This window comes from Eschrichtius robustus, chromosome 11 (assembly GCF_028021215.1).
Source record: "Eschrichtius robustus isolate mEscRob2 chromosome 11, mEscRob2.pri, whole genome shotgun sequence".
Taxonomy (NCBI): domain Eukaryota; kingdom Metazoa; phylum Chordata; class Mammalia; order Artiodactyla; family Eschrichtiidae; genus Eschrichtius; species Eschrichtius robustus.
This window is the reverse complement of record NC_090834.1, coordinates 18,682,447-18,754,535: the sequence shown is the minus strand read 5'-3', so window position 1 is coordinate 18,754,535 and position 72,089 is coordinate 18,682,447. Positions and strand designations below refer to the sequence as shown.

Below are 72,089 nucleotides of genomic sequence, written 5' to 3'. Positions count from 1 at the left end.
CTCCCAGCCTCGGTTTCCTCACTATAAGATGAGAATTACACCACCTGCCTTGCCCGCCATCAAGAGAAGAGGGCCAAAGAGCTCATTCATTCCTTCCAATCAGCATTTATTAAGCACCTGCTATATTCCAGGCCACCGGGACAAGGCAGGGGAAAAATCAACAAAGGGATTCAGTGGTAAACAAGACTCTTCCCTGCCCCCATGGAGCTTCCAGTGTAAAGGGGAAGAAAGACATTAAACAAATAATTACATGGAAAGTGATTTAATTACAGTGGTGATAAACGTTAAGAAGCATGGAGGGCTGTGAGTGTGAAAGCATCTTAAAAACTTAAAGACCGAACAAAACTAAAGAACCAATATTTGTATTATGACTGCTGTTTAGGCAGAGCTGTTCTTGGCACTGAACAGGGAGAATTTCACAAACACCGCCCGGGCCCACTCGCAGCAGACATGGGAGGCGGACAGTTGGACATTGTATACAGGACACACCAACGGCCAAAGAGAAAATGCTAGGGGGGCACCCTCCCCCCAGCAGCCCCCAGCCTTGCCTGTGCACGCAGTGCGCCGCGGTCACCACCCAGTGCGGGGCCAGCACGGAGCCCCCGCATGTGTGCCGGGCACCCAGGGCCACGCTGGCCTGCCAGGGCCAGCGCCCGGGAGCCACCGCCTGCCCGCCCACTATCTGGGAAGCCAGGGGCCTGGTCCCACACTCTGCAAACAGACAAGCACTGGTGAGATGGAAAGAAAGCGGGGCGGGTGTCAGCACTGTGCTAACGGTCGGGGCCTGTGGTCCAGCGTGGACGGCTCCCGTTTATCATTCCTGGCCCTAAGCATGGGGCGGGAAGCTGGAAATGTTGGTTACACATCCACCTGCCCCATCAGGCGGTGCGCTCGCTGAGAGCAGGGGTGGTGCCTGCATCATCTATGGAGCCCCAGGATCTAAGAAAACGCCTGTCCCATAGGAGGGGGTCAAATGGTGGCATGTGGACCGATGCGTGGAAGGACAGATGAAGAGATGGCTAGATGACTGGGAAGACGGGTGAAAGGAACTCTGTAAACTGTCTCCCACTTGACCCCTCTTTCCCCACCATCCTTAGTCTCCAGAAGCTGCTGTTTCCCCTTTGGGGCGCCCCCAGAGGCCAGGGAACATCAGAGGCCAGGGCGGGGAGTGAGGCAAGGAGGTTATCCACCCAAACCAGTGGCTGGTGGCGGATGGGACAGAGGTGTAGACGGGGCTCTGTTTGGGTAGAACTGTGTCTGCAAGAAGGGGCCCTGCAGGCAGGTGGGCAAGGAACTCCACCCCAGACCCAGCTGAGCTTCCCAGTGGGGATGTCCCACCCTGAGGGCATGGGGGAGACGCCCTCCTCCCATCGCCTCCTTCCCGGACCCAGGACAGGACTCACCAGAGCATCTGAGGGAAACAATTTGACCAGAAGTACAGCTGTCCCTGCAAAACAGAGGCAGCGCCAGCAGGAAGGTGGGCGGGGCCCACCCCAGGCTGCACACCCACCCGAGGGCCTGGGGGAGGGGGGCGTTGTTGGGGGGAGCAGAGGGGGCCTCTCTGTAGCCACAGCCACCTGCTTCCTGCCCCCACCCAAGCCCCCAGGCCCCTGCTTGTAGCAGGTCTCTAGAACAGCAGCTGTGCTCTGCCCAGTCGTCCCCGGCACACAGGACTTCGAGGTCCTCCAGTTGGATTTGGGCAGGGCCCAAAGTTACAAATGGAGCGCTCATGACTGTGACAATCGGCTGTTCCCACTAAGGCCCCTGAGTAAATGTGTGCTCAGCCGGTGAGTGGGTAAGAGAGCGAGTGAACCGACTCAGTTCTTCGCCCCGTGCTGCTGCCTCAGACGACTCCACTCTCCCCCAAGCCCTTTGCCCGGCCCTGCGTACTCAGATGCCTGCTCTCCTCTTTCTCCTCCTCCTTCCTAGCATAAACCTCAACTCCTGGGAGTTCCCTGGCGGTCCAGTGGTTAGGACTCGACGCTTTCACTGCTGAGGCCCAGGTTCAATCCCTGGTTGGGGAGCTAAGATCCCGCAAGCCACACAGTGAAGCCTAACATAAATAAATAAATAACATTTAAAAACACACTGTGAAAAAGAAAAAAAAATCAACTCCTTTTGGAGCAAAGCCCTCTTTCTTGACTTCTCTCTTGACCCCAGCATCCTAATGCCTGGATTCTACTAGTTTCCCAAATCCACGGTCCCCCGGCACTCCTGGCAGAGTCAGTCCCACCCTTACTTCCCTTTGCCCATTAAGGTATCTAAGACAGGGACCCCACGTTCCCCTGATCGGCCCACAGGGGACAGGAGCCGGATAGGAGGGGACTGAGGTTCAGACGGGAACAGTGGAGAAGGGGTGAGAAGGCTTTAGAGCAGGGGCAGGAGGAGGCTGCTGGAAAGCTTTAGGACACCCAGACAGGGTGAAACCCACTCAGCTTGCACCCACCCCCAGGATTTGGGGAAGGGGCCATCCCAGAGCCCTCTCTTCTCTGGAGGGTCTCCAGGTTCCAGACAGTCAACCATCTCTCTCCTGAGATAGCAGAATTATCCAAATAAAGTGCGGCAGGGGTGAGAGGGACTAGTTTGGAGACAGGAGCCTGGTTTCAAGACTTGGTTTGGCTGCTTATCAGTTCTGTGACCTTGCACAAGGCCCTTTACTTCATTGAGTCTCAGTTTCCCCACCTGTAAAATGGGAATAGGAGTACCATTTCAAATCCTCTGACAATAACACCCAATCCTGCCGTTCTTGTGAGGGGCAAATAAGATGATATATGTGAAACTTTGGTGGGCAGGGCTCCTGTGAGCTGAGTTAGTAATTTCTAATTGGGAAATATTCCTCTTTGTTGTCCTATCTCACACCTCCAGCGTCCTCGCCACCAGGCTCTCGTGATAGGAAGATTTTTGCTGGATTGTTCACCAGGAAGTGAGGGGCATCACTCAGCCCCCTGAGAAGCCCTACCTGGGCTGCCACACCTCCTCCGGGAGGCCTCCCAGTCTAGGAGAGAGCTGAGCAAACTGCCCGGAGCTGTTGAGCCTGATGTCAGACAGGTTCACTGCCTTGTGGTCTGTGAGTCTTGGCAGGAGAAGGGAATGAAACGGGAGGAAATCGGCTTTAAACTGACGATCGGCACGAGAGATGGGGGTTAAGTATAACTGCAATGTGATACTATACCAGTGTAGTGACTGAGCAAGACTTTGACAATGACCTCTTCTGGGATTTATATTTGTTAAAAATCAAGGATGTTCAAAGGAGAGAAACAGACTGGGGCACCATCACGCCCAGAGGCCAGGAGATGACCAACATGACCTCTTGCCATTTCCTGAGTACTTTGATGGTGACAGACAGATAGAGGTCTTCAATGCTCCTCCCCCACCCATCAGCTCTCCACCCTCCCCAGGCCCCAGCTCTGGCCCCAGCTACCTGAGATGCCCAAGGCTCCGGCAGATCCGTACCCCCAGGGCAGAGCTCCAGCCCTCGTGGCAGACCAGGAGCCAGTCTGGCCGGGCCCTCACCTGCACTTCCAGCAAGAAGTCCTCGGTGTTTATTCTGAAAGACACTGAAACCGCAGTATGAAAGCCACATCCCACCTGCTGTGGGATGGAGGGGTGGCATGGGCAGGGCGAGCCGGACCTGGCCACCGTGAGACCTAAAGTGCCCTTCACGATAGCATCTGGGTCACCCCATATCAGGCTCCCTGTTCCCCAGGGAGCCAGCCGGTTCCGAGAACAAAATAACCCCTCTTTGCGCAGCCTTTTAGGTTTGTGTTTTAACCAAGTGCTTTTAAACGTGCGCCATCACTAAGTGTCACAGCAACCCTGTGGGGTGAGAATTCCCATCCTCGCATTCTGCAGAGGGAAGTAAGGCACGGAGGTTAAGTGACCCGTCCTAGGTCACAGGATCTGCAAGTGATGGATCCAGGTCTTCTGATTTCAAATCTCATGGCAATACTAGTGATGGCTCCTGTTTATTGAGCATCTGCTTTTTCCAGGCTCTGTGCTAAGCCCTTTTTTTTTTTTTTTAAACTAGCTAAGGGAGAGATTTGAGGGAATTTTTTTTTAAGTTAATTAATTATTTATTTATTTATTTATTTATTTATTTATTTATTTATGGCTGTGTTGGGTCTTCGTTTCTGTGCGAGGGCTTTCTCTAGTTGCGGCGAGTGGGGGCCACTCTTCATCGCGGTGCGCGGGCCTCTCACTATCGCGGCCTCTCTTGTTGTGGAGCACAGGCTCCAGACGCGCAGGCTCAGTAATTGTGGCTCACGGGCCTAGTTGCTCCGCGGCATGTGGGATCTTCCCAGACCAGGGCTCGAACCCGTGTCCCCTGCGTTGGCAGGTGGATTCTCAACCACTGCGCCACCAGGGAAGCCCTGTGCTAAGCCCTTTTATTTTATGCTCTTATTATGCTTACAACTTCATGCAGTAACTATTTTCATCTCCACTTCATGGAGAAGGAAATGGAAGCTCAAAGCAGTAACGGACCCAAAGGCACACACAGCTCGCAAAAGCAGGCTCCAAGCTGACCCTAACTAACCTCTGTAACTGATTCTACCCTCAGCCTTAGCAGCACCGTATATTCGGATCCTCAACTCTTAGCTGGAGGGGAGGGGACAAGATTTGGATGTGGGATGCAGAGACAACGTGGCGAGACGTTCCCAGCCCTCTGTGCGTTCTTTGCCCCTGGGCCCAGACCCTTGCCGGTCCCAGGCTGGCTCCCCACACACACCTGTGGCTCCTCTTCCCCACACTGCAGCCTCACGCTGCCCAAAGGGTGAGTCACCATCTCTCCTGGCAGCCTGGGCTCTTGGCCGTGACCCCGCTAGAGATCAAGACCGTCCCCCGGGAGTGCTGAAAGCCCTAAACCAGACATCAGCTCTACAAGCCTGGGCCGTGTCCCCACCCTCACAGTACGGGAGACACAGGTGGGTGGCAGCGAACTCGTGGCCCTTCATTTTGGTCCTCTTGCCCCCAGCCAGAAGGGAGGATCCCAGAGCTGTGGAGGGGCCCGGGGCCCAGGTGGGAGTCCTGCGACCTTGGGGCGTGGCCCACCTGCTCTGGGAAGCGAGGGGAGCAGGGCTTCCTCACCGCTGGCCTCCGAGCAGTTCGAGCTCACCTCCTCATCCTGCAGGGTCCCGGGAACAGGCTGAGAGGCAGCCGGCCACAGATACAGTGCTTCAGAGGACAAAAAAGACAAGGAGAGGCTGGGGGAAGGAAGGGCTTCCCCTAGGAGGGGGCCAAGGAGCAGAGCAAGGGACCTGCAGCAGAGGGAGGCAAAGGCAGCCCCCGGGGGGCTCCTCACCACCACCCTGCCCGAGGCAGGTCCCCCGCAACGTGCAGAAGAGAGCCATGGCGCTCTCAATGTTTCTGTCTCTGTCTCTGTCTCTCTCTCTCCCTCTGACTGGGAAAGATCTCTTGGAAAAGTTTGACAAGGGCCTCCCTGGATCATCCACTCGAGCACATTTCTCACTGTAGGACTGAAACGTTCTTCTTTACGTAGAGCCCGAGTCCCTCCTGCTGGCCCTTTGCCCCGTTTCTACTTGCTGTCTACTCAGAGTAGATGGAAAAGACGCTCATCCCACCTGCCTTGAACACCTTCTCAGCACCTGTTCCTCTCTCCCAGCATCCCCCAGATCCTGTTCATTGCCCCTCCCCTGCCACTGAAGGTCCCAGCACTGACCTAGAAGCCAGGAGCCAATGCTTGCACCAGCCAGCAACACCAGGGCTCCCAGCACCGCCCAGCCGCGCTGCCCTGTGCACCAGCGCCAGGCCCAAGAGACTGTGGGGGAGGAGGGCAGGGGAGCGTCTGGGGGCCCTGCCTCCGCCTGCCAGCCTCACTTCACCCCGAGACGCCACCCCGGGACCAGACAGCCCCCGAGTCGCGGCGGGAGTTTGCCCCACTGCACCTGCCCACCTCCCCCTGCCCCATCATCCTGGGGTGGGTAGGGGGCAGAGCTCTGATCACTGGAGCCTCGGAGCCCGCTCAAGCCCCCACATGGGAAACAGAGCAAAAGCATGTCTGGGATAAATAGTGAGACAGCCTCTCACCATCAGTCATTTAAGGCTGACCTGGGAAGATCTGGGGAAAAAGAATCTGGAGGATGTAGGAAGATTGTCCCTTCACTGCCCCCACCCTGTCATTCCCCGATGGCCCGGTCTGGCCTACTGGGTTGCTGCTGGGCCTCGGGCCTCCGCAGTGGGTCTCCTGGCTCTGCTCTGAAGATCCAGGATCCTGGACTCTCCTCTGCATCCTGAGCCTCCATGGGGGCTCGGCCATCCAGCAACAGGCTCTGGGGAAACAGCTGTCAGTCACTCACCAAGGAGAGAAATCACCACCGACCGCAAGAAGTCCCCACTCTCTAACTCCAGCCGGGCCCTCATTGCCACTTGCGAGCCTTTTTTCATCTTGGGGACGCCATGTGTGTTCCCATAGATGCCCCTCGGGCCTCCCTGCTCTCCTGGAGCCCCTAGCCCCGCCCACCTTTCTCTCACACAGCCAGTAAGTGTCAGAGCAGAGACCTGAGCCCAGATTGGGCCAACTGCAACGCCCACACTCTTCACCACCCCCTCACCTTGGTTCCCACCAGCATGGAGGACATCCACTGAATCCCTGGACATCCCTCCTCAGATCCTAAGATCCCATCCTTCCTCATTCCCTCCTATCTCAGAGGAAAAACTGCCCCTCCCCAACGAACCATGCATTCATTCACCCAGTAAATAGTATTCAGCCCAAGTGGACAGTCCACGGTGGGGGATACTGTAAGGAGTTCAGGGTAAATTAACGTGGACCTCCACAACCACCGCCTCAAAGAACCTACTTGTGAGTCCTGAAGATAAGTCATGTAAACAAAGCAGCACATGTTCAGTGACAGAAGAGAAGTTCAGTTTAACTAACATTGGAATTCCAAAGGAGAGCTTACTTCTTGTTGGGGAGATCAAGAAAGGCTTCCTGGAAGAGGCAGCCTCTGAGACAGGCCCTCATAGATGAATAGGGTTTGAACTGACATATATGGTCATTGGGTGTTCCAGGAAAAAGGTGTTGAGGAGGCTAGAGTGGGGTAGGTCAGACATTTGCCTAAAATTCATGTGCCATGAAGAAGAGTAATGGAAGGTAAAATCTTGGCAAAAACACTGGACCAGCAGTTCAAAGCTAGGTCTACAGCCTACTATATGAACTTGGTAACTCATCAGCCATCCAAATTTCAACTTTCTCCTTTATGAAATAAGAGTGATAACCCCTGCTACACATTGAGTAGTCTCCCCCATCTAGCTTTGTCTCCATTCCTTCTCCATGCCAGAGCAATCTTTCTAAAATGCAAACATTAGCAAGTTAACACCATCTTTAAAGTATCTAATGATCTTTGTAGCCTTCAGGGTAAATCCAAATCTCCCTTGTATAGCTCGCAGCATCCTCTGTGATCTCGCCCCTCCTCACCTCTCCATCCTCACCTGGCAGCACTAACTCCTCCACAGCGGAACTCAGGGTGATACTAACACACATGCCTGTCCTTAGCATCCTCACACACTCTCACACCACGGAGGCATGGCACCTGCTGTCCCCTTTCCCACATACTGACTCCTATGACCTTGCAAGACTCAGCTTAAGTGTCATTTTTCCAGGAAGCTTTCTTCAACCCAGGCAGCACCTATTGTGACCCTCTATTATGCTCATTCACTTCTCTCTCTCTCTCCTTCCTCTCTGGTCTAGGCATCCCAGAGTCTAGCTCAAGGCCTAGCACAAAGTGGGAATTCAGTTAATGCACACTGAATAAAAGGAAGGAAGGAAGGAAGGGAGGGAGGGAGGGAGGAAGAAAACAGATTATGTGGCGGAAAGGGTTTTATAAAGTACAACACAAATATTAAGTATAATAAATAATATATTAATAAGAAATACGTATAAACTATGGGTCCTTTCTTTAATGAATTTATAATCCAGTAAAGTAGAAAGAGTCCCTTAAAGTTGAAGTAAGTCCTGTCTCCCCTGCAGACCACCTTCCCCTGTCAACACGGCTTGGTCTAGAGAGAATTCCAGGGCATGCTCAGCCTTTCTTCCTGTCTCAGTATCAAGGGAACCTGGCTTGAAGTTCAGCCTCTGAACAAACTGGCCTCACCTCAGGCGCTGCCCCACCTCAACACTCACCTGTCCAAGGCCATGTGGTAGCCTGCAAAAATGGTCTTTAATGGTACAGGACTTCTTCATCCTTTTTTTGAGGAGGAGTTCATGTAATAATGATTTGCTAAGTGCTGCCTACAGGCAAAGCACCTGGCTAGGCATATGGGGGACAAGAGTGGGAAATAAAAGTCACCCCCGGGGAAAACCAAACCAGGAGGTTGACCACACAGGATCCCCTCTAGGGCCCCCTCTCCTCTGCACCAGAGCTGCCAGAGGAGACTCCTTCCAAGAGCCTAGAATTCCAAGGGTGGGGTCAGGGGTGGGAGTAGAAAGAAAGAGAGGTCAGAGCAGGGTATGGCCTTACCATATGGGTCCGTGGCACCAATGCAAAACCTCAAGGTCTGCTAGGTAACGTTCTGCTCCTGTTCTTGGGTCAGCATTGATTAAATAGCCCGGCCAGCTTGGTTGGAAGATGAGGTCTCCCTAGTTCACACATGGCTTCTCCCTTCACCGTCCTCCACACACACACACACACACACACCCCAGAGAGACAATGAACTCTGCTCAGAAACCATGAATAGATCCCTTGTTGCAGAAAGGGAGTCAAGGGCTAGCCTGGGCTGGGCAGCCTCAGCCCCTCCCATCAGCTAACTGGAAGCTTAGAAGCAGAGAAAAAGGTTAGGAGGAGGAGGGGAAGCCAACTACTGTTGGCTTAGCAACAAGATTCCTTGTGCCAAAAAGTGTGCCCCATGCATGCTGGCACAATCCCCCCACTTCCTGCTGACAGGGCTGTATTCAAGAGACTGATATTAGCATTTGTTGAAATGTTTCTGAGTCCTCTGGATGATATCTCAATTCTGTGTGGGTTGGCTTTTCCAGCAGTCTGGGGCTATCACCATGTTGAAATTGGGATGTTGATGAGGGATCTTTGTGGCCTGTCTCCTCAGGGCTGCACCGGTCACTCCAATGCCAGGGAAATGGGGCCTCTCCACCCCACTGCCCTGGGGACCAGTTCCTATAGGAGACCTCAGTGCTATGTTGCTTCAAAGCACAAGGTGGCCCAGCTGAGCCCGGGATGGGCTGAACACACCTGGGAGCCATATCTCTTTAGTCAAGGAGGAAGAAGAGGTCCCAAGGAAGGGAAAGAGTAGTGTGGCTCCCCTTCCTCCAAATGCCTCTCATAGATCTCTCAGATGAGACAGTTAAGAACAGGGGCTTTAGAGTCAGGCCTTCATCTAACCCCAGGTCTGCCACTTCCCTTACTCAGCCTCACCTGTAAAGTTATGATAATATTACCTACCTCATAGGGTTTATGCTGGAATTAAATGAGCTATTGAATATAAAATTCTTAGCTTTATAGCTAGTATCTAGCACAGACTCTATTCAGTAAATATTAGCTGCTATTATTATTATTAATGATTACTGTTGAACCTCACTCACAATGAAGGGACAGAGGTCAGCTATGAGTCATAGAAGCAGGAGGAGAACAGGGTGGCTGGAGCTGAGACGCTATTGGCTAAGTGCTGAGGTCTCCTAGGACAATACTCTTCAGCCTACAAATCTGTATACTTACTGTGTGTCAGGAATTAGCCTGGGCATGGGGAATGAATAAGTCACAGGCTAGGAGCTTGCAGGCTGGGAGGAGAGACAGGAACAGATATAAAGAACTGTTTTGTTTTGTTTTTTTGTAAAAAGTGAAATAACAGAAGCTTGAACACAGAGGTATAGGAGAATAAAGGAATAGCTGACTCCTTTTCTCAGAGAACCCAGAGAAGCCTTCACAATGGAGGAGACATTTGAGCTCAGTTTTGAGAAATGAGAAGGCAATCACATAGAAGGGCATTTCAAATATAGTACAGAGATGTCAGTGAAAATGGGCAAAGTCCCCCCCCAAATTGTCTCCTCCATAGCAATGAGAAAACTGCAAAAAATTTGTCAGAATTAACTTTTTTAGAACTCTGGAAATTAACCAAAGGCTTATAACAATATGGGAAGAGTTTATTAGAGAAAAATGACAGACCACAGCTAACATCATACTCAATGGTGTAAAGCTAAAAACTTTTCCTCGAAGATAAGGAACAAGACAAGGATGCCCACTATTGCCACTTTTATTCAACATAATATTGGAAGTCAAGTCAAGTCAAACTGGGCAAGCAAAAAAATAATTAAAGGCATCCAACTTGGAAAGGAAGAAGTAAAAACTGTCATTATTTGCAGATGACATGATATTATATCTAGAAAACTCTAAAGAGTCCATCAAAAAGCTGTTAAAATAAATGAATTCAGTGAAGTTTCAGGATACAAAATCAATAAACAAAAATCTGGTGTGTTTCCATAGACTAATAACTATCAGAAAGAGAAATTAGGAAAATGATCCCATTTACAATTGCATCAAAAAGAATAAAATGCCTAGGAATAAATTTAACCAAGGAGGTGAAAGACCTGTACACTGAAAACCATAAGACATTGATACAAGAAATTGTAGAAGACACAAATAAATGGAAAGATACTTTGTGCTCATGGATAGGAAGAATTAACATTGTTAAAATGTCCATACTACCCAAAGCAATCTACAGAGTCAACACAATCCCTATCAAAATTCCAATGGTATTTTTCACAGAAATAGAACAAACAATCCTAAAATTTGTACAGAACTACAAAAGACTCTCAAATAGTCAAAGCAATCTTCAGAAAGAAGAACGAAACTGGAGGCCTCACACGCCCTGATTTCAAACTATATTACAAAGCTATAGTAATCAAAACAGTATAGCACTGGCATAAAAACAGACACATAGATCAGTGGAACAGAATAGAGAGCCCAGCAATAAACCCATGGTCGATTCATTTGTGACAAAGGAGGCAAGGATATACAATGAGGAAGGGTAGTCTCTTCAATAAATGGTGTTGGGAAAACTGAACAGCTACATGTAAGAGAATGAAACCAGACCCTTATCTTACACCATACAGGAAAATCAACTCAAAATCCTGATACTGTAAAACTCCTAGAAGAAAACACAGGGAGTGAGCTCCTTGACACTGGTCTTGGCAATGATTTTTTGGATTTGACACCAAAAGTAAAGGCAACAAAAGCAAAAATAAACAAGTGGGACAACATAAAATTAAAAGGCTCTGCACAGCAAAAGAAACCATCAATAAAATGAAAAGGCAACATGTAGAATGGGAGAAAAATTTGCAAATTATATATTTCATAAGAGGTTAATGTGCAAAATATACAAGAACTCATACAACTCAATGACCAAGAAAAAAAAAAATCCAATTTTAAAGTGGGAAGAGGATCTGAATAGGCATTTTTCCAAAGAAGACATATAAATGGCCAACAGGTACATGAAAAGGTGTTCCACATCACTAATCATCAGGGAAATACAAATCAAAACCACAATAAGATATCACCTCACACCTGTTAGAATGGCAGGCATCAAAAAGACAAGAGATAACAAGTGTTGGTGAGGATGTGGAGAAAATGGAACACTTGTGCACTGTTGGCAGAAATGCAAATTGGTGCAGCCACTATGGAAAGCGGTATGGAGGTTTCTCAAAAAATTTAAAATAGAACTACCGTAAGATCCAGCAGTCCTGCTTTTGGATATATATCCAAAGGAAATGAGAACAGGATATGGAAGACATGTCTGCATTCCCATGTTCATTGCAGCATTAGTCACAGTAGCCAAGATGTGGAGAAACCTGTGTCCATCAATGGATGAATGGATACTGAAGATGTGGTCTATATATACAATGGAATATTACTCAGCCATGAGAAAGAAGGAAATCCTGACATTTGCAACAACAGGAATGGACCTTGAGGGCATTATGCTAAGTGACATAAGCCAGACAGAGAAAGACAAACACTGCATGGTATTGCTTACATGTGGGATCTAAATAAAAAGTCAAACTCACAGACACAGAGTAGAAAAGTGATTGCCAGTCTGGGGGTGGGAGAAATAGGGAGAGGTTAGTAAAAGTGTACAAAATTTCTGTTATATGATGAATAAGGTCTGAGCATCTTATTCCTCTTATAATTAATGTAAGTTATAACATGGATGACTATAGCTTATAACGATGTAATATATAACTGAAATTGGCTGAGACAATAGAACTTAAATGTTCTCACCAAAAAATGAAAAGGTAAATATATGAGGTGATAGATGTGTTAATGAACTAGACAGAAGATACAGATAGCAAATCATGATGTACACTTTAAATATCTTACAATTTTATTAGACAATTATACCTTTATAAAACATTTTTTAGAAGAGTGATTCTAGATTAAACTGAGGTTAGCCTCTTCCTGGCTGTTGTCTCTGCCTGGCTGTCCAAGAAGTCTCTCTTCTTTATCTCTCTGATACTCCTTCCATCCAAGATGAGCCATTCTGGGTTGCCCTGGCCATTTCCCTGGTTTGGACAGAATACCCACCTCTAGAGTGAGGTAGCAGGAGCCTAGGGTTTGAAATTTAAGGAGGCACTCGCTAGCAAACGGACTGTCAGCACTTGATTACCTTAAGAGTGATGCCTTCTTAAATCATGTGCCCTAGTGTGTCTTATCGGAAACCAGCTGAAGCAGAACCCCTCTGTGTTCTTCCCCTGGTAATTCAGATGCAGTCTCACCTTAGTCCTGGCCCTGCTCCCTGGCCTCCTCCCCACTGATACTCCCTGACTCCCCAGTACAGCCTCTACGGATGAGCCTTGACTCCTGAACCTTGAGACCCTTGCTTTCTCTCCTTCTTCAGCCACTATTCTCAAAAACAACAAGGGCCTTTTGCAACTGCCATTCAGCTGGGCTCTGACACCTCCAGACAGATAACACTGTGATCTTTCTCCTCCATCCGAATGGAAAGACCCACGTGCAAGTTATACAGAATTCTCAGACCTATAAAGTTCTTTTAAAGAGACCACTGAATCTACCATCTCTCCTATCAGAGGAGAAAACGGATGCTCTGAAAGGTGAACAAGCCACAGCATATTGGAGGCCATCCAAGCCCAAGTCTCCTGACACCTGGTCCAGGGTCTTCCCCACTCCCATACATGCCCCACAAGCCACTTATTCACTAAACAGGCAGGCTTAGAGAGAAGAAATTCCGCCTGCGGACCACAGCTCCGGCCAGTGCCTATGGAGTTCCATCGTGATCATGATCTCCCCTTCGTGTCTGCCAGTGAATGACAGCTTCAGCCCTTGTTTGTGGATTTAAGCCTGCCCGTGATCTTCTCTGACTGCCTCCCATACGGTTTTCAGACTTGCTTAAACAGCCTCCATAATCACTCTCTCTTTATCCTCTGGAGAGGGAAATGTTAGTGCTCCAGGTGGAAAGCATGCGTGGTGTAAGACGCAGGCTGGAGATTCTGGAACGCTCTGTACATCCCCCCCAGTCCCATCCCACTCCCTTCTTTGGCTTTGTCTACCAACAATGCATCCCCCATCCTCACCCAGTCTATCTGTAGCATGTATGCACGGTATCCCCGGATCCCCTCACACAGCCCCCACCTCCTTCAAGTTCAGTTTGGATCATCCCACTGAGGTTAGTTCAAGCCACCAGACCCTCTACTGCCATCCCACAGCCTAATGGGGCCCAGGCACATACCCTTTCCATCCAGCCCTCTGGAGAGTGGTTTTCTCAATGAAGAAATGAATGACTCCTAAGTCTAATAAGAGGGAAGCTTTAATGAGTGAAAATTGGGAAAAACGCTAGATCCAGTTACCTTATTCCAGACCATTACTGCATATCGATAAGCAGTGAAGGAACCCCAAGTGTCTGTTGCCATATTGCTTGCTTTGAATACAGAGGAATGGATACAAGTGTATTCAGAAGGAAAAGAAATCTCTGTGGTCTCATACGGTAATCAGCTGCTTACTCATTAGCATACTGTCTCTGAGTACTCTCTTCTGTCTTGTTATTCTGACTGAAGTCTAGAAGAGGGGATGCCCAAGGAAGTGTGGAGGGCAGCCCCTCAGAAGGGTCCTAAAGGGCCTGGAGGTGACTCTTACTCAGTCTTCTCCCCTCACTGCCCCCTTCCCTCTCCAGCAAGACTCCACTGGCAAGAAGTTTGAATTTTTCTTGGCAAGTAGAAATCTGGAATATCTTGGGCTCATCTTTGCCTGCTCCCAACTCCTCACCTTCCATCAGTCATTCAAACTGGCCATCTCTCAAATCTACCCCTCTCCCAAACCCACAGCCACCTGCATGACCATCCACCAGGATCTTCCCCAGAATGACTGTAACAGCCACCCAGTTGATCTCCTGCCTCCAGTCTATTCCATTCTAACCAGTCTGTACCTTTACTTCTTTTCAGCCAATCCAGATGCTCAAGTATCAATATGGAAGGATAAAATAAATGAAAATGGACCCTTCTTTTTTCTACCGTGCTGCCAAAGTAACATTTCCTAGAGCAAGTCTAAATAGATGAAAAACCTTCCATGGCTCCCCAAGCTCCCATGATAAAAGCATTCATTCATTTACTCATTCATTAATTCAGCAAGTGTTTGTTGGTCCTACCAAGTGCCAGGCACTGTTCTAGATTCTGGAGTTACATTAATGAATGAGTCAGGCAGAGCCCCTGCCCTCAAGGAATTTATAGTCTAGCTCCGTCAAGCCAACAATTAGAGTGCAGTCTCTGATGGGGAAGAACAGGGTGTGGTGGGAGCACCTAACTTGCACCCAGGGTGTCCTCAGCATGGCACGGAGGGTTCTTTCCAAGTTTACCCAACATACTTTTCTAGCCTCATCTTCTTCCTCCCCTTAAGCCTGTTCCCATAAGCCAGTCACTAGTCCTTCTCAGACTAAGCCACAGCACCTGTGTTCATGCTGTCCCCTATTCCTGAAATACCCTTCCCCCTTTTACTAATTAATTGTTTTAGTCCATCAGTCAGCCAATATATATTTATTAAGCATGTACTATGTGCCAGGCACTGTGCAAACACCAAAGATACAATGTTGAGCAAAACCAGACACAATCCCTGCCCCGCTGGAGTTTGCCGGTTAGTGGGAGGAGACACACATGAATCAAAGGACCACAGAAAGTGCACAGTTACAGCTCTGAAGAAGTGCTATGAGAGGTACAAGGTGCTAATGAGAGCATGTAACAGACATATGACTGAGTCTGAAGACTCAGCAAAGAATTCTCCAAGGAAGGGGCGATTGGGCTGGGATCTTGGTGGGGCAAGAGTGCTCCAAGCAAAGGCAACAGGCAAATTCCCTGTGGCAGGAGAGAGTGAGGTGCCCTCAAGGGACTGAAAGAAGCCAGAGTGGGTGAGTGAAGAGAAGAGATGAGCAGAGGCTGGAGCGGTGGGTAGGCCAGATTAGGCAGAGCCTTTAGAGCCAAGGTAAAGACAGGTCCTTATCCCCAGAGCAATGGCAATCATTTTTAAAAAGCAGCCAAGGAACATGATCAGCCTGCCGCCATCCTTTAAGACCCAAGTCAAATGTCCCTCTACCTTCCCAACACCCCAGACAGTCCCCACCCTGGATGGCCCCCTAGCAGCCCATGCACCATGCGCACATGTGACATGTGAGGGTTACTCAGTGGCAAGTCCTCAACATCAGGGACCCTGGCCTCTTCATCTTTGTCCTCTCAGCTGCTCACGTGTCTAGCATATGGTAAGTACTCAGTAAAGATTTGTTGCGGCCATCAACCAATCAACATGTGTAGTTGCCAATTTTATTTCCTCCCCTCCACCGTCCTGCCCAGCCAGGAAGGTTCTACCCTACTGCCTTAGTTCAGACTCCTATGATCCCTCGCCTCCTAAGCAATCTCCCTGCCTCCCTTCTTTCCCCCTCACAATCCATCCTCCAAGTGGCCACCAGGTTTCCTTCCTAAACAAAGGTCAGACCAGACCACTCTGCTCCTTGCATAAGCCTTTACTGACTCCCCATTGCCTGCAGGATCTAATTCAAATTCTTCAGGCTAACTATTCAATGCACTTCATGATCTAATCTCAAACTAATCTTTCTGGCCTCATGTTTCATTGCATCCTTCCTTCCCTGGACCCTATATTCCAACTACAATCAAAATCCTAGAATATTCCTTAAGCAGACCTCCACTCCCACCCCCATGCCTCTGCTTAGGCTGTGCTTCCCTCATGCTTTCATAATTGGAAAACTGCTGGTGCTTCAAGATATAGCTCAACTGCTAACCTATCACAAAACTTCTCCTCTCATCCCCCAAATCCAAAATTAATGGCTTCTTTTTTTGTATAAATATAGTTATTCCTAGCACCAGGCCCAGTAACCAACACATCATAGCCCCATTCTGTCCCTGCTCTGCACTCTCCCTCATTAGCCCTGAAGGGTGGGAAGGACAGGAAAGCAGCTCTCTCTCCCCATGTGGGATCCTGCATTCCTAGGAGGAAAGAGAAACAAAGCCACCCTTGTTCAAATCTTCAGACAAAAAAAAAAAATGGCCCAACCCATATTCTAGGAAATGATTTCTAAGTCTACAAAGAACCATCCATTGTTTCTGAACGATTTCTCAAGCTCAGAAATAAAATATCAAGTTTACAATTTACATACTATAAATAAAAGTGACCCCCCAAATTGCTCATTTTGTTTAGCAAAGACTTCTTTTTCACTTTGTTTAAAAGCCATTTAAAAAAAAAAAAGCCATTTACTTTGGGAGCTGTTCAAATTTATATCTGAAGACCTAAACTTATGAAATGCTCAGCTGAATATGGGCTGTGAGAATTCCCCACATGGTGAGTCAGTGCTGTCACTATTGGACATAAAGGACGTTTTTCATCTGCTTTAATTAAGACACAAAGGAGTAGCAAAAAATATCAATTATGTGGTTGATTAAAAGTACTTTCCTAAACATCTGCTCCAGGTCAGCAATAACTAACACTTTAAATCAATGTTTAATGACTGACATGACTGTAAAATCTCGTGCAGAGAAAATAAGTCACTCTCTCCATGTGCAACTTTCTTTGATACCCACTTTGTCACCCACTGGTCTTTTCTTTCTTCTCCAAGACTGGCTTTCATCAATTGTCCAAAGCCCATCAATGGCTGACTGCATGCAATGGGGGTGGGGCACTGAGCAAAGTTCTCTGCTCTCTTGGAATTCACAGTCCAACGCAGACACCCATATGCAGAACAGAGTCAACAAAATGGCCCCAGTAATATGTCATATCGTACATCTGCAAAATCAGATTTTTCTTTGTTTTTACATCATCTTGTGTGGAGAGAGCTCCTTTGAAGTTTATTTTGTTTACATGACCACCCTGGGAGGTAAGATAAGCAGGGACTTCTATCTCCATTTTTTTCTGTTGTTATATTTTTAAGTAATTTTTATTGGAGTATAGTTGCTTTACAACGTTGTGTTAGTTTCTACTATACAGCAAAGTGAATCAGCTATCTGTATACACATATCCCCCCTTCTTTGGATTTCCTTCCCATTGAGGTCACTGCAGAGCATCGAGTAGAGTTCCCTGCACTATACAGTATGTTCTCATTAGTTATCTATTTTATACATAGTGTCAATAGTGTATATATGTCAATCCCAATCTCCCAATTCATCTCCCCCCACTTTCCCCCTTGGTATCTATATCTTTGTTCTCTATGTCTGTGTCTCTATTTCTGCTTTGCAAATAAGATCATCTATAACATTTTTCTAGATTCCTCACATATGGGTTAATATACAGTATTTGTTTTTCTTTTTCTGACTTACTTCACTCTGTATGACAGTCTCTAGGTCCATCCATGTCTCTACAAATGACCCAATTTCGTTCCTTTTTATGGCTGAGTAATATTCCATTGTATATATGTGACACATCTTCTTTAGACATTCATCTGTCGATGGACACTTAGGTTGCTTCCATGTCCTGGCTATTGTAAATAGTGCTGCAATGAACATTGTGGTACATGACTCTTTCTGAATTATGATCTTCTCAGGGTATATGCCCAGTAGTGGGATTGCTGGGTCATATGGTAATTCTATTTTTAGTTTTTTAAGGAACCTCCATACTGTTCTCCATAGTATCTGCATCAATTTACATTCCCACCAACAGTGCAAGAGGGTTCCCTTTTCTCCACACCCTCTCAAGCATTTATTGTTTGTAGATTTTTTTGATGATGGCCATTCTGACCACTCCAAGGTCACGCTGGTGGGCCAAGTGACAGGGGCAACAGGTAAGTCCGAATCTTATGACTTTAGATCCAGAGCTCTCTCCCCCCTCTCCAGGGCTGCCTCCCACAGACCTGGGAAGACCACAGAGAGACTGACAACATCAGTGCCCTTGGAGTAAGAGGCAGGTCTAGGGCTGGGGTTTAGGTGGGGGAGACAGGAAGAGGCTTGAAGAACTTGGCCAGCTTGGACAGGTGGGGTGGAAGCAGCTGACAAATCCAGTTGAAGGGGATTTTCAGAAACCTTTTAAATTATGGGAGAGAACGGACTTGCTATGTGGCAAGATGAGGAAAGAGGCAGATGAAAATGCAGGGCCTTGACTTTGACTGTGGTTCCCATATACTTTCAAAAGACACATCCAGGGTAGGAAATTCCAAATGCCAGTTCAGCTTCCCTCTCTTTTCCTGCCAGAACAGGAGCAAAGTTCTTAGGGCTTGGAGCTGCATCAGGGATGCCTGGAATCAGCAACGAGCTCTGCCGGTCTCATCTCTGATCTCTGCCAGCTCGTGAGCCAGTTACTAAGCAGCTGTCCCACTAACTTGCCTAATTAAATTAGAGCCCGCTGAATGCTTTATTGACCTCAAGCTCACTCCAGTGAGTAGGCCCACTTGGAAGGTGATGATGTTCATGGCTGTTGGTTAACAGATTAAATAAAATGGTCACAGACAATAAAGAGTGATAGGAAAAGTCCCCTCACTGTAAACAAAGCATCTAAAGGGCAGCAGCTAGAGTGTGACCTGTAGGTGATTTATCTGATGTTATGGGTTGAATTGTACCCCCCACCAAAAAAAACTTCATATGTTGAAATCCTAACCCCAGTGCCTCAGACCATGACCTTATTTGGATACAGTGTCTTTATAGAGGTAACCAAGTTAAAATGAGGTCATTAGGATGGGCCCTGATCCAATATGACTGGTGTCCGTAAAAGGGGGGGAATCTTGGACAGAGGGAAGACAGTATGAGACACATGGAGAGAAGATGGCCAAGGAGAGAGAGACCTGGAACAGATCTTTCCCTCACAGCCCTCAGAAGGTAGCAATTCTGCCAACACCTTGATTTTAGATTTCTTGCCTCCAGAACTATGAGATGATACATTTCTGTTATTTAAGCCACCAAATTTCTGGTGCTTTGTTATACCAGTCCTCACCAACTAATATGTCTGGGGACACATGAGAGCCAGAAAGACCCCTGGGTGAGAAGGAAGTTGCATGAGAACAATGAAAAGAGCATCAGCTCTGGAATCAAACAAACTCGGGTTGGAACCCTGACTTTGTACTACCCACTGTGTGTCCTTGGGCATGACACTTAACCTCTCTGTGCCTTGATTCCTCATTTGTAAAATCAGGGCGGTAGTATCTTTCTCAAAGGACTGTTCTTAGGATTAAATGTGAAAACGTAGTCTTTGGCCTCTGCAGATCCAGGTCACACATGGTCCCTCAGCAACTAGGTGCAGTCACCAGCATAAATTCTGACCAGCTAACAACAAAGATGATAATGGATATGAGTCACTTGTGTAAAATAACTACAAAGTGGACAAGAGCCTGATATTACCACACCCTCTGTGGGATTCTGTGAACATTATGATGAATGCCCCACTATATTTATCACACACTTGCTCTTTCTCCCTCTCTCTCTCACTGGAGACTTCAGATTTATGCTCAGAAGTCCCCCTCCTTCACTTCTCCTGCCAGACTTGGGCCAGAGGAGAGAGTTCATTCAGCAGCCCCCAGGGCCTGCCTCTCACCACTTCACTCTTGAGCTCACTCCTGCAGACAGCCAAATAGATTTTGAGAAAAAAAAAAGCACTTTGCTTTGCCTTTTCGGTTGCCTGGTTTTAGAAAAAAAAAAAAAGCTTGTTACTTAAACCCTTCCACTTCCACCCCAAAATAATAATCATCATAACAAAACCAAATGGAAAACCACTTCCAGTAACAATAAGGTCATATATTAGTAAAGCCCTATTTGTCCAGATTTGTTGGGAGATTGGCTGTTTTGGTTAACTGCCCATTCTATTTAAAAGTTATCCTGGAGAGGGCAGACAGCAGAAACAAGAAGAACTACAATCCTGCAGCCTGTGGAACAAAAACCACATTCACAGAAAGATAGACAAGATGAAAAGGCAGAGGGCTATGTACCAGATGAAGGAACAAGATAAAACCCCAGAAAAACAACTCAATGAAGTGGGGATAGGCAACCTTCCAGAAAAAGAATTCAGAATAATGATAGTGAAGATGATCCAGGACCTCGGAAAAACAATGGAGGCAAAGCTCGAGAAGATGCAAGAAATGTTTAACAAAGACCTAGAAGAATTAAAGAACAAACAAACAGAGATGAACAATACAATAACTGAAATGAAAATTACTCTAGAAGGAATCAATAGCAGAATAACTGAGGCAGAAGAACGGATAAGTGACCTGGAAGACAGAATGGTGGAATTCACTGCTGTGGAACAGAATAAAGAAAAAAGAATGAAAAGAAATGAAGACAGCCTAAGAGACCTCTGGGACAACATTAAACGCAACAACATTCGCATTATAGGGGTCCCAGAAGGAGAAGAGAGAGAGAAAGGAGCAGAGAAAATTTTGAAGAGATTATAGTCAAAAACTTTCCTAACATGGGAAAGGAAATAGCCACCCAAGTACAGGAAGTGCAGAGAGTCCCATACAGGATAAATCCAAGGAGAAACATGCTGAGACACATAGTAATCAAATTGGCAAAAATTATAGACAAAGAAAAATTATTAAAAGCAGCAAGGGAAAAACGACAAATAACATACAAGGGAACCCCCATAAGGTTAACAGCTGATTTCTCAGCAGAAACTCTACAAGCCAGAAGGGAGTGGCATGATATACTTAAAGTGATGAAAGGGAAGAACCTACAACCAAGATTACTCTAGCCGGCAAGGATCTCATTCAGATTCGATGGAGAAATCAAAAGCTTTACAGACAAGCAAAAGCTAAGAGAATTCAGCACCACCAAACCAGCTCTACAACAAATGCTAAAGGAACTTCTCTAAGTGGGAAACACAAGACAAGAAAAGGACCTACAAAAACAAACCCAAAACAATTAAGAAAATGGTCATAGGAACAAACATATCGAGAATTACCTTAAACGTGAATGGATTAAATGCTCCAACCAAAAGATACAGGCTTGCTGAATGGATACAAAAACAAGACCCATATATATGCTGTCTACAAGAGACCCATTTCAGACCTAGGGACACATTCAGACTGAAAGTGAGGGGATGGAAAAAGATATTCCATGCAAGTGGAAATCAAAAGAAAGCTGGAGTAGCAATACTCATATCAGATAAAATCGACTTTAAAATAAAGAATGTTACAAGAGACAAGGAAGGACACTACATAATGATCAGGGGATCAATCCAAGAAGAAGATATAACAATTATAAATATATATGCACTCAACATAGGAGCACCTCAATACATAAGGCAACTGCTAACAGCTATAAAAGAGGAAATTGACAGTAACACAATAATAGTGGTGGAATTTAACACCTCACTTACACCAATGGACAGATCATCCAAAATGAAAATAAATAAGGAAACAGAAGCTTTAAATGACACAATAGACCAGATAGATTTAATTGATATTTATAGGACATCCCATCCAAAAACAACAGAATACACTTTCTTCTCAAGTGCTCATGGAACATTCTCCAGGATAGATCACATCTTGGGTCACAAATCAAGCCTCAGTAAATTTAAGAAAATTGAAATCATATCAAGCATCTTTTCTGACCACAATGCTATGAGATTAGAAATGAAGCACAGGGGGAAAACCATAAAAAACACAAACACATGGAGGCTAAACAATACGTTACTAAATAACCAAGAGATCACTGAAGAAATCAAAGAGGAAGTCAAAAAATACCTAGAGAAAAATGACAATGAAAACACGACGATCCAAAACCCATGGGATGCAGCAAAAGCAGTTCTAAGAGGGAAGTTTATAGCTATACAAGCCTACCTCAAGAAACAAGAAAAATCTCAAGTAAACAATCTAACCTTACACCTAAAGGAACTAGAGAAAGAAGAACAAACAAAACCCAAAGTTAATGGAAGGAAAGAAATCATAAAGATCAGAGGAGAAATAAATGAAATAGAAACAAAGAAAACAATAGCAAAGATCAATAAAACTAAAAGCTGGTTCTTTGAGAAGATAAACAAAATTGACAAACCATTAGCCAGACTCATCAAGAAAAAGAGGGAGAGGACTCAAATCAATAAAATTAGAAATGAAAAAGGAGAAGTTACAACAGACACTGCAGAAATACAAAGCATCCTAAGAGACTACTACAAGCAACTCTATGCCAATAAAATGGACAACCTGGAAGAAATGGACAAATTCTTAGAAAGGTATAACCTTCCAAGACTGAACCAGGAAGAAATAGAAAATATGAACAGACCAATCACAAGTAATGAAATTGAAACTGTGGTTTAAAATCTTCCAACGGACAAAAGTCCAGGACCAGATGGCTTCACAGGTGAATTCTATCAAACATTTAGAGAAGAGCTAACACCCATCCTTCTCAAACTCTTCCAAAAAACTGCAGAGGAAGGAACACTCCCAAACACATTTATGAGGCCACCATCACCCTGATACCAAAACCAGACAAAGATACTACAAAAAAAGAAAATTACAGACCAATATCACTGATGAATATAGATGCAAAAATCCTCAACAAAATACTAGCAAACAGAATCCAACAACACATTAAAAGGATCACACACGATGATCAAGGGGGATTTATCCCAGGGACGCAAGGATTCTTCAATATATACAAATGAATCAATGCGATACACCATATTAACAAATTGAAGAATAAAAACCATATGATCATCTCAATAGATGCAGAAAAAGCTTTTGACAAAATTCAACACCCATTTATGATAAAAGCTCTCCAGAAAGTGGGCATAGAGGGAACCTACCTCAACATAATAAAGGCCATATATGACAAACCCACAGCAAACATCATTCTCAATGGTGAAAAAGTGAAAGCATTTCCTCTAAGATCAGGAACAAGACAAGGATGTCCACTCTCACCACTATTATTCAACATAGTTTTGGAAGTCCTAGCCACGGCAATCAGAGAAGAAAAAGAAATAAAAGGAATACAAGTTGGAAAAGAAGAAGTAAAACTATCACTGTTTGCAGATGACATGATACTATACATAGAGAATCCTAAAGATGCTACCAGAAAACTACTAGAGCTAATCAATGAATTTGGTAAAGTTGCAGGATACAAAATTAATGCACAGAAATCTCTTGCATTCCTATACACTAATGATGAAAAATCTGAAAGAGAAATTATGGAAACACTCCCATTTACCACTACAACAAAAAGAATAAAATACCTAGGAATAAACCTACCTAGGGAGACAAAAGACCTGTATGCAGAAAACTATGACACTGATGAAAGAAATTAAAGATGAGACCAACAGATGGAGAGATATACCATGTTCTTGGATTGGAAGAATCAATATTGTGAAAATGACTATACTACCCAAAGCAATCTACAGATTCAATGCAATCCCTATAAAATTACCAATGGCATTTTTTACGGAACTAGAACAAAAAATCTTAAAATTTGTATGGAGACACAAAAGACCCCGAAGAGCCAAAGCAGTCTTGAGGGAAAAAAACGGAGCTGGAGGAATCGGACTCCCTGACTTCAGACTATACTACAAAGCTACAGTAATCAAGACAATATGGTACTGGCACAAAAACAGAAACATAGATCAATGGAACAAGATAGAAAGCCCAGAGATAAACCCACGCACCTATGGTCAAGTAGTCTCTGACAAAGGAGGCAAGGATATACAATGGAGAAAAGACAGTCTCTTCAATAAGTGGTGCTGGGAAAACTGGACAGCTACATGTAAAAGAATGAAATTAGAACACTCCCTAACACCATACACAGAAATAAACTCAAAATGGATTCGAGACCTAAATGTAAGACCGGACACTATAAAACTCTTAGAGGAAAACATAGGAAGAACACTCTTTGACATAAATCACAGCAAGATCTTTTTTGATCCACCTCCTAGAGTAATGGAAATAAAAACAAAAATAAACAAATGGGACCTAATGAAACTTCAAAGCTTTTGCACAGCAAAGGAAACCATAAGCAAGACGAAAAGACAACCCTCAGAATGGGAGAAAATATCTGCAAACGAATCAACGGGCAAAGGATTAATCTCCAAAATATATAAACAACTCATGCAGCTCAATATTAAGAAAACAAACAACCCAATCCAAAAATGGGCAGAAGACCTCAGTAGACATTTCTCCAAAGAAGACATACAGATGGCCAAGAAGCACATGAAAAGCTGCTCAACATCATTAATTATTAGAGAAATGCAAATCAAAACTACAATGAGCTATCACCTCACACCAGTTAGAATGGGCATCATCAGAAAATCTACAAACAACAAATGCTGGAGAGGGTGTGGAGAAAAGGGAACCCTCTTGCACTGTTGGTGGGAATGTAAATTGATACAGCCACTATGGGGAACAGTATGGAGGTTCCTTAAAAAACTAAAAATAGAACAACCATATGATCCAGCGTTCCACTACTGGGCATATACCCAGAGAAAACCATAATTCAAAAAGACACATGCACCCCAATGTTCATTGCAGCACTATTTGCAATAGCCAGGTCATGGAAGCAACCTAAATGCCCATCGACAGACGAATGGATAAAGAAGATGTGGTACATATGTACAGTGGAATATTACCCAGCCATAAAAAGGAACGAAATTGGGTCATTTGTAGAGACGTGGATGGATCTAGATTTTGTCATACAGAGTGAAGTAAGTCAGAAAGAGAAAAACAAATATCGTATATTAACGTATATATGTGGAACGTAGAAAAATGGTACAGATGAACCAGTTTGCAGGGCAGAAATAGAGACACAGAGGTAGAGAACAAACATATGGACACCAAGCGGGGAAAGCGGCGGAGGGTGGGGGGTGGTGGTGTGATGAATTGGGCGATTGGGATTGACATATATACACTGATGTGTATAAAATTGATGACTAATAAGAACCTGCTGTTTAAAAAAATAAATTAAATTAAATTAAAAATAAAAAAATAAAAGTTATCCTGTCAAAGCTGAAGACCAACTTCCAGAGAATTAGAATGTAAATCAAATATGCTAAATTCCAAGTGCACTGGGATGGTTGGCTCTTGCCTGGTTCAGAACCCTTGCAGAATTTAGCAGTGTTTCAGGGACACAGTCAGGCCTTCAGTTAGTGCTGAAGAGTCCTGATAACAAGAACTGTATCTCCAGTTCTAAACAAACAGGCTTTTATACATATACAAAAATACAAATATTCACACACAGTCAAGGGAGGAAGCTCTCCTAGGACCAAAATCAAACATTTCCAATGTTAGAGATCTCATGGGCTCCTTACAAGGACACTCCAGCTCACACCACAAAGATGCCCCACATCTCTCTTCATTTGGGCCACATTGTCACACATTGTGTGAGGCTGAATTCAAATCAATCCATAATTATTTATTAAGTTTACTCTGTCCACGAAAAGCATTCGACACCATTCCTACCGTCAAAAAGCTGCAATTCAGTTAGATAACCACCTACATAATTAAACTCTAAGTTGAGTGCACTGAGCTTGAAGTGCTAAACACTAGAGTTAACATGTTAACACAGATCATTGATCTGTGCCAGGCCCTATGCTATGTGTTTTACATAAATTATCTCATTAAATCTTCACAGCAACCCCATGAGGTCAGTCATCTTATTAACCCCATTTTACAAGTGAAAATTCTGAGTCTGAGAGAGAATAAATACCTCATCCAAGGTCACAGAACTAAGTAAATGTAGACTTGGATATGAAACCCAGGTGTGTGTGACTCCACAGCCCACGCTGGCACTTCACCCCCCGACCCTGCCTCCTCTGCCCTTCCTCTTATCCAAGTCTCGGTAGACCAGCTGGCCGCCACAAAGATCCTCCAAACGATCAGAGCTCTTTCTTCCCTTCCCTTTTCATCCCCACATACTCACCCATAGCTCCTACTACTCTTTTCCCAGAAATGCAAAACAAAATAACAGAGAACCAAGATTAGGGGCTTCTCAGGAGCCCCTTTCTTATACTCTGAAGCAAACTCCAAGGGGAAATATACTTCAGTGCAAATCAAAAAAGGTTTTTACTGTTTTTGCTTCACGGAAGAATAACATTACTTTCTTAATGAGACCGTGACTTTAAAAAACTTAGTTGCCATATAGGTCTGCTTCTCCTCTAAATGAGCTACTCTTTGTTCCTTACTGATTTGCTGGCAGAAATTAGCAAAAAACAAAACCAGAAAGATTTTATTGAGTTCTCAGGGAATCCCAAGTTCAATGCTCATAGGTTAATAAAGTGAATGCTAAACAACCAGGCACTTGGAGTAAAGAGAAACAGAAAATTAGAAATAATACTCCACGTGCATGTACTATGGCACCACCCAGCCAGATGGAAGAGGTGGCTGATATTTTTTTTTTAATGAATAAGAAGTTGACACAGGGATATAGGGGATTTCAGCTTTCCATAAGTCTACTAGAGGTCCCACTCTGCTAAAAACCAGAATGTCCAACGAGTTTTTTAATTGCCTTGCTAATAATCGCTTTTCAGAAAGCCAAAGAAGCAAAGAGGGGAACTTTTTATCCAAAACATCAGTTAGAGAATGACTGCAAATTTCACAACAGGCGAGGAAGAAATGATTTGGCCTAGGCACAGGCCCTGGCTTTAGGAAAGCATATTTCAAAGAGCACCAAAAAATGCCAGAAATAATCTCACGGCCATAGACTCTAAAAGAAAGACATCATATAGCACTTATATGTGGAATCGAAAAATATAATACAAATCAACTTATTTACAAAACAGAAACAAACTCACAGACATAGAAAACAAACATACGGTTACCAAAGAGGAAAAGGGAAGGGGAGGGATTAAATTAGGAGTATGGGATTAATAGATACACACCACTATATGTAAAACAGATAAACAACAGGGATTTACTGCATAGCACAGGGAACTAAATTAAATATCTTACAATAACCCAAAATGGAAAAGAATCTGAAGCTGTACACCTGAAACTAACACAATATTGTATATCAACTATAGCTTAATAAATAAAATAAAAATAAAAAGACATCATACTATGAATGAAAGAGGAGGGGGGTATTTCAAAACTGAAAATCTGACTGTATAATAAATATGACAACACAATTTAAAAAACAGGAGTGTGGCTGCAAATGAAAACAAGTGATGGGTTCAACAAAAATAGGCCCTTCATACGCAAAAATATAAGAATGGCCTGGACATGAAAAAATAGTATCAGGAAGATCAAAGCCCAGAATATGCTGAAGTTTATGAAAAACATTATCTCAAGGAATTTGGGGGCACAGGGAAAGAGGATGGTCAGTGAAAGAAAAGGAACAAAAAGGATTCGGCTATACTCGAAGTTGACAATGTGATGTTAAAAAAATGACACAAAGAGAACTGAACAACTCAAACACTATTTTGCTTCCCTGTTCCTATCAAGGAGAATTATCTTCCACCTGGAAAGGGTGGAACAAACATATCTGAGAGGAAAATGAAAGCTAAGATAGGTGAAAAGATAGAAAAAAGAAAACCTGGATTTTAAATGAGTTCACAGTTCTACACTCAGGGGAATTATATCTCATGGGACTTAGAAACTTCAGATGTAATCACAAATCCAAGTTACATAGTCCTTGAGATGAGCAAGTGTCCCAGTTTTCAAAAAGGGGGCAGAAGACCTACTGCTACTTCAGGCCAATGCGATTAAAGTTAATATTACCAAAGAAAAGATTACTAAATAGATAGAGGGTGAACAAGAAGTCCTAATTTTTTAGTTTTGAATAATAGTAATGTAGATATGGATATGGCAAACAAACTAGAGTATGCATTTAGGAACAGAACTTAGTACGGAAATTAAGTGAAATTTACAACAAAGTTAACCTGACATACTTAATGCTATGCATAATTTTTATCATGCTGCATGGTAATCAAGCATAAATGGAGCCCTTCATGCACATGAAAATAATTAATATTCTTGTAAGGCAGCATTTCTAAAGTCAGAGAGTGGGGATGGGAGACAGAAGCCAGGCAGCAGCTGCTCCACTCCTAACGCCACTCGACCCAGACACCCCTTAGGGAAGGGGGTTGCTCTGCCTTAAACCAAGGCAGTCCCAGACTCCAGCCAACACCCAATAGCTGGAGCTGGGTCGCCATGTCTACTGGGCTTCTCTGTGAGAGGAATCCAGGAGAATCTGACTCTAAGGGGGCAGGAGATACCCTCTCTGATGAAATAATCAGCAAGAGGAGTCCTTTCCTGGGCAACTTTTGAACACCCAGAAACCATGGGATTGGGTTAGCTAGAGCAAGCGGCTTGGCAGAGGGAAGGAGGATGCAAAGGGGAAGTGGTAGTGAGTCAGCTGTCAACTGCATTTAAGATGTTTGTTATTTAATACCCAGTGTTCAGGGGATGGGAGTGGAGTGGATACAGGCTGAGCCTGAGTGGGGAACTGAGGTTGGGGAAAAAGCGGGGGGAGGCGGGCAGCTAGAGGACAACTCCTGCCGGCAGAGGAGAGGGGGGATGACAGGGGCTGAAAGAGAGATGGAAAAAGAGAAAGCTTCGCAAGAAAAATCATTCAGACTTTTCACAGGAACGAGCCCTGGGTTTAAAATGATATGCTGTCTGGCATTTGTTGCAACAATTCAGTGTGCGTTTGCGGGAGCAATGGGGCGGGGGTGAGCGGGGGGCACAGATGAAACAAGATTGGCTGTATGACCACAATTGCTGAAGATAGGTGGTGGGTACCTAGGGGTTCACCACGCTATTTTCTCTTCTTTTATACGTTTCCTTTTTTTTTTTTTTTTTTTTTTTTTAAGCTACTAGTTTCCCATCTGACTCAGAGTAAAAAAACCCCCAAAATCCTTCTAATGGCCTACACAATCTTGCCCCCTCCTCTCCTGTTATATCTCTCACCACCTTTCCTCCTCCTCTCTCCCTCATTCTCTGCTATTCCTTCACCAGACACACTGCCCCCCACCTTAGGGCTTTGCAAGGGCTGGTCTCTCTGTTCAGAGTTGTCTGCACCCAGACATCCACATGGCTTACCCACTGTCTCGGGGAGGTGCCCTCTGACCCTCCCATTCAGAATGTCAGCTCACTCCACTTTCCTCCAGCCCTGGAATTCCAGAGGAGTTCAGATTTATCAGCCTATGTTTATTTTTTCCATACACTTAAAAATCTTCAAACATACTATCTAATTTACTTACTTCATGTTTATTATCTGTCTTCAGCACCAGAATTTAAATCACCAGAGAAAAAGAATTTTTGTGGGGTTTTTTTTTGGTGGGGGGGGGGGTTGTTGAGTGACTGGATCAATGCCTGGCACCCAATAAATGTAAGTAGAATGAATGTAGGAAGTTTTAGAACCACTTACAAAGCTGAGACAAAGGAGGGAGTAGGTGTCTTCGGCCCTGGTACTAGTGCCTTCTTCAATAGCAGGAGCAGCTAAGACCCATCCACTCCCACCCCGCTCTCTCGCACTACGCAAGAAATCTGGGGCACCCGATTCCTGAGGAGTGCAGAACTTATACATAGCTCATCAGAACCATTGCCCTCCTCCCCAGACTTGAGGCAGAGATTTCATAACATGGTTTTGAGACATCTAAGGCTAGCTCCAGTTATATCACGTGACATCACAAACTTCTCAACCAAACTCCTCATGACAAGGAGAGGAATTGCTGTCTAAACCGTATAATTGAAAACTTCTCAAAATTGGGGCTTTGTAACTTTCAGGAAATTTTAGGCTTTAGCTAAATGCCTATTTTTAGGAGGAAGTTATCACAAAACCAATGTTCAAAATCAGTTCCATGATTAGGAGGAACGTGGGCATCAAAACCCAATTTAAAAAGGCTACTTTGTGCCAAGACTTTTTATATGTGAGGCAATTTCCAAAAGCCTTATTCCTTCCTGAATTTACAGCTACCTCCTTCACTAAGAACTCACTCCTATACATGCCTTCATTTCTCCGTGGCACAAACTAGCTGTGGAGCTTGGGCAAACTACCCCTTTGGGCCAGTTTTCTTATAACAAAAACACCCCCAGAGGATGTCTGTGCACCTCTCAGAACTTTCACAAGATAGACATAATCTTTGGAAATCAAATAAAAATAGAATGAAACCCCACAAAAGGCTGGGAGTCATTGCCTTAAGTGCTAGTGTAAGTATTTGCAGGCATGGAAAGAGGATTATCCATATCCTTTCTAACAATGTTATTAATCAAAGAAAATACTGTTTGATCTATTCACAAGTGATTGTTCAGTGATATGTCACAGTTTATAATATAGATGCATGCAGAGTCTGGATGACCCTCCTGGGCTGATCAAGGCCAGAATGCAAGCCCAGGGTAAAATGGACAGGCTCCCTGCTTCCATTTCCACAGACTAGGCCTAGATGCCTTGTGCTGCTCCCAGGCCTGAGGAAAGATGCCATCTGGAGGATCCCCATTTCAGAGAGAAATCCAGTGCAAAACTGACTATGAATGGGTCACCAACAATTCAGGATCCACAATGTAACAGCAGCCACTATCAAGTCACCTAAGGGATTTAGGTTCTTTTCAACAAAAACTTTCCTTTTTACTAATATCTTGGGGACCCCTTCTGGAATTTCATTTCCCAGTCATTTGTATAGTTCTGGGTGTCATTTGGGAAGAGGTTTCTTCCCGTTGGCCTACAGATCCACTGAATGAGTCAAGCCTCGTAAATATCCCTTACTCACATAATCTGCACGCTCTTCCTAGAGGAAGAAGGTTCCCCTCCCATTCCGTCTCAGGTTCCCTATCTGAATAGGTACCTTCAAGGTCCCTGTAAGAGCTGCCAGACCCAACTCCCATGTTGCTAAGTCAGATGGCTCGCCCCTAACCAGAACGAATATCCACGTAACCACCGGCTGTCAATTGCCTTGGCCAGGGAAGAGGATGGAGTCGCCCACTCTGTGTGCCATGACATACAAACTATTCATTAGAGGAAGGAGTCCCGAGGGACGGCGTCTACAGAGCCTCGGAAGAACTATGACGCAGTTTTCTGTGCTAACGGGGGAAGGGAAGGGGAGAGGAGTGTGCATTTCAGTTACGAGAGATCCCACCCCCCAACTGCTCTACCTGTCAAGCAACAGGAATAGCTTCTAGGAACAAAAGAAATCTGCTATGTGTGTCACAGTCCTGCAATGCATTTACTTCAGTTCTGTTCTTAGTTCCCCATCCTCTCAATTGCTGAAAAAAGAATGCTACCTGAAATGGTGTGGATCTCCAAAAACAGGTATTTTCTTCACCTGTGAAAATGGTCCCTTCCCCCTCTCAAGAGTGACAACTACTTTGTTCTCAAAAAAACTAAAGTTGGTTCAGGCAAGTCTTTTTTCTGTGCGTTCTCAGAGTAGGCTATGCTGAGTATAGACAGATAGGTTGTCATTAACCACAGCTGAGTTCTCTTATAAAAAGAAACCAATCTTCTTTCTAATTCATTCTTCTATGACCCCTCAATAGGTAAAAGAAAAACTAAGCAGCCAGAATGTAGGGGCTGAGCTCGAACTAAGAACAAGAAGGTGAAGGCAGAATGTGTGCCAGGGATCAGGGGTTGGAGCCTAAGGAAGCAGGCCCACTGTACTGAAAATATGCTCCAGACAGCATCTCCTCCAAGGCACACAAAGATCCCACTCTTTACCCTCTTTTCACAAGCGGAATTCCACATTTCAGGGTGAAGAGAGACAATCCAGAGTCCTACAGAGAATAATTTTAATAGAATATAAACCTCCAATGGCTGCAAAGAGTTAAAAACACAGAAGGTTGAGCTGAAGGATTACCCACATCCACCAAATAAAAGATTAGGCTACCGAACCCAGACTTAGCATCTCATGGCACATACGTACCCAAGGAACACTGCAATTTAAAAGCTTTGCCATTTGATAAGGTACAGAAACAGTGGAATTTGAGAAGACAAAAAAAAAAAAAAATCCAACCAATAAAATAGAATTTAGTCCGGGAATTCCCTGGCAGTCCAGTGGTTAGGACTCCTTGCTTTCACTGCTGAGGGCCCGGGTTCAATCCCTGGTAGGAGAGCTAAGATCCTGCAACCCACGTGGCTCAGCCAGAAAAAATATATAATTTAGTTGAAATAGCAAAAAGTGCCAAAAATTTATACTGAAAGAAATGTTAAATTATCAGATAGTGTCATGTAGAAAGACAGTAAGTCAGTGAGTCCTCTGTGAGGATCATAAATATCGATAAAAAGAATGGCACAAAAGATAGGAAAACTTGATGGTCTCTTTTGTCAAAGTCCCCATGTTATTAAAGACACTCACCCTTAACTCTGAAAAGCATTATTTATTGGAAAGAAATATTGAAGGAAGTCTTCTTAATTCCTGCAAGACCAATTTATGGTTCCCTTGCCCTCCAAAATATATCTCCCATCTCTCACAAATTCTTTATCCTGACTCTTGGAATGACCTGGATTCCTTGATCCAAGGCCAGGGCTTATATTTTCAATGGATACAGTTCCCAGAGGGCCCTGGAAGCAACATGAAACAACGTCACCCTATAGTTTCTTATGAAGGGAGGGTGGCTAAAAAGACAACAAATTGAGGTGCTTAATTTGACATCTTATCCTAACATCCAGTTCTTCAACAAAACCTCATACAGGCCAGGAGGTAAGGCGTTCTTAGGTGAAATCAAACTTCCATGATATATCAGTTCACCAAAACCAACAGGTAATTCCAAGAAGTCTCTGAAGACTAATTATGCCAAGAAAGGAATCCACCTGCTCAAGACACAGCTTTCTCAGGAAGATGGAGCTATTTAATCTTGGCAAGGGCAGCCGCTCTTCTTTCTGTGTTCTGGAACAAGGCACGAATTAAAGCTTTTACTTCACTGGAAGAGAACGCAGCAGCCAAGGGCCCTTTTCCATCTGCCCACCTGCAAAATGAAAAACACAATTTCTATTTCCTATTAAGTATGAGCCAGATTTTTAAATTGCGTACTTGATCCCAAAAGTGTATTTGCTTAAAATGGAAATAGAACAAATCCTGGCATTCTTCCCCTTCTTTACGAATCTACCAGTCAGTACCTTTGACATCTTCTGCTTCTTGGCTGCATTTTGGTAACAGCATAGACAGACTAAGAGACCAAGTTAGGAAGATAAAACTGTTCTCCCTCATTCTATACTCACTAAGCCCGTTTGAACTTGACAATTATGACCACATCCTCACATGGTTATATAGAGTAATGGGATCTGTAACTACTTTAAAAAGTGAACCACAGGCAACACATTTTAACTGACAAAGGAGAGGTATAAAAAATACATATGAAATCACAAACAACCCCGTAGAATAAAGGGTAAAAAATATGACTAGCTCAGAGATACAGAGAACAAACCAGTGGTTACCAGTGGGGAGAGGGAAGCGGGGAGGAGGAATTTAGAGGTAGGGGACTAAGAGGTACAAACTATTGTGTATAAAATAAGCCTCAAGGCTATATTGTACAACATAGGAAATATAGCCAATAATAACTATAAAGAGAGTATAACCTTCAAAAATTGTGAATCACTATATTGTATACCTGTAACCTAATAATACTGTGCATCAACTATACTTCAAAAAAAAAAACCACACACAGAGTCCCAACATAAAAAAAATATAAACAGGCATTTTACAATAGAAGAAAAATGATCACTGAAAAGATGCTCAATGTCATTAGAATTTAGGGAAATATAAATTAAAATGACAATGGGCTACCATTTCATAGCAATTAGACTAACAAAAACTTTTAAGTCTGATAATACCAAATACTGGTGAAAATGTGAAGCAACAGGATAAACCATGAAACATGCATCTATAAAATAAATAAGTCACGGGCAGGGATGTAACATACACATGAGGAATATAGTCAATGATATTGTAACAACTTTGGTGATGGATGGTAACTGATCTTACTGTTGTGATCGTTTCATAATGTATAAAAATATCAAATCACTATGTTGTACACCTGAAACTAATATAATATTGTATGTTAATTATAACTCAGTTTTTTTAAAAAACTATGAAATATTTATATAATGGAATATGATACAGCAGTGAAAATGAACTGCAGCTACAGATACCTTCACAAAAGAATTTTCTGAACAAAAGAAGCAAGTTATAGAAGACTCCATTTAGGGATATGTGCAAATGTGGTAAAACTATAAAGAAAAGCAAGGAGATAAATAACACAAAATTCAAGATAGTGGTTACCCCTCTAGTGAGGATGATTTGGAAAAGGGTAGATAAGGGTCTTCAAAGGTAGTGGTAATATTTTTCTTAAGCTGAGTAATAGGTACATGAACATTCATTTCACTTTTTATTTTAAACTGTGAATATATGTTATATATACTGTACTCTTTCATATGCATATTTTATAATTTTTAAATGTTTAAACTACACAGCTGGAGATAGTTTCCTTGGTAAAAAAATGTTTCTCAATTAGTTATTATCCTTATATTTACTGAAATCTCTAGGAGGAAAAAAAATCTTCCTAGGCAGAAGAAAAGAAGCTGAGATATATCAGTATTGTAATTTTTCTCATAACAAAGAATTAACGATCATTCTTGGGCTGCAAGCGGGCCCTTTAACAGCAGAAAGAAAAATTCTTATCTGCTGCCCTCTGGAGTCTTACCTGAAGACATAACTCACTAAGGACTTGTAAATAACAAATGAATAAATCAAATTTTATACTAAATGTAGTCAGAGGTATTTTGATGTGATTTTTTTTTTCAAGCAAAAAATCTCATTTACCTTGTTTTAGAATGGATAATATTTGCTGGGAACAACTCAGACACATCTAGGACAACTAGTCTAATGTAATTGGGCATCTATAATAAACCAAGCCAAAGTAGATAGACAAGTAGTTATAGGGATGGATATGGACCTTAATGCCTATTCAGTGAGTTCCCTATACAAGGTATGCATGCTTGTTAAAAATATACCAAGACAATAATAAAAGCATCCAAAGATGTATAACTAGCCCACATCTATCCTGTTTTTGCACAGTATTAATGACCTTCACACACTCAGTATGATACGACATAGCATACAATTACAGAGCACAGCAACATTAACTGATGGTATTGAGAGAAAACATCATCTACTATATTTAAGAAAAGATGAATCCTTTCTACGTGTGTGGTGCTGAATCTCTAAAACTACTTTACTCCCTGTAGAAAAACTGCTGGTCAATCAAACAATGGTTTGATGCTGAATATTCTTACAGATAAAAGTCACTTCTCTGTTAACATATCAAAGCCAACCTTAAAATGCATCCACTGCTGATTTAAATGGGCAAGAATTTCCATCCAGGTGTCAGATGGCTGTACTCCTTGTAAGTGCAAGAAGTACAAGATCATACGTACAGCATGACAAAACAACATGCTCAAGACCAAAATAATAGAAACAAGAAGTCTTTACGTTATCAAATATGAGAAAGTGGTCATGAGATCCACACTATGATAGACCATGCAAAGGCCCCACCTACTGCTACTCAATATGAAACTTTCCTGAGTAATATTAAGAAACATAGAGAAGCACTGCTCTTAATGGCACTAATACTCTTTTATAGCTGTGAAGAGATATATAAATCCTATAGAAGGATTTTACCCACCGATCTCCAATTTCTTGCAGGCTGGCTTGTAACATTATCATCAATTCTTTGAATGGCATCCATTTTGGCACGTAGACCGGAACCTCTTCTTGATATTTCTTGTTCTTGTTTTCTTCAGACAGAGGTGCAAATACTTGAGGTCCTTCATCCATCACTGTTTTGCATAAGGAATACAATCTATCACCATCCTCAGTAGAGATGTCCTGATTTTGCACAAAGGGAACACAACAGAACAGAATTGGGCCAGCTTAGTAGTAAGTAAAAAGCAGATCTTTGGTGTATACTATTCAGGGGGTCAGCCACAGCAAGATGTTTTCCAACCAATTTAGCACGACTTACTAGACCCTAGATTTCATCAGTTCTGACAATACTCCTAAAGCTAGAATGACACAAAATATGTTTCAACAGATTGTCGGTAATTCAGTTTGCCTGCATGAAAAAATCCATTTCTCCAACAGAATGTGGTGCAGTTTGCTGCAAAGCAGGGATTGTTATCACAAGGGTTTAGCCAGTCTATACTTTAGAGGTATCAGTTGGCAGAGTCCAGGCAACTTTCCTGTAGGATCACACATATAGTCCCAACCTCACGAGTGTGTTGGTAGAGTGGTACCTGCACAAGGCTGCATTTCACTTTACTAAATTAAATTATTTAGTTCACGTACATGTTAAGTATGTATGACTTCATACTTTACATTTTGGGAGCACTGCCCCATTTCCAACCTCCTCATTCATAATTTACACAGATGCTAGATGGAGAAGCAGCGTAATCCTACTTTCTTATATAGGTATGAAAGAGAGAGATTAGCAAGTCTCCAGCAAAACAGAATTAAGATAAAAGTGAAAAAAATAACAGTATAATGAGTTAGACATGAAACATGAACAATTTCTTCCACCATCTGTGTTGACTAAAAATGAGACTTCAACATCACTTCCTTAGGAAAGTGACAATACTGCATCTCAAGTCTGGTGAGACATCTAATGGCCCTTACCTCTAGGGCAGTGATTCTGCCAATGATCTCAGAAATTGTTGTACTGAGTAAAGTCCCCATAGCCTTGCAATATATGTTCACTGGCAGGACATCCTGCCACACAATTCCAAGTCTCTTTAGTTGGTGCAGTACCTGTCAGAAGAATACAAATATTTACATGGAAGAGAGATTGTTACAACTCACATTTTTCTAGATTTACATTTATTGTGTGCGTGCTTGTGTGTGTGTGTGTGTGTGTGTGTATGGGAGAAGAGGTGTTATATCACGGTGAGGTAAAGTAATCAGGAACATGTGCTTCTTGAATATTTCACCCTAGTGATATCTCTGCTAGATGAAAAACTGACTTATTCTGAGGATGGGAAAGCTAGTAAAAAGATAAGTCACTTAGGAGAGAGAGGCATTTTTCTAAGATGAAAGCTAGTATTTCAAATTTCCCAAACCTAAGTTCATGGGTTAAATACTTGCTATGACAGACTTATTATTCCCATCACTAGTGGCTTGATGGGAAGATAGCTTCCTGTTGACTTGGTGGGGTAGGGGAAGGGAAAGATCGTAAACAAGACTGTAAACGGTAGCCACATTTTCCAATGGGAGTTCTGGGGAATGAACTGAGCTACCTGTTACATACTCTTTGCTGCTTAAAAAACAAGGTGGGGAGCATCTAAAGAAAGAGTACAAATTCCAGAGGGAACAACAGCCTCCCACCTGTCGGACTGCTTTACTTGCTGCAGAATAATTGTCCTCATCGTCCATGTTTGAAAAGTTTCTAGCACTTGATAATCTTTCCAGGAGTTCTCCTTTCTGTGCCCGCATTTGGGCCAAAAAACACTCTGTCCCTATAATAAGAAAAGAGAATAAAGAATTCTAAAAGTTGTTCAATTACACAGTGCAAAACCAGGGTGGAAGAGGAGAGACAAGCATGAACCAAATATCTGATTTTGCCTATTTGAAAACAACTGCTTGTTAGATAACATTATAAGGTTGCCCTAAGGTTACTAGAAACATCACTTCTAATACATTAGCCAGTCCCTCCAAGCCCACCCTCAGGATAGTAAGTCTTTTCCAACAGTTTGTCCAGAGTCAGATAAGAAAAACTGCTTATACAGCAGAAGTAACTGCTTATTTTTCTGATATATCTACACCACCTAAGGGAAAAGTCAGGAATTGAAAAGCTAAGTAAATCATATAGATTCTCTGCTTTTCTTAGGCTATCATTACTGACTTACCCCACATTTCATTTCTTTTGATTTTTAATAATCAGAAGTAAAGCTAAGGGAGGTAGAAGAGAAGGGAGCTAGTTTGAGGTTTTGCAAAAGAATAAGCACTGTCATTAGTGAGCTCTTACCAACAATGCTAACAGAATTGTCACACTACATCTTAGTATGTGTCACTCTACTGACATAACTCTGATTTGGTGAATTCACTGCACACCAGCAATGCAGTCTGGAACACTAATGTACCATGAAATCACGTCATGAAAAAGTAATGCTTTCAAAAGACTGCATTCACTTTATAAAACTAAATAACTGGGAACACCTGCAAATTAAATGCCCTCCCACTTTCCAATACAGCTCAGGACCACCACCTAATTTCTAACTGCTGCATTCATAAATTACAAAGATACTAGTCTGATAAGCTGCATTATCAATATGATTCCTAAATTTAAAGTATCAGTTACCAAGTCTCCTGAAGCCAGGTACAAGATCCACAAAAGTAGTAGTGCCATCACACAGAATGGGGGCAAGACGTAATCTGAACTGATGCCCGAGGGTCAGCAAGTGGTGAGCAATATACATACAGTTGTTATGGTGAATGGCAGCCAACTGGGGCAGTTTTTGAAGGTTCTCCCTAGTTCAGGAGGAAGAGTAGGAAAAGAAAGAAATCTCCTGTTATTGAAGTTGGGGTTGATGAAAAGTTACTCTTTTAATGTATTTCTAGGTGTTAATCATTGTCTACTGTATAAATGCTGTACATAACAAGGCATAACCTCATCACTCCCACTCCCACTCAGTCACTGAGGTTGTTCTGCCTGCATGGGACCTTATCCTTTAAAACTATCCTAGTGATTAACAAAAAAGAACATGGGAATCAAGATGTTTACCTGTGTCAACTCTTTATACTAGAAACCTGGCATAGCTGTACATCATAATTCCCTTGAAATCTAACACTGATAAGTCTGTGGAAATACAGGTTTGCTTCCCCTTTCTCCAAATTCCCATTTCATTTGTATAATGAAGCACTCAACTATTTTCTAATTCACTAGTTTTCAAAGCTGGCTACAGATCAGGGTCACTTGAGAAATTTTAATATCGAGACGCTTAGACTTCACCCCAAACAAATTAAATCACAACCTCTGAGTGAAGCCAGGGCATTTATATGTTTTAAAATCTTCCCATGTGATTTTAAATTTTCATAGAAGATTGAAAATCACTGCTCTAATTCTTCTGCACATATTAGTCTACCTACCCAGCTTGGGAAGAGATCTTGTCTTATACCTCTGCTACATATCCACTAGCAGTCATTCAATTAATACTTCCTGGTTTGCTGATTCAATGTCAGGCTAGAATATACAAAACTGGAAACTAACAATCTAAGACAGTTGTCCTCAATTTGGGCTACACATCAGAATCATCGTAGGGCTTTAAAAAAGAGAGATGTGTTGAATCTTAAACCATACCTATAAATCAAAATCTCTATGGGTAGGGCCTAAGCAAATATATATTCTTAAAGGTCCATAAAAGACTCTAAAATATTGCCAAAGCTGCGAACTCTAATCTAGAACGGCGGTTCTCAAAGTGTGGTCCCCTGACAAACAACATCAGCATCACCTGGAAATTTGTTAAAAATTCTAGGCTTTACCCCAGCCCTACTGATCAGACACCTCAGGCATGGGATCCAGCAGTCTGTAGTTTAACAAGGTTTCCTGGTGATTCTGACACACACTGAAGTTTATAAACCACTGGTCTAGCATAAAGTTCCCAGATCATACAATGGGGAAAAAGAGGGAAATCTAACTCCACACCAGTGTGAAAAATGTTTCTAAGCATGAAAACCCCTAAGCCAACTGTCTCTGAATCCCCAAGGACGTGGCTATTAGCTGACCCGAAGATGTTTTTTTTCCTTTACCTAAGTAGATAGTGAAATAAAAGTTTTAAGCCACAGCAAAGAGAATACAAATAAAAATAATGTTTACAATAAATAAGCTGTCTTTTAGAACAAAAACAATAACTGGTCCTACTTAAAAACATCTCAATTGTTCAAAAATCTGAACTAAAAAATACTACAAACAATAAACTGATTTTTTTCTTTGAAACCAGAGTCCTTGACTAAGGAATAGCTTTGTTGACATATTATTTAAAACATTTGTAAAAGTTATCCAAAACACTTAATTTGGATAACAGAGAGAACTCCTGGAGGCTTAAAGTTATGAGTAACTTCTCAGATTAATGTTAAGAGAAACCTTAAAAAACCAAGACATTAGGTAAATACAGCTTAAGATTGCTAAGAGCGGCTGATCGACAGTTAAATAGCAATCTCTTGTGGTATTAAGTCTGCAAAGCTATGAATGCCAAAGGAAAATGTGGGATGTTTACTGGATAGCAATATGGAGTGATGGATGACCTTTTTGTTTTGTAACCAAATAAAGTGAGGCAGTTCTGCAAGTACCTACCATCAGTAACAGGGTAAAGTCCTTTTGAGTCTTTAAATCTGTGTCACCTACTATACTGCAAGATTATAGTACCCTTATTAATTTATTAATAAATGACCAATGTCCTTTAAACATGTAATGTAAATGTTTAGTGCATTTTATTGTGAATTTTAGTAACCAATTATCTTTGGTGGGAATATAAAATTACTGGTTTTAACCTGACTCACAAACATTTTTGACCTACAATATTACACAGAAGTCGGACACAGTGGCACATACCTGTGATATGTTGGTACAACATCATGGAACAAATGGAAGATATTCCTCACTGAGTAGAAAAGTTGAACAGCACTAAAAGGAAAACACAGTTTCAACAGAAATGCATAAGGATATATTGGCAATGAGAAAAAAAATTCAAACTCAGTGCACCTGCAGTGAGAGTCAGCAGCTAAAACTACAGCTGGAGAGAACAGCTGCCTTGGTCACTGCTGAGAACACCATTCCTCTAGATGGCATAGATTCTCAGCCGGTATTCACTAACTACACTGCAGGTCTAAAAACCTGGACCCATGAATAATATTAAGAATAGCAGCATTCAACCCAAAGCCTCTTTTCCATTTATCAATTTGTGTTCTGCCAGTACCCAGAGTATCCCTTCAGTAACAAATGGAGCTAAGCCTCGAGCAAATGTCACCTACTCACTGACACACTCTGCAAAGGGCAAGGTATCAATAAAGGCACTCACTGGTGCTGTCGGAACCAGTTTGCCTTTCAGCCTCCACCTTCCCTCCTTCTCACCCCAATGCAAGGAGATGAATCAACATTTCTAGGATAGAATCCAACCTCAAGTTTTCTTGCCCTTTAAATCTGGTCTTAGAACACCTAAAGATTATTATTAAAAAGCACTTAGGAAGAGCAAATATAAGGTTTGTGTAGCTTACTTCTACATAAGAATATCTTAAACTATGTACCTTGAATACATCACAGGAATCCCACAAATAATTTTTAAAAATTAGTCATGGTCACTATACCCCAAAACACTGTTATAACTTGATTACTATGATACCTGACTAAATTATTTCATGTTATTTTTGTTGCATGTGTTGCTGTTTGAAGTTTGATAATAGGAAAAGTGAGTTGTTATGATGTAGTTGTGTTTTTGTTTATCCTGTTAAAACTATTTTTTTGGTGGGAAGAATGTCCATAGACATTCAGTATACAAAAATATTGTTTGATATTCTCTTAGGAAAAATTGCCTTGCATCCCTAACTTCTGGTCTGGTACATTTCAAGTGAATGCCATGTAATGAAATAGTCACTCCTATATTATTCTGCCAAAGGAGTGCATAATTCCTTTTACATGTATTTTTCTTCCTACTTAGATTTAAAACTGGATGGACTTGTGAATATAATGATTCATTAAAGTCATGGAAGTATCTTAGTGAACATGTTCTTTCTAGAGCAGAATGAAATAAAGGGGTTAGTTTGTACATGGAGATAAAAACTGAAACTCCAGAAGCCCATCGGAAGACGCAATTTAAGTCAAGCCCTAATTGAAACTGTTTTCTACTATGAGGATGAAAAGTAAAAATACTACTACACACAGATCCAAACTAAAGAGGCTTTTGTAAATCTGCTCTATAATCAACTTGGGCTACTGGCTACCATTTTCTCCTCAATTTATAAAGTTTAGGAGTAGGGGAAGAGCCTACTAAACAAAAAGAGATTCAGTACAAATGTGCAAGTATATGGATTGAGTTTGGGTACCTTGAATACAATATTGATTAGAAGAAATCTTCTTGAAAGGGAGAAATCAGAACTTTGGTGCATTCCATTCTTTTCCTTCTACCTTTGGCTGCCCAACAAACTATTATTGCTTTAAAATTAACATTTAAAATGTAAATTAATTAGGGCCTAGATTTCAAAAGGTAAAATGAACGTCAAGCTAAAGGGCCAGAGCATGCTGAAACAGATGGTACAACTATCACTAAGACCACCATCACCAATACTGATAAACATCTGAGTATTAATTATTTCCCAGGTAGCATTCTAAGTTCTTCACAAGCACTTTCTCATGTAATATCATTGAAGTCAAATAAAGTTAAAAGTAAACAAAAATTAAAGAGCTTTTTGTTAAAAAGTGATTAACAATTTTTAATGTCAAACCCATTTGTCCATCCATACAATGCTTTTATTTCTCATACCTTGTTGTAAGATTATATGTTATTGTAAATAAAAGTTAATTATCAATACATACCTGTGTACTATACTTTTCTCTAGGGAAAAAAATATTAACTAATAAGAAAACCCAAAGAATTCCAGTTAATTTTCTTAATAAATGTCTAGTTTAGATATACATTTAACCAAGTCATTGACATTTTCAGGGGACTCAGAACTCGTACCATTGATCACTGCTAGTTGTTGCCTCCAGTAAAGTCTGATAGGCAAGTTCCATTAATTTCTTCACAGATTCACTGATGCGGCATGTGGGCAAAGAAAAGGAATGTTGGTCCAACGTATTTTCAGGGTCTAAATTCATCACTTCGTTGTACTGAGTTGTGGACACTTTCTGTACTTGTAGCTTGTCATCCTCAGCAGGACTAGGTAAATCTGGCACACTTATCTTAGAAGCAGGAGTAATCTAAGAGTCAAATACAGAAACAAAGAAAATGCATTGTCCTTAGAATAATCCAAATGCAAGCATACAGTGAGGAATAAGATACCAGTTGCTTCCATGATGATTAAGCTGTGGATCTACAGAATAATTAAAAGATTTGAGTAAACAGGGCAGTACTTTAATGACTACTCAATCTTGGGTGAAAGCACATCATAAGAAATAAGCAATCCCTTTACTGTGCCATTCTTCTAGTTCTTCTGTGCACTCTCACTCTTGGTGGAAACAGCAAAGCTGTGAAACTGGCCCAAGACTTCAGGTAAATGAAAGGACCTTCAAAAATCTTCTTTCTCAGATTAGACTATTAGATTAACACACAACAGTATGACTTGTGTTCCACTGTCATTAAACAAATTATTTCCCACCAGAAACATGTGTTGCCTTACTCAAAGAAACAACACATTCAGGCTAGCTTATACTGCTCTTAAAAACAAAATTCCAAACAAAAACCAAAAACGCTTCCCTAACATTTATACAGAATGAAAATACCCAGACTTGGTCAAGACTAAAGGAAAGAACTCTAGGCTTCTAGCTTGAAAACATCAGTGATATTTTCTACCCTAACTTTTAACAAAGTCATTTAACCTCTCTTGACCTCAATTTTCTCAATGTAATATGAAGAAACTGCACTACAATAATGGTTTTCAAGCCTTGCTTCTCAAAGATGCCTCAGGGGCCAATAAAAGGAGAGATTAAGCAGGTGGAAGCAGCAGGTTCCTACTGCAAGAAGAGCAGTTCTGCTCTGCACATACTGGACCTCTATGGAAAATTTCTGACAGAAGAAGTCTAATATTAGACTAATTATTAGTCTAATTCCAAGTCTAATTAACTTATTAATTAGTTAATAATTACTTAGACTAATTATTAGTCTAATTCCAAGTCTAATAAAAATGTTTAAGTCATCAGATTTGCCATCTGTAAAATGGTATAATAATGTCTACTTCATAGGGCTGTTACGACATTTAAATGAGAATACAAACATCACAACCGGGAGAGGTGCTGCTGGCATCTAGTGGGTAGAGATTAGGGATGCTACTAAACATCCTACAGGACAGGCCCCCAGAGCAAAGAATTATCTGGCCGCAAATGTCAACAGTGGCACTGCTGAGAAGCTCTGATCTAGGGGAAGCTACATCATTAGGATTTGGGTACTTGGGGGGGAAAATACAGTCTTATAAAATGTCAGAACTAGTTGAATAGGGAGCTCAGAGATTATCTAGTTCAATTCTGTCATATTACAGAAGAGGAAAATGAGGTCCAACAAGGTTAAAAGATTTAGCCCAGAGTCACAAAGTGATCTAGTAACAATCCTATTTATAACAAGGAGTTATAACAGAGTTAATGGGATATATATTAATTCATTTACCAAATATTTACTAAGTACATAGTAGTATGCACCAGGTATTTTCTTGATGCTACAGATACAACAGTAAACAAAACAGTAAAGAACAAAACAAACAGGAAAAAAAAAACAACCAACCCTGCCCTCATAGAGCTTATTTTCTAGTGGGGGAAAACAATAAATAATTCATATAGAATATTTACTGATAATAAGTGATATGAAGAAAAATAAAGCAAGGAAAGAGTACAGGAAATAGTGGGAGGTCACAATCTTAAAAGAGTGGTCAGGAAAGGGAGGAAGTCTGTGGTAATATTCCAAGCAGAGGGAAAAAGAGGTTCAAAAGTTCTGCAGCCGAGTCGGCCTGGCAAATGAGCAGAGTGACTGAAGAGGAATGCAATAGGAGATGGAGTCAGAGAGGCAACAAGGGGACAGTTCACAGGAGGCCGTGCAGGCCACTGCAAGACTACTGGGTCTTTCTCTGAATGAGATGGGAAGCCACTGGATTCTGTGCACAAGAGTGACATAAGTGATATTCATGTGAAAAAAACCTGCAGCCCAGTTCCCGGTACTGAGTGCATTTCGGCTCCCTTAACAACCCAAGATTACATCAAAATGTGTTAATATCTGTGCACCTCAAATGGCTAATTTAATATTTTACTGAAGTGGACACTATAACAGGGTACCTACCCCCAGGAAAGTGGGGGATGACAGAAAGGACAGAGGGAGGAAGAGTGCGGTCCTCTCAGAGATAACAGATAAATGGCTGAGGAATTTTCTATTAAGGGATTACTTTAGTGTAGGTCTTCTTTTAATCTAAGTAACACCTTACATTTGTCAAATATTATTTTATATATGTAAGATGTTAAAAAAAATACACAGAATTATCTAAGGTCAAAGGAGTAAATTACCCTCAACGCAAATTAATTTGTCCACGGATTTTACAGATAATTGTTTATACCATACAAAGAGCACATCTTTTTGTTTGTTTTTATTAACTTCAAAACTAGCACCTCTATTAGCCTAACCGATAAAGTCAACATTTCACAACAGGATATAATCTCTGGATATAACAATACCTGTCACGAAATTGTATACTAAGAATTCAAGTGATAAAGTTGAGAAAACTCTATAGGTTGATATACTCTCTGATTTCAACAACAGTAATCTATTACATTCACGTAGACTTTTTTAATTTATACAATGCTTTTATGTGCATTATCTCATCTGGACCCCACAATACCCTATAAAAGAGGTAGGAATTAGGGCCCCTTTAAAGATGAGAAAACTAATGTTTAAGAAGATGAATAACTCGCCTCAATGAGCTCAGCAACGGTCAGTGCTCTTCCACTCTACCATAATCATCTCAAAAATGAGCAGCTTCCTAATACAAGGTAACACCCTGTAACCCCCCAATACCTTCACAGTGTTGTGAATCTCAGAGGTCATTAGGTTTCTAGCTGCCACAATCACATCCTGACACTTCTTGTTAGCAAAATGAGAATTGATGTTACGGGCGTATTTCAGCAAATCAGTAGTGCTTCCTTTTAAAAAACTCATCTCCTTTAAGGCATTTTCAAATTCTTCAGTGGACTGTATGATCTGAGAAAGAAACGCAAGAGAAAAAAAAGGAAAAGAATCAAATACATATGTTCCTTTCCAATACTAAAATTTCAAATCCAATGTATAGGAAAGAACAAGGACCAGCTGGTCATTTAAGTTTTAGAAAAGACCATCAATTACTAGGTATAAAAATATTATTCATTTTTTCTAGCCTTAAATTCATTAGGAAGAGCATCTTCATTAGAAGTTTTGGACTCCGCTTAGTAAAGGTGCAAACATTTTTAAATAAATAGACAGAAGGTCCCCCCTTATCCTCGGCTTCAATTACCCACAGTCAACCATGGTCTGAAAATATTAAATGGAAAATTCCAGAAACAAACAATTCCTAAGTGTTAAACTGTGTGCTGTTCTGAGTAAATGATGAAATATTGCGCCGTCCTGCTCTGTCTTGCCCAGGACATGAATCATCCTTTTGTCCAGCATATCCATGCTATATACACTACCTGCCCATTAGTATAGGAAAAAACATAGTACATATGTGGTTCAGTACTCTCCACAGGTTCAGGCCTTCGCTGGGGGAACTGGAACATAGCCCCAGAGATAAAGGGGGACTATTGTGCTTATTGTAGTGTTTGAGCAAACACTAAAAAGAAGCCAAAAAGTAAAGTGTCACATAGTAGCTACTATAGCTGACACAAATAGAAAAACAATTGATTTTCAAAAGTATCTTACTAAAGAAAATGTACTTAATAACAAAACGTACTTCCCCACCCAATCAAAAGGTAGGAAGCCAGAAGAGACATGAAGTCAGAGGGAATTTGCCTCCACACTTTATGAATAATTTTCTTAAAGATGTCACTAAAGAACAAAAGATCTCCAAGGTAAACAAATGACACCAACAGGAACTTATGGTCTCTTCAAACCTGTGACACCTCTGCTCTTACCTCTTCATACTGCTGTAACTTGCTGCTATTTGTTGGGATAGAATAAACCAAACAATTTTTAATGAGGCACTCGGACAAGTCCTCCCAGATCATGTCACCAAGCATCTCAGCCAACATGATCTTAGATGTTTTTTCATTTTCTACGTCAGCATCAAGAGGCAAATCTGAATTCAAAAGAAAAAGTTTTAAACGAGAAACTATTCACAGTCTGGACATATTCTCAAATTCCCTAGTTTTCTAGAATTCTTTAATTTTAAGATGACAGGGAAGAAAACAGCACGAATAATTCTATAGCTATCTCAACTGACTACATGGGAAAAGCATGACACACAATTATTATTTTATTTTCACTGCTCAAATGAATCATCTGCACTGTATGACTGCCTGTTCTCTATAACAATAAGGTATTAAGCCATCTACATCATAATCGTCTACTGCTAATCTACAGATCTGATTATATGAAGCACTCAGAAGTTCTGCATACCAAGTTGAAACTAGTTTAGAATAAAGTCCAAGTTCTCTAATAATAAATATCCTTTTTTCATCTCTGCAAAGGATCTGAGTGTTTATCCTAAGTAAAATATCAATAAACACCTTACATTATAGCGTAATATCTAGCCTACCAAACAGAATACTTCGGTATCTCTTCCACGGTATATTTTATGGTGGCTTTTTCTAACACATTTTGAGGGAGTTATATTTAGAATATATCATTAATTAACTAAACAATATATAAGAACCTTAAAAGAAAGTGACCATATTACCTCAGAGCCTTGAGATGTCTTACAATAGCTGAAGTCTAGGCCTGCTCTGTCCGATATGAGAGCAAACAGCCACATTTTGCTACTGAGCACTTGAAATGGGGCTGGTGTGACTGACGAACTCAATTTTTTTTTCATTTTAAGCAATTTCAAATTAAGTTTAAAAATGGAAGCAAGGGTGTGTGGTTATAATGGGTAGCACAAGGGAGCCTTGTGGTGATAGAACAGTTCTATATCTTGATTGTGGTGGTAGTTACATGAATCTACACATGTAATAAAATTGCACAGAACTATTCACACACACAAATGAGTGCAAGTAAAACTGGAGAAATCTGAATAAGCTCTGTGAATCATACCAAAGTCCATTTCCTGGTTCTGATACTCTACTATGGTTACACAAGATGCTAACATTGGGGAAAACTGGGTGAAGAGTACATGGGACCTCTGTACGTTTTTTGAATTAAATTTTAAACTAAAAAAAAAAAGAGGAAGTAGCGTAAAATACTTTTCTGTTAAACACAATTTTGTTGCTTTGAAAAGACTATGTCTCACTTTAACCATCGCATCATGTAAGCTACTATGTATGCTGTAGTGCTCACATCAGGCATGTGTATCACTTCTAGTATTTCATATAAACACACCTTCGATGCAGTCAGTGTAAACAGATTCATTCCACTCGAATGACTTTGTTTTCCTATGCACCAATGTAACACTGTAATGCATTTATTTGAATATTTTGCACATACAGCACAGGTTACAGTGATACCTATAATAAACTGAGAACGGTAGTAAAATTGGAATGCTTATTATTTTCACTATGATATATTTTTCTAGCTTAAGAAAATGACTATAAACAAACTTTTAAATTTAAAACTAAGGTACACTATTGATGCAGAATCAAGTGAAGGTGCAGAAGCTAGAAGAACAGTAAAGGAAAATACAGACTGGAAGAAAATATGCCACAAATTTTACAATAAATGGCAGCTGCAGCTTGCTAAAACAGAGCAAAACAAAACTTTTCTTGCTGTGCAAAAAAATTTTTGAGATGATAAAGCAGACAATATTAAGAGAAATTTCAACAAATACATTAGGAATTTGTCAAGTTTCCTCTCAAAGAAGAATTGACAAAATTAGTCACCTGAAATCACAATTAAATGTCCAACCAAAAATGTGATTTTAAGGGGATCTGAGCTTGTAAATTTAGCTAGCGATAAAATGACTTGGTAAAATCATTCCATACATTTTCTCTGTGTGTACATTTTGGTAGCAAATTTATGCTGGTTTTTAAAAAATTAATTAGGGCACTTATCCATCTTTTTCTACTGACCAAAAGAGCTTGATTATATAAGGGATTATCTGTAATTTGAAGAGTACCTAGAATGTAGCCATAAACCGTATGTGCCTGATGGTGGCCTTTTTAGTGGAAAATCTTTAACAACCTTTCAAATTTCTTCTACAACTACTTGTATGTTCAGAGTCTCTATTTCTTGGTAAATTTTAGTAATGTATACTTTCTAGAAAATCATTCATGGCAAAAGCAAAATATGCTTGTTGTGACAAAGCCAACACCACTGAAGTTTACAAAGAAAAAGCCTAATTTTCCCTCTCCATACCCACAAGCTTATCTCTCTCTCTCTGCGTCCAAGTAACCAGAGTTAAGAGTTTGGTTTGTATTCTTCCTCCCTTACATTAATAATACACACACGCACACATGCAGGCACGCATGCAGACACATGATATAGACTAAACTGTGTCCCCCACAATTCATATGTTGAAGCCCTAGTCCCCAGTGTGACTGCACTCAGAGACAGTGTTCGCCTTTAAATAGGTCATAACGGTGGAGCCCTAATCCACCATGACTAGTGTCCTTTTAAGAAAAGGAGAGACCCCAGGGATGAGCATACAGAGAGGAAAGGCCATGTGAGGACAGTAAGAAGGCTGTCTGCAAGGCAAGGAGATGGGGCTCAGGAGAAACCAAATCTACTAACACCTTGATCTTGGACTTCCAGCCTCCAAAACTGTGAGAGAATAAATTTCTATTGTTTAAGCCACACAGCCTGTGGAACTTTGTTATGGAAGCCCTAGCAAACTAATATAACATTCATATAAGGGGCTACTTCCTTTTTTATAAAATGGGTTCATGCCATAGATTTTACACGTAACTTTTTTATCCCTTAAAAATAGATCGTGGCCATCTCTGAGGTCACTGTATCTAGCTCCACTTCATCTCTTTTCAATAGCTGCACCATTCTTCAAATGATGCACATTCCAGTATGCAAGTATATACAGTACTCATACATGCAAACATATACACTGTTGATATCACATAGTAAGGAATTAAAAAGTGGGATACCTGGGTCAAAGCGATGTATATTTTAGCATAACTATAGAGCTGCAGATTACTTTCTAAAAAACTCACAAAAGCAATGAAGGAGACTACCTTTCCATTTTCTTACCAAAAGTGTCTTACATAGATCTTTGAATTCTGTCAACCCTAGGGGTGGACAGTTCTACTTTGATGGTGTGATTTCCATTGCACTATTAGGGACATTAAGCAATACATATTTTTATGTTTATTAACAACTTGCACCTTTTCTTCCATAAACTGCCTATTCATATTTTTTACCCTTTTTCTGTTATTATGTTCTCTTTTTCTTTGGAAAAAAATCTTTGTATTAGCTCCTTGTCTGCCAATGTACTGCAAATATTTTCTTCCAGTATAATATTATCTTTTGACTTTGTTTATGGCATTGTTTACCATACAGAATTTAACATTTATGTGTAGTCAAATTTATCAATCATTTCCTTTATGCATTCTGAGCTTCCTGAGAATATTCAAGTCTTCTTGTAAATTTTCTTCTAACATTTTTATTGTTTTACCTTTTGCATATAGGAATTTAATTTATCTGGAATGTATCTCTGTATGAAGTACGAAGCAGGAATCTAACTTTGTCTTATTCCATATAGCCAATTTTGCTAGCACCATTATTTAATAAACTATCTGTCCCACTGAACTGAAATGTGACTTTGATCAAATGGTAAATTCTCATTTATTCTTGGCTCTACTTCTGGACGCTTTTTCATTCCACTGATCTTCTTATGTCAAGAACATAGTTTTAATTATAAAATTCTCCAACTAGTGTTTTGCAAATCTTTATTAGCAAGTCTCATAAATATATTTTTTGATGTAAGCTCTAGAGTAATTAATTTGTCCAGTTGGAAAAATATATAACAAGAATCTGATTGGGAATGTATTAAATTTATACATTGTTTTGGAATGAGATGACAATTTTTTGAGACTGTCTTCTAATCCACGATAGCCTCCCCTTACTTTACGCCCTCAATAAGTTTTATGCTTTCCTTTACATGTATTCTTCCCATTCTTATTAAACTTATCTTTTAAGAATTTCATAGATTTTGTTGCCATTATAAATAAGATATCTTTATATTTTATTTATAACTGATTGTTACTAGTTTGGAGAGAAACTGATGTCTATAGATTTATACTGTACCTAGACAACTTAGCAAATGTCTTACTAATTATGAAAGTTTTAGCAGTCTTTTGTTCTTTTAGGTACACAATTACATCATTTACAAGTAAAGATAAATTCTTCTCCTTACTTTAATATTCATACTTATTTTCTCTTCTTTGCATCAGCCATAACCCCTAAAACAATGTTAACGAATATTAATAATAATGTGCATTCCTGACTTAAAACTGATTTTAATGGAAATAAAGTTTTTAATCCTTTTATAGATGCTTGTTGCTGGCTTTTTAGAAGCAATTAGCTTCAAAATTAATTACTTTAAAAAAATCAATAAAGTATAACATAATTATGCAAAGTGGTCTATAAAAATTAATAAAGTATAACATAATTATACAGCTGTATAATTTACTTTATCATTTCCCTATTCTTCAAGATTTTATGACTTTCCAGTATTTCAATATTATAAGTAACATTTTAATGAACATCCTTATACATAAATGGTTTTATATATTCAAGATTATTTCTTCAAGGCAGACTCCTAGAAGTTGAAACCTTGGTTTAAAGGGTATAAAATTTTAAGGCTTTTTATACAGTTTGCCAAATTATTTCCAAAAGAATTTTTTTTCTCCTCTTTTAAAAGGTCCTTTGCTGTTGGTACAATGATGCTTAGTAATACAGAAAACTTGGGAGAAAAAAATACATATTTAAAAGATGAAAAGAGCATAAAGCCAAAGACAAACAAGACGAAAGGCAAAAATCTTTATGAAGTTTCGGAATAACTAAAATCCAAAGAAAGTAGAGGATTCCAAAAAGAACTAAGGCCACATAATACGATCCTCAGGTTTTATTTAGGGCAAGAAGATGAAGGAAGGGAATACTGACTGAAAGATATTAAAGAGATTAGAAGAGCACCTAGCAACAGTGAGTTGTCTTCTGCTCTGAATATCCTAGGGCTAAGAAAACTGGCAAATAAAACACTAGGTTGAATACTTAAATGGACCAACGTCAAACTGGAAGAGGTTTCTACTGGAATTCCCCAGAGCGCCCTCTGATCTAGCCCTATCCTAGGTAATAGTACCATCACTGACTCAGATTAAACTGTAAGAAAACATGATTATCAATTATGCATTCGATATGAAGTAGAAAGGACAGTAAACACATTGTAAAATTTTATCAAGTAAAATTTAACAATGATTAACGTTAATGCCAAAAAATCAAGTACAAGATGGGAAAGCAGCAGTTTGCACTAAGACATAGGATTTTCACTGACATCAAGCTCAGTAAGTTAACTGTATAATGATCGGCTTTGTCTATACTAACAGAAGCAGGAAACTGAGAATGAGGGTGTGAACACTCCCATGCTATTCTGAATTGGTTCGGACTATACTTAGAATACTTTGTTCTGTTTTGAACACCATACTTTAATAATAGGACTAAGGAAGAAATGAAATATATTCACAGAAGATCAGTGAAGATAAGAGGAACTTAAAAAACTATTTCATTAAAAAAATAAAACTAAAGATGTTTTATATTGGTGATAAGATGTAGGCAACATAATAACAGCTACTATAAAGAATCTGAAGGTCCATCATGTGTAATAAGAATTAGACTTCTATACAGCTCCACAGAGTAGAAACAGCATCAGTAAAGCAGATATTACAGGGCATATATTTTGAACATATTTTTTAAACAACTACCCTAAAGATTTAATTTCCAAAATGGTCATTTTGGCAATAGCATTTAAGAAAGAAGATATAATTTTTTTGAAAAACCAACAAACAAAAACTTCATAGTACTCAGAGTCGCCCAGAGGTAGGATGGAACGCCTCAAGAGGAAATAAGTTCCCTCTCACTAAAGGTGCTCAGGTTTGTTATATGACCAGCTGATGGGAGAGTTACAGAGGAGAGTCAAGCATCAGAGACATCTGTATTGGGTCACCTTTCTAGTTCCTTCCAATCCTTGGATACTTTGCTTACAACTTGTTTTTATATCTAATAAAAATAAGGGTGTATTATCTCCCTAAGTAAAGGAATAAGAAGAAAACTACCTTGGCTTTTTGTAATTTATGCAAGTCTTAAAATTTTTTATTCTCTGCTGTCAAAACTAGAAAGAATTCCTTGCTCTACATATAAATTTATATATAAATAAAGAATGTCTGTATGTGTATAACTGAGTCACTTTGCTGTACAGCAGAGATTGGCAAAACATTGTAAATCAACTGTACTTTGATTAAAAAAAAATAAATTATTTATATATAAATAAATTATGTGACTGCCAGGAAGGCATACAAACAATAGCAGCATTTCTTTTTCATTTTCTCCACAGCAAGAATGCTTAATTTGACTACTCAATAAGACAACTGAGAAAAGCAAAAAGAAGGTAAGTCAAATAGACTAAAAACAACAGTATTATAACAAAACACCAGAAGAAATTTTACTTTTAATAGTGTGACAGCCAAAAAATGATTCAAGCAACACAGAAACTATTTCAAGGGTGAATATACAAAGATCTAACCAGTAGGCTGCGATGGAATGAAATTCATTGCCTATGTTAAACCTATTTTGTTTATATCAATTAGGTTGATGGGGATTTTCCCATCGAAAGATGTAAAACAGCACTTGGTTCATTTCTGCTTCTCCTACAACTAAAGCAAGAGTCCCAAAATGTGATGTTCCTAGAAGTCCCATGAGGGAAATGCATCCCAAAATTCAACTAAATATTACAAACACAGACTCTAGGGCACCACTAAGGACCCTACTTGTCAACACAGGGCAGAGAAGGAATGCAAAATAGAGCAAGAAATAAAAAGGTAACTACTTTGTTCCCATGACATAATTTACTCACGTCTGATCCGCCATTCACTCAGATTGCTGACATTTTTATCCACTTTAAAATAATATTTACTTTCAAAAACCATATCGACTTCTCTAAAATATAAAAGCACTGCCTTGGGGATACATACCTAGAAGTTGTTTCTGGACCACTTCCAGTACCAGTCTGATCTTGGCAAAAACTTCAGATGGCGATGGATGCTCCAAGTCAGTCATCACAGATTCAAAACGAATGATAATGATGTTAGGTTGGCTTTCTATCGCAGCAAAAAGGGATGGGCAAGATGCCAGAGGCCTAAGGATATACTTCAGCAGCATCTGACCTGAAAGTTTTATGAACACTCATAAAAAATAAATCACTAGAAGACACTTCAAAAAAAAAAGATCTTTGAGCCTGACAACAAAAATACATATACCATGACATTACACAACACCCATTATGCACTGCAGGTTTTCCCACTGAAGTTTCCCAGATTGTCTACAGATTTTTATTTAAATTATTCAAAAAATCAAATAAAATAAATACCAGCAGCTACTTTAAAAAAATAAAAGAGGGCTTCCCTGGTGGCGCAGTGGTTGAGAGTCTGCCTGCCAGTGCAGGGGACACGGGTTCAAGCCCTGGTCTGGGAGGATCCCACATGCCGCGGAGCGGCTGGGCCCGTGGGCCATAATTACTGAGCCAGCGCGTCTGGAGCCTGTGCTCCGCAGGAAGAGGGGCTGCGATGGTGAGGGGCCCGCGCACCGCGATGAAGAGTGGCCCCCGCTTGCCACAACTGGAGAAGGCCCTCACGCGGAAACAAGGACCCAACACAGCCATAAATTAAAAAAAATAAAAAAATAAAAGAAGAAAAGAAAAAAGGAAAGGATCTAAGCCTTTAATGAAAAGTGTAATATTTATACAATTCCACTTGATAAATCATGAGGCCAAACCCTATGATCCATCATCAATATTATTCAGAGGATACTGATAATTTTTCTGTCATTCCTTTAACAATGGACCTTCTGAAATTTCATGTAAATGAAACAAAGTATTATGCCTTACCAAATGACTTAAGCTTGGTATGTAGCTCCCCAAGAAGAGAAAATGCCAAGAGGACAGAACTGATGGATGGACTGGGGGTCTTCTCTTCTTTCTGAGATTGTTCAGTGCATAAATGAAGTTCTGTTTGTAGGCAAGATTCCAAGTTGCTGATATCTAAGAAAAAGGGAAAAAATATCAGCTGTCTCAGCAATACAAGATGTTCCCATTTCTATTCCTGAGAGCCCACTGTCTAGTAAGAGTCCTAAATATGTGGTTTTACTACAATACACTTCTAATGCAATCAAATATTAATTACTACATACGTGTCCTTGGCATCACTTTAAAACAGGAAATTACTTCCTTTGGTATGTTCAAAGAATCAAACTGAGTGCCAAAGTAAGACGATGTGCATACAATAACTGCTTACTAAATATGTGTTGAGAATGGATAAACAACAAGGTCCTACTGTATAGCATAGGGAACTATATTCAATATCCTGTGATAAACCATAATGGAGCAGAATATAAAAAAGTATGTATTTATATTTATAACTGAATCACTTTGCTGTATAGCAGAAATTAACACAACATTGTAAATCAACTATACTTCAATTAAAAAAAAGAATGTGTTGAATGACAGAATGAAGGCAAAGAATAAAAAGTGAGATCCTAGTTTCAATTAAGGCCTCCTATTCTGTGTTCCCTCTTATGAAGAGAACAGCCTGCCAAACAAGTTTAACAGGGTGTGTTACAACAAAGAATTAACACACCTGCCACCTTCTCTTAATTTTACAGTCTGCTTGGAAATAGAATCTAAAATTTTCTAGATGACTTCCTTGAAAATACCTAATACATACAGGGTGGGGTGTGTGTGTGTGTGTGTGTGCTCGTGCGTGTGTGTACACACAAACATATACAATGTATTTGAAGGCCATAGTGGATATGGGAAAGGGAGCAAGGGGAGACTGTGAGGTTTCCCCTGAAACAGACTAAATTTCAAGATTAAATGCTGGAAAATATACCAGGTTTAATGGCATGTCCTTCCCATACACCTTCAGAGGTTTTACTTTGTGTAAACAAGATATCAAAGAGGGCTCACACCCAGAGGTGGGCAGAGGGGCTGAGAGCCCAGCTGTATAAATAAAAGCCAGGGCCAGAGTTATCCTATTTCTTCATCTTGCAAAGCATCCCCCATCTCATGATTTTGTCACCATTTTTCTCCAAGGACTGAAAAAAACTGGGCCAAACTCCTACCCCTTTCCTTAGCAAGAGAGAGAGAATGGTTGAACAGCTTCTTTAAGCTTTCTAGAAAAGATAAACTGTTGGGATTAGAGCTTTGGGAATGGGCACATCCTACCATGCAGTGGAAACTGTGTGGCCTTAAAGTGCTACCACCTCCTCTACCACAGCCTCACCACCTGGACCCCTCCCAATCATCATCTGTCTTCTCTGCTCCTTCCCAGTGAGAGGGACAGAAAGAGAAATGTACGGGAAGCAACAAGCATTTTGGTCCTAACAAGCATTCTGCTTAACATGAGAACTCAATACAGAATTGGGAGATTAATAAATGAAACCTTCCTCTCTGCCAACATAAAATATTTGGAATATATTCAGAGGCCAAACTGGTTCAGGCAGATTAAGCAAAGCAGTCCACCTGAGGTCAGCAGCACCTTTTGATGGTGGGAACTTCCATCCAATCAGCTTCTGCCACTCTTCTCCAAGGTGATAAAGTATGTTCTGTTTCTGTACTGTAAGCTCCATGCTGAGAGATTTCAGTATTTTTAAATCAAAGCATTTTCTGGATTTTAATAACTTCAAGCATATCTGTGCCTGGTAGTGAAATGGAATCATTGTTAACATTTCATCTGGACTCTAGGCAATTAGAATATATTTGTATAACGATAAGGAATACATGCAACACAAAATTTACTTAAAACAAGAATAGTACTGGACTTCTCTGGTGGCACAGGGGTTAAGAATCTGCCTGCCGATGCAGGGTACATGGGTTCGAGCCCTGGTCCGGGAAGATGCCACACGCCGTGGAGCAACTAAGCCCGTGCGCTACAACTACTGAGCCTGTGCTCTAGAGCCCGCGTGCCACAACTACTGAAACCCGCGCACCTAGAGCCCGTGCTCCACAGCGAGAGAAGCCACTGCAATGAAAAGTAGCCCCCGCTCGCCGCAGCTAGAGAAAGCCCGCGCACAGCAACAAAGACCCAATACAGCCAATAAATAAATTAATTAATTTTTTTGAAAAAGAATAGTACTAATTGCTCATGCTTTAGAGAAAGTGTTTAATACCTCTTCTAGACGCTGAGCAGCAGTAACATACTTCTTCTCTGCCAATGCACGATTATATTCCTCAATAGCAGTAGAAAACTGAAAAGATAAGCATAGTTATTAGGTATTTTATTTTATACATCCTACTATTTCAAGTCTGTCTGCTTGTTTATTTTTAAACTATGAAAAAATACCACATAGTCAGGGGATACCCATTGAATGATAAGACAATTGGAGAAAAAAATAACTTTCTCACCACCAAAACACTAAAGTTTGATTTGAGGACACTGACCTCGTGTAGCTGTCTAAGTAAACTTAGGACTATTGAGTCTCTTTCCAACTGTTGCTTCAAGTCTGTAAATTCAGCAGTTGATACGTGAAGATCCCGGCGGACCTAAGTCACACACCAAAGACAAGTACTTTTAAGCTATACTACACTTAGGAAATGAAACATTTACTGTAATCAATAAGCTTTATTAGGTGAATATAATTCATGATGAAATTTCAATGCTGGTTAAGACTGGAACAAAAATCACAGAATGTAGTAGGAAGAGACTTTAAGTGGTCCACTTAGCCCAAACCCTTATCCTATGCAGGAATACCCGTTCCCATCAACATAATATCCTCGTGCCACCATGTATGCTTAGTTTAAGCAGTTATCTTTCATCAAAGAACTCATCCACCTGGATTACTGGTATCCCCACTGCCAAGTGATAATTCAGTTGAATAGTTCTAACTAATAGAAAGATTTCTCTACGTTGAGTGAGAATCCGCCTCCCATTCTGTCCCACCTTTTCAGGGACTTTGCACTATCAATTATTTCCTCTCTTCTCTGTCTTTCACTTCTCCCTAAGTCATTCTCCATTCCAATTATATGAATACCTATTAGAGCATGGCTCCTCCCATCAGATTTAAATATGATTTAAAATTTCCCCCAACTCTACGAAAAAATATCCTCCACCTCAGCAACCACCCTATTTCTCGGTAGCTGCCTGATTTCTCTCCTCCCTCTCACAAACAAGCTTCTTCCAAGAGTGATCCATACTCACTGTCTTTACTTTCTCACCTCTCATTCACTCTGTAACTCACGTGATCTGGTTTCTACCCCCCGCCATGCCACCAAAGCTGTTCCAAAGCAGTTGGTGCCAAAATACCAATCAAATCCTTGTTGCTAAATCCAAAGCATATGTCACCAGTATTACCATGCATCAGTACACTGTTACTTTCCTTCCCTTAGTTCTATGACACCAATATCTACTCATTTTCCTCCTGGTTCTTTGGCCATTCCCTTTCGTCTTCTTTTGGGAGCGAAATTTCCCCTCTGATCACTTCACACACGCTGATATTCCTTTCTCCCTGGCCCTCTCATTACTCTGAACCAATGGTTCTCAAAAAGTAAACGGTTTTTTTTTACCCCACCCCGATCCAGGGACATTTGGCAATGTCTAGAGATGTCTGGCGTGCCACGATCGAGGGCGCTCTACTGGCACCTAGTGAGTAGAGGCCAGGGTTACTACTGAACACCTTCCAGTGTACCGGATAGGCCCCCACAGCAAAGAATGTCCGGCCCCAAATACCAGCTGTGCCTGTACTGAAAAGCCCTGCTCTCCACGCTCTCTCTGGGCAATCTCATCCATTCCCATAGCTTCAACTTCTAAGTGCAGCTACCTCATGTCCACACCATTTTCCTAACATCCAAATATGTAAATGGGTAGTGTGACATGCAAACTGTCCTCTAAAATCCATTCTCCCACTCTCCCACAGTAACAGCACAAGGCTATGCAGCTAGACTATAGGTACTAGTGCCCTGCACAGTCAGGTGTGACCACGTGTCTAAGATCCCACCAATGGAATATAAGCAGAAGTGATGTGTACCATTTCCAAGTCTTAAGAAAAAACAGATGTCTCCTCTATTCCCTCTATTTGACCTTAACCTGCAGCTATAACTGGACATGGGGAGAGACCAACTTCAACCATGCAAACAACAAAATCCTAGAGCAGTGTTTCTCAAACTGCAACATGCATACATACATATCGCTTGGTGAATCTTATTAAAGTGCAGATTCTGATTCAGTAGGTCTGGGATGGGCCCTGAGATCCTCCACGTCTAACAAGCCACCAGGTGTTGCCAATTCCGCTGCCCTACAGACCGTTGGAAGACAATTCTTTAGGAGTCTCTCATATTTCTGCACTATCTTGCAAGTGAAGCAACTGACTGTCTTTTGCTCTGGACTATCTTTTCAAAAATGTTTGTGTAGTAAACAGCTTGAAAAACAGAGATGGCGTTTTCCTCCATAGCAAAAAGCCGGCATGCTCACTACCCGTTAGAAAAGGTTCAGGTTCCCTAAGCACAGAAGTTCTCTTCTATCCATACAGCGCACTGCACACTGCCCTGTAGAAACTGGGGCTTGCAGCACTGTGCAAAAACGTTCATCCTCTGGCTACCGCTGTGAGTAATAAACTGTCCTTCACAGTTCTTGACACAGACTACACTACAGTAGCCAGGCCCTGGGTTGTAGAATCAGCCTGCTAGCCTAGACACTACGATTGAAAAATATGTATCTTGTTTGAACCATTGCATTTCAGTTTCCCGCCCGGCCCCATCTTTCTTTACAACAGTCTAGCCTCCATCTTCATACAATCCAACTGTGCAGCTCCACTTGTATACCCCACAGGCACCCCATATTTAAACTCAACAAAAACCTACTCTCCCTCTAGATTCTGTTTCAGTGAATGACACATCAATGACCTAGTTCCCCAGTTATCTTTGACTCCGCAGTCTTTCACCCCCCATATCAACAAATCCCAGAGATCCTATATCTTTTCAAAGTCCCTAGGATTCATCCACTTTTCTCCACCCCCACTGCCACTGACGATGGAGCAGGTTGCATCCTGTCTTGCCTGATTACTTTAACTGCCTCCTAATGCTTTAAGTGCCTTCTCATTTCCCAGTCTCTTTTCCCTCAAGTCCTTTCTTCAAGCTGCAAGCAGAATGGGATTCCTAAAACTCAAATCTGACATCACTCCCCTGCTTAAATTCCTCCATGGCTTCTACAGGGCAAGCAAGATAACGTCCTCACTACTTAAACTGATACACACAGTCCTTGCTTACCTTTCTTAATCTCATCTCATGTCTCCTCCCACCACACTTTCTAAACATCTGTCATATGGAATACTTGCAGCTCTCCAAAAGTGACACCTCTCCACTACCTCCATGCCTCTACCATGCTGTCCCCTATGCCTGCCTAAACATTCCTCCTGCGTCTTTTGCTTAATTACCTGCCACTTCAGATTTTGGTTTGGACACTACTTCCTACAGAAAGCCATCCTTAGCTACATACATCTGCTCTCTTTAACTGGATTATTCCAATTTTAGTGTCTATCACACTATTTTATTCATCTATAACAGGCATGAGATTCACATTTTGAAATAAAACACTGTCTAGTTCACCAACTACCACAGTATCTGGCACCTTGTAGATGCTCAATATACCAAATGACTCAATAAACCCCTTTATAATGTCCACCTATTGAATCTAATTCCCCTTCTTTAGCCATAAATTTGAATCTTTCTCCTATATGAAAATACTGGGCTGCAAATATTGAAAGTGTTTTTCATTGAAGCTAAACACTCTGAGTTTCGTCACTGTTCTTCAGATGGTACAGTGTTCAGGCCTGGACCCTCTCATTGAGACCAGTCACCTTTCAAAATGTAACAACCAGAACTGAATAAATTTCACCAGCCATAATCTAGCCAGCAAAACGTACAAAGAGCCCATTACTCTCTTGTTCCAGATACTTCATTTCTAACAGCACAGTCTAAGATTGCACTGTTGACTCATTTGTCTGACAAATACACTTTGAAAATATTATTTGAACTGTGCCAGAGTTGTAGAGTAATGGATTTATTTTTATTAAAACCTCTAACCAGAATGACTGGTAAACTCACCGTTAAATAGATTTTCTAGGTTGCTAGTGGTTTCCCCACTTGTGATTCAAGTTTTTATAGAGAATTTTTAAAAATACATCTGTTCACTTTCCTTCTTTGGTAACTATCACATAGAGAAGAGACTTGGTGTCTTTCCTTTAGGACCTTGAGAATACCTCAACATCCTGACTTTGGATATCAATGCATCCTGACTGATAATTTAGAAATAGAGGTACAAGACACCTACTTTATTTAAACCTCTAATATCAGCTTGATTTTTTTCAACTCCTTTTTTTTCCTAAAAGGAAATTGCACGGGAAAAATCCTGCTGAGATAATATATGTGAAAAATATTTTTTAAATTATAAAATGGATATTCCTGTTTCCAGATGGGCTTACTTCTTTGCGATGACAGCGCTCTGGCAAACGTGATGAACATTCTTAAAACCTGTCAGACTTTCCATAAGAAGTATAGCAAGCGCTAGCCCCACAAAGTGACACAGTACAAGACGGGCAGGGATTCTCTGCATGTCCAGGGAAAGTGGCTTTATGACAGGAAGTAGAGTGGTTGTGATTGGCGATCTGAGCCAATTTTCCAGAAGAAGGCCGAAAGAAAAGATTGTGCTGAAGCTTTAATATGCTGAGGCCAGCTGCAGATATAAGAGAATGCTGGCCATTAAGAGAGATAAGCATTTTAAAGTAGGAGATGATAAGAGAAAAGGCCAAATTATTCACTTCTATGCTTCATCTGTTTTTGTTTTATTATGAAGACAATCAAATCCTGAGATTATTTTTTAATTTATAAAGTGCTATTAAAATGCAAGACATTATTATTATAGCTTAAAATGTTTTTTTTTTTTTACCATAAAAAAGAAACTGTTTAAAGTATACTTTTGGAAAAGATTTGTATTTTAAAACTGGACGTTACCCTAAAATCATCTAATTCAACTTCCATTCGCCAATAAGGAAAGTGAGGTCTTTAAAAGTTGTATAAAACTGAATTGTCTTAGGAATCAGGAAGTTGAACTGCCTCCCTACAAACCTACCCTATATAACAAACAATTCTTACCTCACTCTCTATCCTGGACTTCAGCAGGTCAATGTCATCAGATAGTTTATCCACTTGGGTAACCAGGTCCTGTGCACTTTGCATGCTAGGCAGGAATTCACTGTACTTCTTGCTGATCATACTGCATACCTCGCCCTATTATATAAGATGGAAAAATTACAATGAGATGAGTAGGGAACTCTGTTCAAATACATAGCTCATCTTCTATTAGGGTATCTTCCAAGTTAGGGCCTTCTTGCCAGTTACCCACACCCATTCACTTTCCCTCCAAGCCAACGGGTTTCCTCAAAAAACACATTTCTCCCACCGTTAAGAGTCCCATAACACTACTAGGGTGCAAGAAGACAATGATCACCAAAACCCAACAGTGCCCAAGAGTTGTACAAACACTGAAAAAGAGAAACGAAGAGACAAAAATTCTCATTTGGAACCGTATCAGCTCAGACTATAGCCACTAATTTTAATCACACCTAATAGAAAAAAAAGTAAATGGATAAATTAAACCCATAATCTGTATACCTCAATGGATTTATGAATTTCTATTCTCTTGCTTATAAAATTGTAAGGCCGAACCTTAAAACCCTAAATTTTTTTTTTAAGATTTCTTTTTTTGATATGGACCATTTTTAAAGTCTTTATTGAATGTGTTACAATACTGCTTCTGTTTTATATTTTGGTTTTTTGGCCGCAAGGCATGTGGGATCTTGGCTCCCCAACCAGGGATCAAACCCGCACCCTCTGCATTGGAAGGTGAAGTCTTAACCACTGGACCGCCAGGGAAGTCCCTTAAAATCCTAAACTGATTTGAGTTCCATTATCTCCTTTAATGCAAACTAATTTAATAAACAAATTATTGAATACTTTGCACTGAATTAGTCAATGCTTTGAAAGACACAGGAATAAATTATGCTTGCACACAAATATATTCCTTTTAGGTAGGAAAGACAGTATGCACTTAAGTAATCAGAATACAGAATAGAGAAACATAATATAGCAACAGAGTTAATGTCTTCCAGGAAACAGAGCACCTCTGCCTGAGGGAAAATGGGGATATTTTTCATGCGGGGAACTATATTTGAGATGGAACTTGAAAAATGAGTAGAAATACTAATAGGTTAAAGATGAAGAAATGGCAACATAAGTAAAATCTGGGAACTAGGAAAAAAGTGGGCCTGTTTGGAGTATAAAAAGTAATTCTCAACTGTCTGAAGATTCAAGTCAGGGAAAGTAAACTAGTGAAAGGAAAGTTAGGTCCAGAACAGGGAGGAGCCTTGAGTGCCACGTTAAAGTAGCTTAATAGCCTGCCCTCTTTCCATCACATAAAAAGTGATGAAAAACCCTAAAGCCATATTAAAGAAGAGATGCCAGTGACATGAATACTTAACATTTAGGAAATCATTTTGGTAAAATAAAATCATTTTTGTGCCTTTATGGTGCAGTGCTAAAATGGCTCCCTTAAATCCAGACCAACACGGGTACACATCTTTTTATTTGTATTTTATTTTATTTTTTTAACATCTTTATTGGAGTATAATTGCTTTACAATGGTGTGCTAGTTTCTGCTGTATAACAAAGTGAATCAGCTATACATATACATATATCCCCATATCCCCTCCCTCTTGCGTCTCCCTCCCACCCTCCCTATCCCACCCCTCTAGGTGGTCACAAAGCACCGAGCTGATCTCCCTGTGCTATGCGGCTGCTTCCCACTAGCTATCTGTTTTACATTTGGTAGTGTATATATGTCCATGCCACTCTCTCACTTTGTCCCAGCTTACATTTCCCCCTCCCCGTGTCCTCAAGTCCATTCTCTACGTCTGCGTCTTCATTCCTGTCCTGCCCCTAAGTTTGTGAGACCCAGTTTTTTTTTTTAGATTCCATATATATATGCACATCTTTTTAAATGAAAGCAACAAAGATGTGGGCAAATACAAATGTAGGGTAAAGACAGCAGTACAAAGTGGAACTGCGTGTGGTTTGTGCCTTTTGTTTTTGTATCAATCTCAAGACAGCAGGGTCCAAAGAAGTGCTATTCACGAGTTTTATAACACTCATCGTAGTCTCAAGGGCCTGGAGGTGGAGAAGAGAGTTTAATAAAATATCGATAGGTTTTAATAACAAAAATTTCAGGGAGGGAGGAGAACGGCACAATCCTCCCAAAGCCATTATATTCATCCACAAATCGTACAGAGGAGGAAATCACACACCGATGAGGGCTGGGCGGGATTGCCCTCTTTTCTATCCCGCTCCTATGCTCCCTCCCTAGAAACCTCGGGCTTCCAGTCCCACTTCCCCTGCTCTGCTGGTCTCCTCGGTCTTCGCCCTCGACCCCCGATCCCTCCCCAGCCTAACCCCACTCCCAACGCTGCCCCAGTCACCGCCTCTTCCTCACCACTGTCCCGCCTCCTCTCCTCCGCAGTCGCCAACCCCCGTCTGGGCTTCCCTCTAAGCCCCCTCCTCGGCCCACATACTTCCCAGCCCTCCCACTCCTCATTCCTCCCACTCGGCTCCCACGCCTGACCGCCGGCATCCACTCTGGCTGCCATGGCTCTACTCCTTCCTCCGTCCCTTTATAGCCAGCCGCCAGCTGCCCCGGCTTCACCTTGATCTCCTCCACCCGCTGGGTCAGGCGGCTGATCCGAGTGCACAGATCCTCCTTCTCCAGCCTCCCGGAGTGTGCCAGGACTTCCGTCACGAACGAGGCCATCGCTACCACAAGAACCAACCCGGACAGGGTCACTCTCTTGTAGCCAACGCGGCAGCTCCAGTCCCGCCAGAGGCCTTGGCGCGCGGCCTGCCGGGAAACGGAGTCTCGCGGGGCCCAGATCTCCGCACGAAAAGCGAGGCCCGTACTACAACTCCCAGTAGGCAACGCGGCTATCCTAGCGTAGACTTTTCACGGTGTCCCGCAGTTGGCAAACTGCGCGGAGACGCGTTTTCTCCTTGTTCGTTTTCAAATAGCTTGTCTTTTCCCGCAGGGTTTTCACTAGAAGAAAAATGTTTTTATTTAATAACCAGTCACAACTGAACTTTTCTCAGCTTCAAAATGCTTACCTGTGAAATTTATCTAGCCTGAAGACCCAACGAGCCCATCTTGATCTTTTTTCGTTAAATATTCATTCTCATGGGCCTCAGTGGCCATCAGAGTTTATATGAATGGTGCCCTCTGCAGTTGTGCAAGGAAGTGGAATCACCTCATTATAAATAAAAGTATGCTCATAATTGCACTCCTTTTATATTACATAGTATATATGTATATACATCTATAACATCTATGAAAGATAAGTTTATATTATTTATATTACCTAGGTATAAATAATATTAGTACTGTATGGACTGGAACATGATACTCAGCACTTTCTATCAGAGATTACAAATCAATTTTATCAAAACTTTAAAAAAATTGTTTCATTATTTAAATGTGTTACATACATACTATAAGATATATGTATATATGTATACATATATGCATATAAATGTGTTACATACTAAAAGATTTTCACAATATACTATGTACAGTATTAAAAAAATAAATAGATATAGATACATATATAGAGGTAAAGGTAATGGAAGTACACCAATTTAACTCTCTTAGTGGTGAATTTATGGTATTTATTCTCTTCTTTTCCCTGTTTTTTTCTATTTTTCTACAGTAAACATGTACTGCCTTGATTAAAATGCTTTTTTAAATTTTTTTAAAGGTACAATGTGAAGGTGGACCCCCAAGTAGATGCTGACCCTAAGGTCCTTGTCAATTTTAAGTGCCTGTGGAACAATCTGCTTGTCCTAGTGACGCAGGGGCAGCTTCCTGTGACATGAGCCAAGGGGGTTGAGACGGGAAGCCATAACATCTTGGGAATCGCCTCTCCCTAGAAAACCAACCAAACTTCTGTTTGGTAGACCTGTCAGCCTCTCTTTGAATTCTAGATGCTACTAATAATAAATGCCCAGTGAGAAAGAAGGACCTGCAGATGAAATTCCTGAAAATTTGTATCACATATTTATTGAGCAACTACTGTATGACGGACACTGTGCTAGTCTGGGAATCCAAAATATGTGAGTAAATAATCTCAGGAAAATATGATCATTACTATCTTCGAGGTAGATGAGGGATTGATCCAGATGTGGTAGGGCCTAAATTTTATAGAGTTGCCAGGAGGGGGAGGACTCTTTAAGGAAAAGAATATAAAATAACAAATACAAAATTAAGTGCAGGCCTTGGAAGGGGTCTGTGCAAGTAACAGGCCTGGAAGCTTAATCCACCTCTAAGGAGGTACAAAGGGCAGAGGAAATATTGGGGGAGGAGCACCCAGTCTCTGATTGAATCAGGGAGGTTCCACAGTAATAAGGAATCTGAACTAAGAATGGAAGGAGGTGTCAGGTGGAGGTTCTGGAATCTGCCTCCAGGAAACTAAGCCATGAATACCCACAAACACAACTGCAGAAGCTCTACCTCTCCCTGAACACTGGATAAGCTAAGGACTATCCCTCAAGTTTCCAGGAAGAGACAGGGGAGAGCCAGACTTAGGAAGGAGAAAAAAGGGCATAGGGAATGGAGTGGGATTGCTACACACAGACAGACAATGCATGCAGGCATGAATGAACACTTGAGTAAATAAAAAGAAATTAACAGCTCTTGGATTAGAAGAATTAATATTGTTAAAATGGCCATACTACACAAAGCAATCTACAGATTTAATGAGATCCCTATCCAATTACCCACAAAATTTTTCACAGAACTAGAACAAATAATGCTAAAGTTTATATGGAATCACAAAAGGCCCAGAATTGCCAAAGCAATCCTGAGGAAAAAGAACAAAGCTGGAGGCATAACCCTCCCAGACTTCAGACAATACTACAAAGCTACAGTAATCAAAACAGCATGGTACTGGCACAAAAAGAGACATATGGATCAGTGGAACAGAATAGAGAGCCCAGAAATAAACCCACTCACCTACGGTCAGCTAATCTTTGACAAAGAAGGCAGGAATATACAATGGAGAAAAAAAGTCTCTTCAGCAAGTGGTGTTGGGAAAGCTGGACAGCCACATGTAAATCAATGCAGTTAGAACACTCCCTGATACCATACAAAAAATAAACTCAAAATGGCTTAAAGACTTAAATATAAGACATGATGCCATAAAACTCACAGAAGAGAACATAGGCAAAACATTCTCTGACATAAATCATAGCAATATTTTCTTAGGTCAGTCTCCCAAGGCAGTAGAAATAAAAGCAAAAAGAAACAAATGGGACCTAATCAAACTTACAAGATTTTGCACAGCAAAGTAAACCATAAACAAAATGAAAAGACAACCTACAGACTCAGAGAAAATATTTGCAAACAATGCAACCAACACGGGCTTAATTTCCAAAGTATACAAACAGCTCATACAACTCAATAACAACAAGAACAAAAAAAACAAGCCAATCAAAAAATGGGCAGAAGACCTAAATAGACATTTCTCCAAAGAAGACATACAGATGGCCAAAAAGCACAACAAAAGATGCTTAGCAACACTAATTATTAGAGAAATGCAAATCAAAACTACAATGAGATGTCAACTCACACTGGTCAGAATGACCATCATCAAAAAGTCTAAAAATAACAAATGCTGGAGAGGATATGGAGAAAAGGGAACCCTCCTTTACATTGGTGGGAATGTAAATTGGTGCAGCCACTATGGAGAACAGTATGGACGTTCCTTAAAAACCTAAAACTAGAGTTACCGTATGATCCAGCAATCCCACTCCTAGGCATATATCTGGAGAAAACACTAATACGAAAAGATACATGCACTCCAATGTTCACAGCAGCACTATTTACAATAGCCAAGACATAGAAGCAACCTAAATGCCCATTGACAGATGAATGGATAAAGAAGATGTGGTATATATATATATATATATATATATATATATATACACACAGTGGGATAAAAAGCCATAAAAAGGAATGAAATAATGCCTTTTGCAGCAAAATGGATGGACCTAGAGATTATTATACTGAATGAAGTAAGTCAGACAGAGAAAGACAAATATATGATATCACCTATATGTGGAATCTAAAAAAATGTTACAAATGAGCTTATTTACAAGACAGAAACAAACTCACAGACATAGAAAACAAACTTATGGTTACCAAAGGGGAAAGCCATGGAGGGAAAAATTAGGAGTTTGGGTTTAACAGATACAATCTGTGTATAAAATAGATAAACAACAAGGACCTACTGTATAGCACAGGGAACTATATTCAATATCTTGTAATAAACTGGAAAAGAATTAATATATATATTTATATATAGAAATATAGGTAGATAGATAGGTAGATATAAACCTGAATCACTTTGCTGTACACCAGAAACTAACACAACATTGTAAATCAAGTATACTTCAATAAAAAATAAATTAAAATTTTTAAAAAGAAATTAACAAATGAATGGGTTCTGTTTTCCCTCACTAATCTGACCTCCTTCATATTTCACGCTTATCGTGGTTTGTATCTCTCCTGACTCACAGATTTTCATAAATCACCAAGAAAGGGCTCTGAAGAAAAGCCAAAGAAATAAGGAGCAATGTCTGAAAGGATTCCTCCTGACCAATCATGTCTCACACACATGTGGCATGCCTGGATTCAGTAAGCAAAGTATCAAACACAAATCTGGATGGATATAGTACAAGCAGACACTTTCCAGAGATGCATAATATTTTGCCATTGTTTTGATTAGAACATGTGGTTGATATAAAAGCAGCAGAAGGAGCCTACAATTTAAAAGAGCATCCCATTTGCTTCAAGATAGGATTAAGGGAGGGAGGGGGAGTGGTGGATGCAGGTATGGGTGAAAACAGATTGGTATGAGTGGATAATTTCTGAAGCTGGGTGATAGTACATCAGATTTCTTTATACCATTTGCTCTACTTTCGTATGTGTTTGAAATTTTCTATAATAAAACATGAAAGGAAAAAAGGCATTCCAGAAGTTTCTGCTCACCTCCCTCCACCCCTACAAGACTGATAAGCTAATCAGGTTGCTTAGGTGTTGAGATGTCATTCGGGTAAAGTCAAGATTCTGCTTTTTTCAGACGCTTCCTCGTTGCTGAATATCCCACGCCCCTTTTGCACATCGTAGTGTACCACAGGGCAATCAGTAGGTTAAAATATGTATAGGAGAATACATCGGTCAACATCTATGTCTTCAATATAATAAATCCCAATTTTCTTCCGTATTTTGCCATAAAGAGGAGCCCACGCCTGCATGCTGTGTCACCAGTGGGCAGGTGCAGCTCAGGAGGCATCTCTGTTGCGGCGCTGGAGACAAGAATAGGAAATGTCACAGTCCGAACCGCCTGGCTCAGGACTTGGATCTGTTGCTTGCCAGCTGGGGGACCTTGGCAAGTTACCTAACATGTAACTTCTCACAGCGGTGGTGTGAAAATTAAATAAGGATAAAGAATCTAGCCAAAAGTCTGGTATTTAGCCTCACTCAGTAAATGCAAATTATTGCCTTTCCTGTCGGAACCTGCCTCTTGGCAGCAGCAACCAATACGAATGGAAGCTGGTGTGACTACCATCTATTTATAGCTGCTGTCCCAGCAGCAGCAGGGGACTGGGGAGGAAGGGCTTTCCCTGCTGGTATATTCTGGGTCTGGATAGGTTCCTTGGATTCGGGAATTTTTTTCTTCTGCTTACAAAAGTACTAAACGATAAATTTGTAAAAATGTATAAAATACATAGACAAGCACAAATAAGAAAATAAGAACTATCCATAAGCCTTCCACTAAAATAACCATGGTTAACATTTTGTGGTAGATGATACATACATACACACACATAGATACGGATACATGCGCTTTTTTTAAAGTGAAACTGCATTCTATATACTCTATATACTGTTTGGTCACTGCTTTTCTCACTTAGCAACGTATCAAAAGCATTTTTCATGTCATTAAAATTTCTTCTACATCAATTTAAAACAGCTGCCTAAATTGTACATAATAATATACAATTATTAACACTAGTTCAATGGATATTTTCATAAATCTTGGTATATATTCACAGTAAATTAAGGTAAGTTCTTGGACGTAGGGTGCTGGGTCAAAGTATGCAGATATTTAAAAGTGTAAAACACGAAGTCATGTGACCCTCCAGAAAGATTACATCAATGTATATTCCCAGAGCATCATTCTCGTCTTCTCGGAACTGGGGAGTGATTTCAGTGTATGAATTCACTCATCAAATATGTATTGATGGCTTACTGTCTGGCTTTTTTGCCTCTCATGGGACCCTCCCCCAGGATCCACACCCACATCCAATCTTGGGCACACCGCCTAAACCCAAACTTTGCCAAGTTCCTGGCACCTGCCTCAGCTGCTGCCTAGAAAACTGAAACAGGAACCCCCTCCAAAAGTGAAAGACTTCCACTCAGCTCCCCAAAAGTCCTGCCTGATGATCAGTCACCAAGCCGCCTGTCCTCCTTTTCTTTCTGCCTTTCTTTTGTGGTGGGAGCAACCATGGCCTGGAGTTTCTGCGGGAAAGCCCAGCTTGGGGGACTGCTCTCTGCTTGGCTGGGTCTGTTCATGTGTCCTGCCCCAATGGAAAACTCTCAATCTGGAGCTGAACGAAATGGAGACCTGGATCAGGGGACTTTGGGAGGTCTGCGCAGATCAGGAGGAAGTTGCCACTGTGTGCAAGGCCTCTGAGTCCTTCTCGTCTCTGCCCCTGGAGCTCCAGGCGTCCCGCATCCTCGTGGTAGCCTCCCATGGACTACTGGGGCTTCTGCTCTCTGGCTTTGGGGCCCAATGCTTCCAGTTTCACAGGATCAGATGGGTATTTCAGAGGTGGCTTTGCCTCCTGCGGGGGGGACTTTGGAGGCATCAGCTTCGGTCACTCCCCTCTTTCCAGTCTCCTGGGTGGCCTACGTCACAATCCAAGACTTCTGGGATGACAGCTTCCCTGAGATTGTGTCTCGGTGGGAGTTTGGAGATGCCCTCTATCTGGGCTGGGCTGCTGGTGTTTTCCCGGCCCTTGGTGGGTTACTCCTCATCTTCTCGGACTGCCTGGGAAAAGAAGATGTGCCCTCTGTCCAGATGGCTGTCCCTACAGCAGCCCCACCAGCCTGTGCTCCAGCGGAAGAGTCCGATCGCTCGTTCTACCTAAGGCCAAGACCTAGGATCCTGTTCATCTAGGACAAGCTTTGCCAAGGAATCTATGGAACAGAGGAATGTCAGGAGAATCCTGTCTCTTCCTTATCCTTCATCACTCTATATTTGCTTGCCTCATTTTAGGGGTGGTAGTCACTGTCTCATTTGTTCAAGAATTTGACTATCTTGGTGATATGGTGATCCTAATTTCAGAATGAAAAATCAAGGCACAGTTTCTAAAAACATGTTTATCTGATTTAGATTTTATTTACATAAAATACTTGTGATGGAGAGAGAGAAGATGGCGGAAGAGTAAGACACGGAGATCACCTTCCTTCCCACAGATACAGTAGAAATACATCTACACGTGGAACTGCTCCTACAGAACACCCACTGAACGCTGGCAGAAAACGTCAGACCTCCCAAAAGGCAAGAAAATCCC

At 41.1% G+C, this 72,089-nt stretch overlaps 3 protein-coding genes and 1 pseudogene across 3 annotated transcripts in view; 2 read left to right on the top strand and 2 right to left on the bottom strand.

Moving 5' to 3' along the window:
* Nucleotides 1-7,498, bottom strand: part of TMPRSS5 (transmembrane serine protease 5) — a 16,075-nt gene extending 8,577 nt beyond the window's left edge. The window contains exons 1-8 of the mRNA XM_068556048.1: nt 7,433-7,498; nt 6,164-6,287; nt 5,678-5,776; nt 5,050-5,172; nt 3,422-3,557; nt 2,960-3,073; nt 1,404-1,447; nt 549-711 (exon numbers count right to left, since the gene is read on the bottom strand). Of these exons, the coding sequence (XP_068412149.1) occupies nt 549-711; nt 1,404-1,447; nt 2,960-3,073; nt 3,422-3,557; nt 5,050-5,172; nt 5,678-5,776; nt 6,164-6,287; nt 7,433-7,498 (869 nt within the window). The remainder of the gene's footprint in view (nt 1-548; nt 712-1,403; nt 1,448-2,959; nt 3,074-3,421; nt 3,558-5,049; nt 5,173-5,677; nt 5,777-6,163; nt 6,288-7,432) is intronic.
* A 25,152-nt stretch (nt 7,499-32,650) lies between these two features.
* Nucleotides 32,651-65,287, bottom strand: ZW10 (zw10 kinetochore protein). The gene is made up of 16 exons (XM_068555761.1): nt 65,110-65,287; nt 62,508-62,642; nt 57,804-57,905; nt 57,533-57,610; nt 56,902-57,061; nt 55,254-55,406; nt 54,343-54,534; nt 47,131-47,294; nt 46,043-46,225; nt 43,013-43,251; nt 40,891-40,962; nt 38,641-38,810; nt 37,668-37,798; nt 36,963-37,094; nt 35,974-36,176; nt 32,651-33,258 (listed from the first exon to the last, which is right to left on the bottom strand). The coding sequence occupies exons 1-16, from the start codon at nt 65,212-65,214 to the stop codon at nt 33,138-33,140; spliced, it is 2,340 nt and encodes a 779-aa protein (XP_068411862.1). The 5' UTR covers nt 65,215-65,287; the 3' UTR covers nt 32,651-33,137.
* On the top strand, nt 61,870-62,206 carry LOC137771309 (large ribosomal subunit protein eL42-like; annotated as a pseudogene).
* Nucleotides 65,288-71,017: 5,730 nt separating the features above from the next.
* Nucleotides 71,018-71,692, top strand: CLDN25 (claudin 25). Its single transcript, XM_068554425.1, is given in 3 exon segments — nt 71,018-71,058; nt 71,060-71,360; nt 71,363-71,692. Coding segments are annotated over 3 exon segments (672 nt in total).
* Nucleotides 71,693-72,089: the final 397 nt, after the last annotated feature.

Coding starts and splice junctions, on each gene's coding strand:
- ZW10 (XM_068555761.1), bottom strand. CDS start 65,214: ATGGCCTCGTTCGTGACGGAAGTCCTGGCACACTCCGGGAGGCTGGAG. Junction 46,226..47,130: donor AGTTACAGCAGTATGAAGAG/GTAAGAGCAGAG, acceptor TTTCTTTCTCAG/ATCATACAGTCCACTGAAGA. Junction 33,259..35,973: donor CTGCAAGAAATTGGAGATCG/GTGGGTAAAATC, acceptor TTCATTTTGCAG/GTGGGCAGATGGAAAAGGGC.